The 66,334-nt window shown below is 49.0% G+C and overlaps 1 protein-coding gene across 1 annotated transcript; it reads left to right on the plus strand.

Annotated features, from left to right (window-relative positions):
- The first annotated feature begins 22,508 nt into the window (after window positions 1-22,508).
- On the plus strand, window positions 22,509-60,296 carry Ky (kyphoscoliosis peptidase). Its single transcript, XM_059267084.1, has 11 exons — window positions 22,509-22,645; window positions 25,567-25,629; window positions 29,321-29,383; window positions 38,079-38,153; window positions 40,133-40,195; window positions 42,154-42,236; window positions 43,438-43,546; window positions 44,631-44,748; window positions 54,523-54,711; window positions 55,940-56,130; window positions 58,611-60,296. The coding sequence occupies exons 1-11, from the start codon at window positions 22,510-22,512 to the stop codon at window positions 59,504-59,506; spliced, it is 1,986 nt and encodes a 661-aa protein (XP_059123067.1). The 5' UTR covers window position 22,509; the 3' UTR covers window positions 59,507-60,296.
- The last annotated feature ends 6,038 nt before the right edge of the window (window positions 60,297-66,334 follow it).

The raw sequence follows: 66,334 nt of genomic DNA on the forward strand, positions 1-66,334 counted from the left end.
GGAAAAGCTTCCTTGTGTTTCTCATCCGTTGTGTATTTGTTGTTATTTAGTGTTGGATTTTTACCTAATTTTTCTTAATATATCAAGATCATCTTGGATTTTTGTCCTTCCTAGTAGGTCTTTGTCCTATTGATACAATGTGTGACACTAGTCACTTCCCTTGTATTGAACTAACCTCACATTCCTAGACTAAACCTCACTTGGTCGTGTTTCATCCTTTCTCTCTATGGTTAGATTTGATTTGTCTGGTTTTGTTGTTATGTGTTTGCTTTAGTTTTGCTAACACAAGCTGCCTATAACAAACAAAGTTTTTCCAGTGAGAAAGAAAAAACATTTCATCCTAACATTATAGCAAAAGTCAGAACCTGACTCATACTGACCCTAAATAACTTATGTATCTCACCATAAACCAATTAATGTGGCCAATGGAATGAGGTTTGCTGATTAGTTTGGACCTGGACATAGGATCAGTCCCCATAAAAGCTTGATCAGAGTGAGAGGTGGAATACTATCCCCCAGAAAAAAAAAAATGTTAGGGCTTTTAGTTTGCCAAAATGATGACTGATAGATGTTGGATGGCAGAAAGTAATCCGTGTCTACCACAGAAGGAAACTAGCCAGTTGAAGGGATGTCTTATAGGAGAAACAAAATGCTGGGTCTGTGCAAAAGTCTATGAGTGATAGACAGAAGAAATGGGAGGTGATGTCCCCTGCTGGAGGGATAATGAGGAAAAGTTAAATGGAAAACACAGAAGGAAAGAAATATGTAGCTAGAAGGACACAGAAGGTGGAGAGGTGATCTCAAAAGGTCCTGGACTCAAACGTAGGTACTGGACCGTGCTTTGCTGTATCCCCCAGACTGGCTGCAACACTGGGTCTCCTGGGGATGGTGAAAGAGGAGTTTTAATGAATCCTGTGAGCTAGTAAAATAGCCAGTCAAATAGGCCAGGAGACATTTTGTAGCTAGCAGAAAGCAGAAGCCATACAGGGCTGATTGACAGGCAGAGGGTGGGACTTTGGGAGTAGAAGTCTTAGGAAAGTCCAGGAGCATCATATGAGGTCAGGAGACAAACATGGATGTTGAACTGTGCTGGAGACCTCAGAAGGAGGCTGTTCTAAGGAAGAGTGAATGGAAACCACTGCAACTGACAGGGGCCAAGAATAATATAGAACACAATATATTAATAACAATTGCTTAATGTTGCAGTCTTCAGGTATGGGCAAAGGCAGTGATCTTGTTCCCAAAGATCTCTTGAAAAGTTGTGGAGAAATGTGGTCAGCCTCACTGAGCGCAGCTTAATCCAAGCACTGGGACAGGGCCTGGAAGGTCATGCCAAGGATTACAGCACCATCTTAAGAGTAAAGGGAAACTATTAGGCCCATATAAGCCAGGACATGGCAGATTAGAGCGCATTGCTAAAACATGCCTTCCTCCTAGGAGAATGCATTGGGGAGGAAGCTACTACATTGTCCTGGCAATGGTCAGTTGGAGACTTGAGCCAAATAAAGTATGAAACGCAGCCACAGAGGGCTTGAACGGGTAGGGAGCCAACACAGGAAAGGATACAGCAAGAAGACTGAAAGCCAGTATGGGAGAAGGCAGGGGAAGGGTGATGTAATGGCTAGCATTGACTGTTGATATAATGAGACTTAGAATCATCCAGAAAACAAACCTCGAGGCCTGTCTATGAGGGCATTTACAGAGGGGTTGAAATGAGGAGAGATGATCTACCCTGAATATAGGCAGCACCATCTCATAAGCTGGGGTCTCTGACTGAACAAAAGGGTAAAGCAAACAGAATATCAGTACTCTCTCTCTCTCTCTCTCTCTCTCTCTCTCTCTCTCTCTCTCTCTCTCTCTCTTTCTCTCTCTCTCTCTCTCTATCCTTCTGGACTGTGGATAGAATGTAACCAGCTGCTTCATATTCCTACTGCCATGCCTCCCCACCTCGATGGGCCAAACTGCCCCTACACACAGAGCAATGGTAATGGACTACACCCCCCACCATGATGGACTACATCCCCCACCACAATGGACTGCACCCTCCACCGTGATGGACTGCACCCTCTAACCATGAGCCACAGTCAACCCTTCCTTCCTTGTGTTACTTTCATTGGGTATTTGATCACAGCCATATGGAAAACAGCTCATCCAAGAAGAAAGGAAAGTATCTTAGGCAGCTCCCAAAATAAGGATGATTCAAAGAAGAGGGGTCTGGCAGTGTGGACAGCCATATTTTACCAGATTTCTGGTGGTCTGCTTTACCATCTTCTTCAAAGGCACAATTCAAAGAGTTAGTACATATCTAACCAGGAAAAAGTTGACATAATCATAATTTGGAATTTAGCAGCCACATCCCCCTTGGCCTTAATTTCAAGTCATACCTGTCATAAGATCTGAGCAACCAAAGGTTCCCTGTCACTCAGAGGTAACAGTGTTCACAGTCACAGTCAGCCAGCCAGAGAAGGCTTGCCCCATCAGAGATGTGCTAAGCATTCCCTATGTGAAGTCTCGGGTGTCCCTCAGAAGGGGGGAAAAAAAGAAAGTCACTCTTACCATTACATGATTTTAGAGGCAGGAAGAACTCAGAGGTGACACCGTAGACAGATGGTAGCAAGTGAGTGACAGTATAGACTGAACCTGACTCTAGTACGCAACAATTTAGTCCCTTGATGATACAGTAGGCTTAGGGCCTTAAGGGAGTAGAGGAATCATTTTCAAAAAACACCTTCTCTCTTTCCAATAAACTGCAGTAAAGGCAGAGTCTTACAGCTGCACAAGGTTCTGAGAAGTGACAGTTGCATGCTCCGGAAATACTGCTGAAGTTGAGAGGTGGAGACATTGTTAGAACTGCAAGGTGGGGAGAAGGACTGCAAGATGCTTCCTTCTGCGCTGGCCACAGCCTTCGTGATGAACTCTCAACAGCTGCAGGTGCCTGCACTGGACTGCATGAGAATGGGCCATTAGCCACCAGGCTAAGATGGAGAAGAAGCGCTGAGGCCCTATCCCTTATTGCTGAATTATTTCCTAAGGCTAGAGTCACAGAGAGAGAGGGAGTCTTTGCCTTCACCTCAGTACCCACTGGTGACCCCAGCAGGCTCCAATAGATAATCCCAGTCCAACTGTTTCACAGAAGGCCTTGGTTAAACTACAAGGACTTCACAACAAAACCAAAAGTCATGAATCTGGGGAAAGACAGGAAGAGAGAAGGGAGGGTGGTAGAGGCAGAAGGGAGATGGGAGAGTGGGGAAAGAAAGTAACAAGAATGCAATGTGGGTGTGTGGGTGTGGGTGTGTGTGTGTGTGTGTGTGTGTGTGTGTGTGTGTGTGTATGTGTGTGTAATTGTCAAACAACTTACTTAATATAAAACAAAACCACTTCAGTGGTCCACCTACAATTTTACTCACTTGACAAGCTGTCTGTCCTTGGAAGTATCTAGGAACATGTCTGACCAGCCAGGTCAGTACTCACCTGAGCATGTCTGCATTCACAACAACTTTTCCCAGAGAACAACAGCCCATTCCTCAGATTGCCACAGATGTTAAATTACAGCATGGGGGAACAAGGGCCATCCATATCCACAAGAACCAAGGCAAAGGCTCTCAACTCCATTCCGGAAGCATCTGCAGGCTCACTGTACACAGGAGACCCATGCTCAGCTTCTGCCTAAACACTCCCATGGAGGCAGGAGTCTAGATTTTCTTTTTCCTTTGCACACTTACCATTTCCATTATAAAATATTTCAAACACACTGAGAAGTACACTTGATAATATCACAAATACCCATGTGCCCACTGCTGGCATTGAACAAAGGTTAACCTTTTTTTCAATATTTGCTTCAGATCGTTTTTGGAGAAAGTAAAATATTACAGATGTATCGATGATCGCTATGAATCTCTTTCCAATTCCTCCCCTCTAGCTCTCCCCAGAGAAATCACTACTTTGAAGTTGTTGCTGGAGATTTGTTTGTGTTGTTGCACCGAGACCACCAATGGAGTGGACCATAGAGTTTTCTGGAGGACTCAGAGGAAGATAGAGGGACACAGAGATAATAAGGAGGGGCTTAAGGATGCGAGGTCTTTTTTGACTGGGGAAGGTGGAAAAGAAGATCAGGTGATCATTTCTCCTTTGCTCTATGGATCAACCAGGTTTATTCCCTAATATTTGACTCCTGGTCTTTATTTATTAATAAAATAATAAAGGAAGCCACAATATGAAGTAGCATATTCCACTTATTTGTTTAAACTATTCCATAGATATAAATATCTGTAGACCACGTATAGTATTGTTTTACATATTTTGAAATGTTTTCTAAGTAATATAACACTCCAACATGCTTCTAACCCTAATTTATTCATTCAATGTTATATGTTTACAAATACAGGTTCTGTAGATCTGGTCCATCCATGGTAAGTGCTTTATAGTATTCCCATATGGAAGGACACCATGACTTACATAATCACACACTGTAATCACTGCTGTACTGTTTGGTTTTATAACAACTTGTCACAAGTAGAGTTATCTGGGAAAAGGAACCTCAATTGAGAAAATGTCTCCATCAGATTGCCTATAGGTGAGTCCAGAGGGTGTATTCTTGACTAATGATTGATGTGGGAGAGCTGAGCCAGCTGGAGGTGGTGTCACCCCTGGGCAGATGATCCCAGGGTGTATAAGAAGGCTGAGCAAACCCTGGGGAGGAAGCCAATGCGCAGCACTCCTCCATGACTTTGCTTCAGTTTCTGAATCCATGTCCCTACGTCCAGTCTTGGCCTCCTTCCATGGTGGACTGTGAAATGCAAGCCAAACAAATGCTTCCTTCCCAAGCTGGACTTGCCCAGTGCCTTATCTCAGCAAACTAAGACAGTTGTTTTCTAGTTTGTAATCTTCTCAGTTGGTACATGATCTGAGCTGGTCCTGGGGTATGACTATCTCAACTTTGTTAAAGTTTACCAAATTGCTTTCTAAACTGTTGGTGATGTTCTTGTGTTAGTTACTTTTCTCATTGCTTTGACCATATGCCTGACAAAGGCAACTTCAGGAAGGAAGGGTTCATGTTGGCCCGTGGTCTGAGAGTGTGGCCCATCACTGCCAGGGTCCAGCAGCAGGAGCAGGAGGTGACTGTTCACTTTGCATCCAGAGTCAGGAAGCAGACAGAGACTGGTGTTGGTGCTTCATCCACTTTCTCCTTTTCTATCCAGTCCAGGGCCAAAGCTATGGGCTGGGTTTAGCTGGAGTTTTCTCTAGTCCTGCTCAGACCCAAGTAAACACACAGAGACTTATACTACTTATAAACTGTATGGCCATGGTAGGCTTCTTGCTAGCTAGATCTTACATCTTAAATTAACTCATTTCTATTAATCTATAAGTTGTCACATGGCTTGTGGCTTACCGGTACTTTACATCTTACTTCTCATGGCGGCAGCTGGCAGCATCTTCTGACTCAGCCTTCCACTTCCCAGCATTCTCCTCTCTCTTTGTCCTGCCTATACTTCCTGCCTGGCTACTGGCCAATCAGCACTTTATTTATTAACCAATCAGAGCAACACATTCACAGCATAGAGATATCCACAGCAGATGGGGATAGTGCCACCTACATTCATGGGTTTTCCTCCTCCATTAAATTCTATGGAAATGCCCTCACAGACACAACCAGGTTTCCTAGGTGATTGCAAACACTGAAGTTAGCCAACACGACCATCTACTCCCATCAGTCCGATATAGGCAGTCCATTCACCGGTAACAAGCCAAAGTTTACTATCCTGTGAGCTGTGGAAACCTGCTTGTTTCCAACAGCCCCAACTCTGGTTCCAGGGCCGGGAGTGTCAGGAGCTTTCCTGCACAGGTGAACACTGCCTTGCACTCCTCACTTATCCACACTCTGCTTTCTTCACATCGGGGGCACAGAAGTGACCATCTAAGATTGGATTTGGGGAGGAGCATGTACATATTAGAAGAAAACAAACCCCGAGATTGTCAGTGCAAATAGCTCCAAGAGCCTGAAAAATCATATTTGATTAAGATTTTTATCTCAGTTTAGGCTACCATAATACATAACTGTAGACTGGGTGGTTTATAAACAACAGAGGTTTATTTCTCACAGTTCTGAAGGAAGGAAGTCCACAGTTTGACCGACGAGAAATCCAAGACCCAAACTATCTGGGCTCTGATGAGGGCTTCCTTCTAGACTGCAGGCTGCCAGCTTCTCGCTATATTTCTACACAGCAGAAGGAGGCAAGTGATCTTGGGGTTCATTTTTATAAGAGCACTAAGCTCATTGATGACAAATTACCTCCTAAAGCCCCCCATGTCTCTCACGCTTTATGACTATAACGTATGAATGTTACAGGAACGTGATCGGTCTGTCTATAGCAATCATTTTGTTGGTGATTGTTGAAAACCTTTTCTTGTGTTCAGAAATAATTCTCCAGATCCCAAATCCCACCTTTTTAACAAACACTGGTTCTATTTTTAGCGTAGAGTTTTTTTTTTTCATTCAACTCTCCAGGCAATTTAACCCCCAGAAGCCACAGAACAATGACTAAGGAGCCTTAGCCTTACTGAAATCATCAGCCTCATCAATAAGTAACACAAACCGAGTCACAGTTCACCTGGCATAGCTTTGGTGTTATGAGAAATATTTAATAGTCCACATTACACAGAAGCTGATCAATCAGAACAGCACCTGTCAACAGCCTAGGACAGCTAAACCATGGCAATCTGATGAAATGCTACCTGGCCGGAGGGCCTGCTGGTTATTGCCACACTGTCAGACATTGGGATTGTGTGACCTCAGTGTCGGGGCTGGAGCAAGTAGAATGTTCAGTTAGGATATCGCCCCAATATGGTGTTTGACCAGAGCCCCAAAAACAGACTGACGAAGAAGAGGGAAGAGGATTTCACCAAACCTGTGACCCCTGTTCCTTTGCCCACACCACTCTGCATCACTTTGTTTCCCACTGTTTTGGTATGGAGGACAAATTGTTTTGGTGGGCAGGTGGTAGGGGTGAGGTGAAGATGACAGAGATGGTACAGGTGGAGGTGATGAAGATGTTGGTGGTGACAGCAATGGAAGCAGTGGAGATGAGTGTCCTGGATAGTTTTATGTCACCTTGACACAAGCTAGAGTCATCTGGATTGCCTCCATAAGACTGGGCTGTAGGCAAGCCTGGAGGGTATTTTCTTAATTGGTTGATGGGGGAGGGCTCAGCCCATTGTGGGTGGTGCCATCCCTGGGCTGGTGGTCCTGGATTCTATAAGAAAGCAGGTTGAGCAAGCCATGGAGAGTAAGCCAGTAAGCAGCACCTCTATGTGGCGTCTGCATCAGCTCCTGCCTCCAGGTGCCTGCCCTGTGTGAGCTCCTGTCCTGACCTCCCTTGACAATGAACTGTGATTTAGAAGTATAAGCTAAATAAACCCTTTCCTCCCCAAGTGGCTTTGGTCATGGTGCTCTGTCACAGCAATAGAAACAATGCTTCATAAGTTGTTGTTGTTTTTTTTTTTCTGGAAACCATCACATGTAGAGGAAACAGCCTTCACCCTTAAAGCTGTGGTGAACTTTAGCTCAATGCTGTGTCTCCTGCCATCTACTTAGTGCCTCATATCCACTGAAAGACAGTCTGTCTGTCTGTCTGTCTGTCTGTCTGTCTCTCTCTCTCTCTCTCTCTGTCTCTCTCTCTGTGTATCTCTCTGTCTGTCTCTGTCTCTCTGTCTGTCTCTCTCTGTCTCTGTCTCTCTCTGTCTCTCTCTCTCTCTGTTCCAGAAGACAGCATCCATCCCTCCATTTCTCTCAGAAAGTTAATCATAGGAATCTGCCTCAGGCCCTAATAAGAAGGATACCTACAATGTCTAACATCCAGCAGCTTGCAGAACAACTTTAGCTGGGGATTAACAGGAAGGTGACTGCCTGGTCATGATAGCTGGGATTTGATTCCTAGCCTGGGGTGCAACAGAGCCACTTACAGAGACAGAGCAGGGGAAGGAACACAGACTTTAGGGTGAGGTGGACCTGAATGCTGCTATTCACTTTCTATGCAATCTTGGACATGTTGCTGGTGATCTCTGGACATCATTGTTTCACCTCTAAGGTTGGATCAATAAACCATCCTTGATCTGCTCAAGAGAATGAAACAAAACAACGTTCAGCAGAGCCAGCAAACATGTGCTATCACTGACCTACTCTGTTCATTGAGGCCCCTCAACTGCACATAGTACTGGACTGGATCAAGCCCTCTAAGGTGCTGCCCCATCTGCCTGTCTAAGGGCAGAGAAAGCACCCCCAACCCATTCTGGTGGTTTCAGGCTAATGGAACAAATGATATAGGAAGCTTCCCAGTGCATAGAGGAAGTGTGGCCAGAGGCCTCATTGCCCTGGCTCCAGCCTGACCCCTCACTACCCAGGGGCCTCACAGAATGGGATGAGAAGGCTAGAGGGAGGAAGAGCCACTGCTGGTGAGCCAGTGAAGTGCTTCTGTGACTGGCACTACCCCTCCTATAGAACCTGCTAGGAACATGCCAGGCATGCAGGATCCTGGCCTTGGCCTGACTAGAGAGTCGGGTTCTAGAACACAGCGTGGACACTAGGATTGTCCCACAGTGCTGCTGCTGCCCACTGACACCTGACAGCCACTGCCTGGAAGCTGGAGCCACAGGCAAAGGAGCCCATGTGACATCTTCCCTCAGGATCAGGCGGAAGGGATTAGGTTCAGGATCATCCTTTCCACCAGGGGGCATGCTGAGAGCAGGGCTTTTACCCAGCCCACCCCAGAATACAGCCCACTGTCTGGCCACCTGTCTCAGAGGATTCTTGGCCTCTCGGTCCTCACTGCCTCTGCCTCTGATTTTTAAGACTCTCTCCTAACTCCATCACTCTGTCTCCATGTCTCTCATTCTCTGATTCTCTTTCCTTACTCCTGTCTCAGGGACACTATCTCTTTTTCCTCCTCCTGTCTGTGCGCCCTCTCTCTCTGTCTCTGTCTCTCTCTCTCTCTCTCTCTCTCTCTCTCTCTCTCTCTCTCTCTCTCTCTCTCTCTCTCGTCTTCCTGACCCTATCCATGGATCTGTCTCTCTGCTCTGTGTCTGTCTCTCTCCCTGTGTCCCTGCATCTGCCTCTCTGTCCCTTTCTTGTCTCCTTCCCTGAAGGTTTCCAGGCTGGTGGCTAGGAACAGATGGCTATTAAGCTTTGGCCAGAGGCCCATGTCATCACTGAGGCTCCTCCCTCAGTGGCAGCTTGTCAGAGACCACCTGGGGAGTGCAAACTGTCCTGCCACAAACAAGTCACTGTCACCAGTGATTCAGGGCCTGGCCCTGTCTAATCTGGACCTGCCTTGGGTCACCCTGGGAGCGGCCAGCTCCCTGCCTTGCTTGCGCAATGGCTGCTTCTGGGACCAGAAGCCAGGAGTGGGCTAAAGAAGGCCAGTGGGGAGACTTGCACCCAGTAGGCCTTGCCAGGCCCAGAGGAAGCACCTGGAGGCACTGGTCATTGGTGACCCATGGTCACACTCATTGAGAGGTCCTGGGCCTGTATTCTAAGGCCACCCTCCCATATCAGAAGATAGAAGTTGAAACCAGGATGCTCAAAGTACCCTGAGCCCCTGCCTGACTTCTCCTGGACCTGCATGGTGGAGCCAGAGTGGTTTTGTTTAGGTGCCCTGAGGGCAAGCCCAAAAGAGCATTCCAGTGTTCAATGAGAAGCAGATATTTCCATACCCCATGGCCCTACTGAGCCCCACCATTCACCTTCCTTTCCTCCCTCCTTTTGAGGGTCATACCTCAGGCAGCCTGAGGGCATCTCTGCAGTGGGTGAGGAAAAGGATGAGATATCTCGGCATCCTTTATTTACTATGTGGGCCACAATCTGCATCAGGCCAGAATGAATGTATCAACTTTTCCACAAGGAAATGTGGGTCCAGAGAAGTAAAATGACTCTTCCAACATTTCAAGCACTCAAAGGACCCTGAAGTTCCGATAGCCTAACTACACCCATGTAGGTAAACACACACACACACACACACACACACACGCATGCACGCACGCACGTGTGCATGCATGCATATACATACTCCACAGATAAATGTCCATAAAGCAATACCTAATACATACCAGAAGGTTTTTCTCTAAGACATAAACAGACAGGATAACCTTCAGAAAGCTCCTTGCACAAATACCTGGCACACACTCCTGCACCCTAGCACACCTGAGATACCAATGTGAGATGCTTGTGTGTGGTCTACTTTCCTCCCTGCTCTTCCCATATGGACACAGTAGATGCTCTGAGGGTGAGATGAGCAGCTGTAGCTACATACCTGCAGCCTGCCCGAGTTCAGGGATCGTCTGATGCTGCCTGGGCCCTATGCAGTACAGAGCAGATGCTCCATGACCTCCTCTGCCGACTGTCTAGGCAGAGGGTAAGATGGGGATGCTGAGGCTGAGCCTGGAAGTGCAGGCGCTTCCATCTTGTCATTCCTGGATCATCTTTTAGGTTACAAAGCAAAAAACCCCTACCGCGAGCCCACCTAATACAGATGACAAATGGCTTAGTCACGAGAACTGGGATGACCCAGCCTCGCACGTGCGAGTTGCAGGAGGCCAAGCAGGCCAGCATGCAGGCTCCGGAGGGAAGGCTTGAGTCCCACAGCTGCCATGCACCCACACCCTACAGGCTGCCTGCTCTACAGCAACCAGAGGCAGTTGGTCCCGGGAGCTCTTCCCAAGCCCTGTCCTCCCCTGTCCCCACCCCAGCCCGCCCGCGCCCCCCCCCCCCCCCGCACCCTCTCCTGCTTGGAGGAAGGACAGGATGGCAGGATGCAGTGGGTGCAAGCCCAGCTCATGTTTCCCTCCTGTCTTCCTGGCAGGGATTACATGGTGAGCAAGGAGGACAGCTGAGCTGGCAGGTGGGTGGCCGGCCATGCTGAGGGGCAAGCTGGGGAGGAAGGGCAGGACGGCTGAGGTAACTCAGGCTTGAAGCAGCTTCTCTCCCCGTTCCCACATCTCCCCTCCTGGCTACCCAGAGGGTATGTACATCAGGGGTGAGTCCAAAGATCAAGCACCTGCTTGTCCACAGGCACCTCTCTTGCTTTACCCTGAATTCTGCTCCCTGAATGGGGAAACACAAACTACATGGGTGTTTTTTTTTTTTCAACAGACAGAAGGACTGACCTCAGAGAATTGGAGACCCATGAGTTGGAGATGGGTAATAGCAGGCCTGGAGTGGGTGAGAGGTATGAAATTCTAGAATCTCTAGTTAGCATTGACCCTCCTACCTCTCCTAGCCTCTACCATCTGTGCAGCTGTCAGAAGACATCTGTCTGTACAAATGCAGCTGTGCCGCATCCCAGCATGGCCTTCACCCTGCTGTGGTCCCAAAGCCTGGAGTTTCTCAGTCCACCTACCTGACCATTTGGAAGTACTCAGCTTTAGGACAGAGGTTGTCAACCAATGACCCTTAGATACTTCCTACAGAATGACTGGGGACAGTGTGGTGGGATCAGGCAATGGAAAATCGGTGTGGACCTAAAAAATACAGGAATGGTGTGTCAGCAGAAAACAGGGACCTGGGCTCAGGTCTGGGTGGAGCCCTGAGGGAAGGCTGAGTGGGTGGGAGGTAGGAGGTGAACCTGCCCTTCTTGTTCCCACCTCACCCACAGGAGGACATCCTAGCAAGGCTGGATATCAAAGCTATTGTGTGGATGCCCCCAGGTCTGCCCCAACGTCAGCTGGAAAATTCCAGCCAGAGAGAGTCTAGCTGATCCCTGGGGCTGATGCAACCACCAAGGGGTGCTCCAACTCTGGCCAACAGGTACAATCTGGCACCAGCCTCCAACTGCTACATGTGCTCTCTAACCTCCCTCTCACACGGTGGTGCCTGACTCTGGGGTTCCTTTCTACATCTACCTCTGGGCCGCACAGTCCAGATGTTCCTGTCAGGTAGCATTGTTCCATCTGCCCTAGATCCATTTGTTTCAAGCCCTCATTCTGGTACCCTGTATTAGCAAGCCTGTTCAACCCAGTGCTGTTCTTCATACTTGTGTGTGTGTATTCCACAGGTGGCTTCTCTGACCCCCAGTTCCATGAGTGCACTAAGGTAGCTACATGGAAAGTTTGTTGAAATGATCAACACCAATAAAAGCACCTAGCACAGGGCCCAGCATAGAGTGAGCCCTGGGACATATTTCTCATCTTCTATGTTAGTCCATTCTGGCAGCTATAATAAAATACCATTAACTGGTTAGTTTATACATTGGAAGAAAATTCTCATAGTTCTAGAAACTGAGAAGTCAAAGATCAAGACCCCAGAAGATTTAGTGTCTGGAAGGCCTACTTCTTAGTTCATAGCTAGTACTTTCTTCCTATGTCCTTACACAGTCGTCTGAGATAGTTTTATAGGGATGCTAATACCATTCATAACCTAATTACCTCCCAAAGACCCACTTCCTATTACTGTCACAATGAAGATTAGGATTTCAATATATGATTAGGGGTGGGAGGAACACAAATGACCAGGACATAACTGACACTCTTCCCAAGCCTGCCTGCTTGCCTTTCTCCCCGCATCTCAATCCTTCCAGAGAGTCCCAAGCATCCTAATTGATCTCCACTCATCTCCCTTGTTTCACTCCGTCCAGATTCTCAGTGAGCCTCTGAGGTTACCCTATACTCTGTGGCCTTCCTAAGTGGATCTGCACACGATTTTCTAGGTCAACTACAGAGAGGGACTCACTCATCTTTGTGCTCCCACAGCATCCAACACAGGCCTAGAACATGGAGTCTGATTCCAGATGGAGTAAAGGGGTTATGACTGGATGGGGATGGAGGACAGATGATTGGTGATGAATGGGTGGGTGAATGAACCGTGTTCGAGAAAACAGATAGACAAGAGGGACTGGCAGATGGGTTGAGGATCAATGTCTATGTAGAGATGCAGGGATGGGTGGATAAACAGCTAAGTGAAAGGGATAGCTGTGAATATGTGGTACTCAAGTACTGAAGAGGATGGATAGGCGGATGCACCAACAGATGGCTGCAGTCACATGCCAAGTTGGCTTGGGACCAAGGCAAGAAGGCTGCAAGGAACTCTCTTCAGTGCTTTCACCCCAATTATTGTTCACATCCTGTCTGCCATTGCTGTCAAACCACAAACACGGGTGGTGGGGACGGGTGGTCGTGAGGGTTGAACGCTGCCTCCATTGGCAGTTGCGCCCAAGCCCCAGGCTCATGCACCACCAAGCTCAGAGTGGAGGCATGGGTGGAGAGCACACTTGCCCTTCCCTGGCCACCTGCCCAGCCTCGCCCTCAGAAGTTGCCACTGAGAAGGAGAACTGACTGTACCAGCAGAGATTTTGCTGTCCTCACGCTCGACACCAAAGTCTGGATGCCAGCCAACCACTCTCCTCCCAGGGCAAGCTTGCGTTCCAGCCACATGGAGGTTCAGCTGGGCTGACACTTCTATGCGGCCCTCAGCAAATCCAGAGCTCCTTGACAGCAGGAATGGAATCATCCTCACTGCCCAGTCCAATCATACAGCCCTTGACACCGATTTGGCAGAGGAGATGTTTGTAGACTAGAGGAAAGGAACAGGCATCCTAGACACAGCTGGCTGTTGCTATGAGAAAGCAGTGGTAGGCGCCCATCCACACTGAGAAGGTGCACACTAGCTCTGCCTCTGCCCAGATGGGTGACCTTACCCAGTCCCTGGACCTCTTTGACCCCATCTCTTCATCTGTAAACTCACAGTAATGGATGATACCACTCAGCTATTGCCTGTGCTTGTTGGAATCAAGCTGGGAACTTCTGATATTGGCCCTTGGAAGGATCCTAGCCTGAACCAATGACCCCCAATAGTTCCTACCCCAGCTCTTCCCAACCAGGGCAGAGCAGGGCCTGTATGGATGGGCCTGGTCGGTTGCAGGCAGTGAGCATGCCCCGTTTCCAGGTTTCTGCAGCCAGGGCTAGCTATCCTCACCCTGACCCCAATCTTTCCATGTGAATTATGTAAAGAGAGTTCTCTAAAAAACAAGGCCTATGAAAAGTTCCAGTATTCCATTTCCACCCCTCATGTCAGCTTTCCCAACTTAATAAGGACCATGGCTTATTAGCTGTTCCCATCCAGTTCCTCCTGTCCTGCGCCTGCACACGTGAGACTAAAAATACCCAGAGCTCCTATTAGATACTCTGCCCCAGGGACAGGCCAAGCCTGAGTCTGCACGGACACCGAAAGCTGGCTCTCTCACAGCCCTGGGATCCAGGCCACTGGGCTGTTTTCTCCAGTAGCACCCTCCTGACGGGCCCCTGGGGGTCGGCAGAATTGATCCAAAGGCTGCTGTGGGGTTGTTTGTAGCTCTGTGTGGACTCTCCAAAGCCTTTTCCTCTGCCTGATTCATCCTCCTGTTAGACAACTTCACCCTGCCTAGAAAATGGTTCTTTCTCAAGGAACTGTTGTTACTCTCGGCATTCCCCCAGGCCCTACAGATGTCAGTCCAAACCTCAGCCTTCCCCTGGAAAAGACACAGGGCCCTCTTTTCACTAACAGCATGCAATAGCAAGTGTGTTTGGCTTAATGGGAAAACCAGGTTTCCCCAGAAGCCATGGAGGAGACCCAAGCTTGCCTCCCTCTCTGTCTCTGTCTCTGTCTCTGTCTCTGTGTGTGTGTGTGTGTGTGTGTGTGTGTGTGTGTGTGTGTGGTGTATGTTGTTACATGTTGGTGAATGTGTCTACATGTGCATACAGGTGCACATGCATGTTGTGTGCACATGATTTCTGGAGGTCAGGGGTCAACTCCAGTTGTCTTCCTCATGCTCGTACAGCAAAAACTTTACTGACTGAGCCATCTCCCCAGTCCCCTGAGCCAATCTCTTCATCCTTCATTTTCCTGGCAATAAAATGGACACAAATCCATCGGTCCAAGCGAGACAGACAGGATGGATCCACGGAAATAAGAGCACAAGATCTGAGCTCTAACACAGACCTGACGCTGACACAGGAACAAAGGGTGGATGAGGTCCCTTACTCGCAAGGAACATGCAAGGGACATGTCAATAACTTGGTGATGCATGCTTGGCAAGGCTGAAGAGGTAATCTCTTCTCCGGCTTTCATGTGCTACTGGATCTCTCTCTTGGCATCGACCAAGATATTTTGGAAATGGTGGTGAGAGACAAATTGATTTTCATCATCTCCATCCCCGGGAAAAGGCCAAGACTGTCACAGAACAGGACTCCAACAGTCAAAGTACTTGAAGTTTGGACCAGAGTGCTTCCCGCATTTGCCCATGAATGTGTGCAACAAGATAGGGCTTTCAAGAGCTATGGACAGAAAAATACAGAAAGCCAATTAAGGGGTCATGAAAAGTTAGGCTGACAGAAGTGGCATGCAGTCCCATTGCAGGCAGAAACCAGAAAGGGCCAGAGTGGAAACTGTAAAAAAAAAAAAAATCCTGCTTGGCTCTTGGCTGCAGCAAGGGTGGGGGTGTCTGCACAGGACTAAGCAGTTCTCTGAATGAAGCTCTCCTCAATCTGTGCTCCAGAGGTTCTGCCAGCAGCCAAGGAAGGCACCTTTAGAGTCACCCGTCCTCATTTAACCTCCCTCCCTGTGCCCTGAAGGTCTGTGAGAACGACGCGGAGCAGCAACTGCTCTGGGAGGCTCGGTGACATCTCCAAGCTGAAGGAGATGGGTCGACTTGTTGGAAGCCCTCGTTCTGTCCAATTTGACTCAAACATTTACTGAGCACCGCCTGTGTGGGGAAAACAGAAGGCTGAGGAGTGAGTGAAGCAATGACCTGGCCCTCAGAGAGTTTAAAGGGCTCAGAGGTTTGGCAAGGGCTTCACCAGAGAGTTTACTGTAAAAAAAAGAAAGAGCTTGTGTAGAAGGAAGAGTGTTCTTCCTTCCAACTAGTGTTTAAATGTCCGTGCCGTTACAGTAGAAAATAGAAAGGAAGAAGATGAGCCTTGAAGTCAAACATAAACACACACACACACACACACACACACACACACACACACACACACACACACAGTTGGGCTGGGGAGATGGCTTACTTGGGAAACCTTACAACAGAGGACTTGAGTTCAACCCTCTGATCTATGTAAAAAGGCTGAGCAAGGTGGCTCAGGTTTGTCAGCGCTGCCCTGAAGAGGCAGACATGGGTTTGCCCGCTAGCCAGCCTGCCTGCCTGCTGAGTTCCAGGCCAATGGGAGATTCTATCTCAAAAATGGAAAAGAAAAAATGGTCATCCTCTGGCCTCCACATGCATGCCCATAGGCAAGGGTGCACGCACATGTATGCACATGTACAAAGTTTGTTCCTAGAGGTAATAAAGCTTCAATTAAAATCTATAACATGCATTAGTTATCCTAATGTTAAAGGCTTATGTAATGACAGCATCCAATGCGTATGACAGGTGACAGGAGGTTGACATACACGGCTAGTGAGTTTGTAAGTAGACACAATCTCTTTGGAAAGTCATTTGACATTGTATATATCTCAAGCCTTAAAATAGTCATAACCTTTTGAGTCAGTCATCCCACTTCCTGGACTCTATTCTAAGGAAGTAGCCAGCTATGTGGCCAGAGGTGTAGGCACACAGACATTCACCATGGCATCCCTCGGGGGAGAGGCTAATGTGAAACAAACCGAACTCTTAACACTGGGCCAAGCAGAAACAGTCATAGTCACTGATTAGCCTTTTAATCGGTTTTGAGGAGGTTCATTGTGTGTACTGAGAGAGGAAAAATCAAGATACCAAACTACATGATACCAGCTTGCTGTTACTTTTAAGGGGGTTCATACTCAACTTATTTTATGTTGCCGCAATAGCAGAGGAAACACTAAATTACAAACACATAAAAGTGATCATGCCTAAATGGCAGTATTAGGTGATGTGGTCTCTCTCTTGTCTGGGCTTCTGAATTTTCCATCCATGTCATGAGTTTGGCAGAACTCATGGGCTTTCTGTTGCTGGAAGAAGGGTCGCCTTGTTCTAAGGACTTGGCCTGGTCACCTTGCCTGCACTCTCTCACTTCCTGTTGCCCTTCCCTGATATATCCATGGAGACAAGCATGCTGTACTCACAGGTTCCCTGCTAAAAGCCTACGCTGTACCGACTTGTGCCTGAGATCTCTGGGGAAGAGAAGTTTTCCTCTTGGAAACCCCGAGAGAAGTAAAGGGGTTCAAACTGGAAGGCCTAAAGAGCTCCTCTTTCTAAGGACAAACAGCAGCAGTGTGAGGCAGGACACAAGGAACCACTCGTCTCGGGCTGTGTGAGAATCTATGGCCAGGAGTAAGCCCCCCACCCCGACTCCCTGTCCAAGGCAGCAGCCCTAGCTCAGAGCCTAGAACTCAGCAGACAACTGACAAATCCACCTTCAAGCAAAGGGGTGGAGGCAGTGTGGGTGACAGCTGGCCATGCCTGTGTGCCAAACTGGGGAAATAAAGCTGACAACAAGACTACAGTCATGCATTGTTTGTCACGAGCGCCGTGGTCCGAGAAATAGATTATTAAGTGATTTCATCATTGTATGAGCATCGTGCCGCGTATTTAACAAACCTAGCTGGAAAAAGCATTATAAGGCTTCTAAACACTTCCCTCTTGTGACCCCTTTTCATCCAAAAAAAAAGTTTTATGCAATTGCAGGCATATAAGTATATAAAATAATACAAATCAAGCATTTACTGATAATAAACCATAAAGAAATTTACTTTAAAACAGTTCATTGCTATATGTATGATTTTGCCATTTGTTGAAGATGAAGGCAAATTTGCATACTAACAACATGATTGTTATTTATTTTCACATAAAAAATTAAATTGTGTCTGAGTATTTGATAGTGTAGGGCACAGGCCATCTTCAGTGTTTTTCAGAGATGACCAGTGTTTGGGTTTTATACTCATAAATGCTGAGATCACAGCTTTTTTAAACAGGAAGGACCCAAGAGCAGAAGAACATTTAGGGTTAATTCAGAAATTGCTGGAAAATTTATCCTAATCCCAAAACAAAATTCATTGAGTCATTGTTTAAATAAAATTCATGTCAGCAACCCAAGCAGCAATTTTTAGAATCAAATATTCTGACACAATGCAGTAGAAAGGTAAACTAATTTGATGCTTATATCCTGGGAGAGAATAGTAAGAAAATATTTTAAAGTTTTTATTTTCAATAAATAAACTGTTATGTTTCTATATGGGCTGAAGTTTTTGTACGTACAGTGAAATACTGCAGGTTATAAAGTACAATGTAGTTTTGGATCTGAGCCAAGGTATCTAGGACAGCACTGGTGGTGTCTCGTGGTGTGACAGCATGCACAGTGCTAAGTGTGCATGTCGTGTGTCCAGAACCAAGGCTACAGTGGAGTCCCACAATGCTTCAAGGGTGAGCACTGCCAGAAATAGCTCAGACAAATTACACATTTGATTTTGAGTTAATTTGGGGTCATTGTGCATTTAGAAACGTTTTCTTGTTGCCAAATTTTTTACAACTCACACATTTGTGGCTCACTGCCCACTTAAGAAGCTTTCGGTGTAGCCTGCTACCTATTTCAGCTAGATGATATCGATAAACAGATCTGTAAATGCAGGAGACTTAGAAAGGTAGAGATACAGGTACACATACAGAGTAGCCTGCTGCCTCTAGGGTCATGGTGAACAAATAAACACAAGGTTGAATCAAACACAGAAAGAAAAAAATGGTGCCATCAGAAAACACGGTAACGGAGCAAGAATGTTTTGCTTCTTAAAAAAGTATTTACATTAGCATATATAAGATAGCATTATGGCATTTTCAAACAAAGTCAGATTTTTTTTATGGCAAACTCTTTTATATAAATAAGAGTACAGCCTAACAAGAAAAGTATAGTGTAGGGAAGAAAGAGGTAAGTATAGTGTAAATACATGAATGAGTAAAATGGTTGCCTACTGTCATCAAGCATGTGCTTTGCATAAGTATATTGCTATGGTTACTGGCAGATAATAGGTTTGTCTACAGCAGCATCAATAGGAACACGTGTGTGCTGTGTTGTGTCACCGTTGTTATAATAGTGATCATGTCCCTAGGGCAGTAGGAGTTTTTCAGCTCCATCATAATCTCATGAAACCTCCCTCACACATGTGGTTCATCATCCTACAGAAACATTGCTTATTCAATGCGTACTGAATTCTGACTGCTCTGTGCCATTCGAATTCTGAAATTTCCAATTCACTGTAATTGAAATAATTAAGGATTTACCCAAAAAAAAAACGGAAGTAATCTCTGTCTTGCCAGACCTAAGACAAGAGCATGGATTCATTAGTTAGATTGGTATAAAAATCTCCGGAGCCCATAATTCAATATGGTATCTGGATGGATGGAATACCTTATGGAGGAAAATCTAATAGCAGAAAAGCTAGGAGTGTTTGAACCTTGTCGGCAATGGTCTGGGCTGCAGTGTAGGTGTATATGGCAAGAGGCTGGTCCAAGGTGTGAATTGCAGGCTGGCTTCTTTTGTCTCGAAGGTTCAGCTGGGGTCGGGATTGGAGCAGATGGAGTAGAACCCCTGCCTAAGTACTGTGTTGGTAGCTTCAGTCCTTCTCTTCCACTCTTCTCACCCGGTACCCCTTCCCTGATTGATACATCCCAGTGTCTCAGCCACCTCAACTTCTCTATGCGTCCTCCCTCTCTGTCCAAGAACAGGTCACCAGAAAAAGGAACACAACTGAGTCAACCCGGGCCAAGGGATGGGATTCAAGCAGAGAGAGAGAAAAGAACACTTCAGTCCTTCCTCCAAGCTCCAGGCAGGGAGCAGCTTTGCAGGCTACAGGAGCTGGGTCTTGGCACTAAGAACCATGAGGATAGGTCCAAGTGCCTGGCAGCATCGGGATCCAGAGTCAAGGTGACCCTATTTCAGGAATTCGCTCTAAAGCAAGACTCTCACTGCGGCTCTGGAAACATTTGTTGATATCTGGATACATTGTAGGCCATCAAGATTGGGGAGGAGATGCTACTGGCATCTCGTAGGATGCCTCGAAGTAGCCTACAATACATAGGATGGCTTCCTACAGCAAAAAAAAAGTATATGGCCCAAATCTCTAGTCATGCGGGTGAAAGGCAAGCCCTTGGATTTCACACACTGACAGCAGAAACACACACACACACACACACACACACACACACACACACACACACACGTGCACACATGCACTGCTTGGACCTCTGGCTGGTACACTTCAGCTAATCATTCTCCCCAGAAATGGCTCTGGAAGGAGTCATTAAGCTGTGTCCTTAAGAGTAACACTTTGCTTGACAGTAAGGATGTGGTATGAAAATGTAACCCTAAGCAAAGGGGCTTCAGCATCTCTATGTTACCCCACTAAACCCCTCTAGCAACAAGGGGAGCTGCTATGAGGGTCTGCTCTCAGACAGCACACCTGTAGTAGCTGCTCTTCTCATCTCTGGGACAAAATACCTGACAGAGGCAGTCTAGGGGAAGGACTTGTTTTTGCTCGGTTTCCTGGTGGGGAAAGCATAGCAGAGTTCCCCGTGGTAGGAGAGGCTTCCGCCCCTGGTGTTTAGAGTATGGCAGCTTGCTCACATCTCAGGGGCCAACCACGACGCAGAGAACTCAGACTGGAAGCAGAGCTGGTTCTAACCAGAGTCGTACTTCCTCCAACTAGGCCCCACCTCCTGAAGGTTCCACAACCTCCTCAAACAGCATCAACTGAGGACCAAGTCTCTCAATGAGCAGGTGGGAGAAGGGGGTGAGTGCAGATCTTCAGGTCCTCGTGTCTGCCTGAACAACTTCCAAGACCCAGACGGTTTGCATAATTCAGTCCTTCTCCAACGTTCTCTCTCTTCTCTCTCTCTCTCTCTCTCTCTCTCTCTCTCTCTCTCTCTCTCTCTCTCTCTCCCTGCTCTGTGTGTGTGTGTGTGTGTGTGTGTGTGTATGTGTGTGTGTTGACACACATATAATCAGGAACAGGACTCACTTTCGCAGAATGAAACCTGCCTTGAGCATCGTCTATCTCCCCTGTCCATCAAGAGACTCAGCTGTCTAGCACACCAGCTCAGCATTGTTGGAAGCTGATGACAGACACCCAGTTGAAGAGGGGGCAGCGGTGACCCAGTGGGGCATCAGCCTTCATACACACCAAACTGTGAGCCACAGACATTGGGGAAAGACCTTCAAATTCTGAGGGTGTGTCTGTACGCTCCCCACTGCACTCCACCTGTGTTTTTTCCCTCCCTTTAGAATGGGATAAGGATGACAGCTCTCATTTGCAGACCACTTACTGTGTGCCAGGAACCTTCCAGGAATGTCATTCTTACAGAAGCCCTGTGAGGCTTTTTATTACCCCAAAGATACCCTGGTGGCGAGAAAATGGAGGGAAATGGCTGGTCTAAGGTCACATGGCTAGCAAGAGGTGGCACTTCAGCTGGAACACGGCTTGTATGATAGTGGCCATTGCGAGGACAAGGTGAAGAGCCCTCAGGAGCCATGTACCAAGGCAGGGTTACAGAGCAAGACCTTCCTGCAGAGGTGGCATCTATCACGTGTAGAAACACAAATTAGGGAATTGTCTCCCACCTGGTTGAAGCACAGTTCCGAAGGCTCCCAGGCAGAAGCCCATGTAAACACTCCTCAGACCTCCAGCCAAACACCCTGTCGCTGTTGGCTGGGCAGGGCAGGCCTGGCTAAAAATAGAAGAGGTTCTCAGGTCCAATTCCCTAACAACCACAGGCAGCTCCCAGTTCCCTGGCCTCTTCTCTCTCTCCTCTCTCTTTCTCTCTCTCTTTCTTCCTCCTCTTCTTCTTCCTCCTCCTCCTTTCTTCCCCTCAGGCAAGAGCTAGTCTTCCTGAAGGAACTGACATTTTTAAGACCTCCATCTCAGGCAAAATACGATTGTTAGTTTGATGCCCAGCGGACATGACCCATGAAACAGCCATCAGTGGGAGATGGGGGCCTCATCATAGCACCTCAGCCTATGAAAAGAACTATCAACGTCCATAGCCCACCCAAGGGAACAAAGGGGTCAAGGCTAAAAGCGTGGCCAACATCTGCACACCCTGCGATTCAGCCTTCAGCTCCTTGTCTTCCTTTTCCAAAACTAAACCAGCTCTGATGTGAAGTTTCAGGGTTGGCCAGTGGCTTTTCTTGGATGGTGGAGATGAAGCAGCACCCAGCCCAGCTGAAGGGAGAACGTTGCTGGAGCCCAGGGCCTGCCTGCACTGCCTCTGCACGGGGAGGGAGGGTCAGAAAGCCTGCAAAGTGTGGCCTGGGTGCAGTTCAGGGCCCGGCCCGGGGATTTCCTTTCAAAGGTGACTTAGAGGCACTTCAGGAGGGTAGCGCCCTCCCGGGCGGGTCCTAATGGTAAATTTGGCAGAGTCAGCGAAACGCGGCTCCGGGCGGACCTGGCGGCGGCGGCGGGGCAGCGCCCTCTCCCGCGCCCTCGCCCTCTCCCGCGCCAGGCAGCGGCGAGCACGGGGCCATTTGCAGCGCAGGCAGCCTCGCGAGCAGCCGCGGCGCCGAGAGGGCCGGGAGGGAGGCGGCACCATGGAGCTGAAGAAGGACAGCAATGCCGTGGCCATCGACATGCTGCTCATCGTGCACTCCGAGAAGCGGCGCGCGGCCCAAGCCACGAACTTGGACTCTCAGGCGGACCCGGGCGCGCTGCTGCAAAACGGAGGAGGTAAAGCGCGCCTGGCCCAGGTCCTCGGGATCCCGGGGCACCTCAGCCACCAAGCCCCGGGGTCTGCCCGCCGGGGGGCGCCCCGAACGAGACCAGCCCAACCCTCTCCCCCCACCGCTGCTTGTGCCTGGGCGCCACAGCACCGGTGTCCCTTGGCAACGCGCAGCGCAGTACTTGTCCCAGGTTGACTCCCCATGCAGGCCTATGGGTGCTCTGTCATATCGGAAGCCCGATTCCTCCCGTTATTCCCTGAGGGATGCAAAACACGTTGGAAAACGCTCTGCAGGAAGAAGTCAGGGCTTTAGACTGATCACATGTAGCAGAGGCCTAGTTCCCACGCAGCATGCTGCACTCCATAGAGCACCAGGGACCCCCCAGGATCTTTGTATTGAGTCAGAGATAACCCAGAGCCTCAGTTTCCCTTCTTGCGCCTCTCTTCCAGCCTCCAACAAATATAAGACATGAATGGGTAAAGGGAACATGGGCTGGGGTGTGGTGGAATGGGGTTTGAAGTCTCCTGACCACACTTGAATTTAGCTTCAATTTTACTTGTTCTGCAGACTTGATGGGAAAAACGAAAACCTCCAAGTGAGTGCTTACAGGGTGATTGCGGAAGGCCGGATCCGCCCGCCTCTATTCACCATAGACACAGCTTCATTAAGAGTATAAATGGTGACAAATGGAGGTTCAGGAAATCCCTGATAAGTGTGGGGGCCTCATGGTGCTGGTCTTGGAGGAAGCCTCCGAGGCTGATTTAAGGGTCTCCGAGGCTAACCCTCCCTTAGGAGAGATGCATGATAGCAATGCAGAGAAAGATGGCCGCTGCCTCCGACTCTCCCTGCAGTCCTGGAGTTCCTTGGGACCCCTCCTGCTGCTCTGTCTTGGCTTTTCTGCCCACAAAGCCACACCACCCACTGTCCATCCACCTGCCCTCCTAGGAGAGTGGCTCTGTGGACAGCCTCGACCCACCAGCCCCACAGGCACGCTTCGGGGGAGAAGGGCTAGAGAGTTGAGAGTGTCCTTAGCAGTTGGTGTTTAGTAGACTAGACTATGGGGACAGGAGCTGTTTAGGGTAATCGAGTCTCTAGTTCTTTGTGCTGCTCCTGGGAGAAAGGGGTAAGACCCACTTAGGGTCCTTAGAGGAGAAAGAAAATGTCCTAGGCTTCTTGATGGAAATGAGATGGCTGCTGTCGCATGTAACACAATCCAGAAGACCGCTCCCCGTGTGCAGCGAGTGAGGCCCAGTTCCAAGTCAGGGTAGTCCCCACTGCCCAGTAGAGTCCCTTTGCATCATATCTGTCCTAAAGTCACCAGAGAGTATAGAGAGAAGCCCTGAAGTGTTGGGTATCAAAACTGCCCTGCAGGTACCCAAAGCCTATGAAAAACGCCCTCGACTCCAGATCAGTATACATACTTTGGCCCTGACTCGGGAGTGAAGTGCCTCTACTTGAAAGGCATTGGTATTTTTCAACAAACATTTTCCCAGTTAAGGTTTCTTGAAGATGCTGTGCAGTGGAGAGAGCCTCGTCCCCTATTCCACACCAAAGTGGGAAGGGGGGACCGTGTATAGTCTTCAAGGTCTGCGCCCATGGAAACCCTAGGCTGTACTGACCAGTGTGCATCCACACTTTGGGACACAGCCCGATGAAGAAAAGTACTAAGTCACACTACTTGTTCGGAGGCCTTGCGCAAATGTACAAGAACACAAAAGGGCCCTGGGTCAGAAGAGATGTCTTTCAGGTATCTCTTCCTATCCCCAGCAAGCTAGTTCCCCTCTGAGGAGCAGCTGAAGGAAGGCCTGAGCCCTGCATCAGAAGAGAACAAAGCTCAATTATTGTTACAAGGCAGACACGGTGGCCTTGTGGCAGAGAAGAGTCAGAGGGATACAAAGGCGAGGAGAGTCCCTGGGGATTTAGGCTGCAAGGCTGGCAGAATCTCTCTTCTTTTCTCTGGGATTCCAGAATTTTCCCACCTATTTCCTTAAAACAGTACTTCCCACGAAGCAGACTGTGGGGAGACTGTTGTGGAAAAGATCGGGGGAGCGGGGAGACTGAGGAAGACTTGGGGGCTTCTGAGTGGGTGAAAGGTTAGAGAGCCAGACTAGAGACTGAGCTTCTGGGAACCCTGCCATCAGGTGTGCCACAGAGCTTGTCTTGTAATGCCACCTCTGCAGCCACCGAGGTACATCAGACACTCTTCCCACACCAGAAATTTGTTTATATGGCAGTGGTCCCCACTGCCTGGACATACATCACTTCTGTGTCAGGAACTCGGCCTCCCAACTAGCATTTCCGGGCACTGCCAGGGAGAACGCTTCCCTTTCCTTCTGACTGAATCGTCACCAGAGCGGAGCACAGGTGCATCGGACGGGCCATGGCTAGACCACAGGTGCATCGGACGGGCCATGGCTAGACCACAGGTGCATCAGACGGGCCATGGCTAGACCATCCAGGCCCAAACTCTAGCTGCGAGGGAGGCTGGGAAAGTAGGCAGCTGTCCCTTTCCACTCCCACAGGGACAGGCAGTCTTTGTTCCATGCTCTCTCGCCGCACTTCAAGACTCCTCACATACAGAAATGGGCAGGCCAAACAGAAAACAATGCTTTCGTATTTATGTGTTGGAGATATGGGAATGGGTATTGGGCATCTGTATAGCAAAAATTCCTTCTGGAAAATCCTGATAGCCAATCCCATCATCACTAATAACTGTCATTCTAACATTTTAAAAATATTTTTAGTTTAGGAGTTGCGTCCATTTCCTCAAACGTGTCACATTCAAGGGCAGCCTATCTCAAATCCTGAGAGAACAGGTTCCCAGCAGCCTTGTTTAAGACAGATGGGTCTGTAAGTGGTACGGTGGTGCATGGCACTCGCCCTAGGGCTCCCTGCACAAAGAGCCTCACGCCAGTCCTTATCTCGCAGGATTCCAAGGTGTCAGAAACGGAATCCGGAAATGGCAAGAACTGGAAAGAAACGGCTTTCAGGGTAAATCTCTTTTCCTTTCTATTGTCTGTTCAGTCTCTACAGTTCAATTCCTTGACAAATAACTGGAAGAGTTGGGTTGTGTTCACTGGGAAATTGGCCCTAACATCTAATCAGTGAGCAAACATGGCTGCTTGTGGCTCAGCCAGGCCTTTAGGCCACTGTGAGCCTGGGAAGCGGTCCCTGGCATCAGGGATCCTGCTTTTCTGGAGGCTGAAGCTGGGGAACAAAGCGGGCTGGCTGGGCTATCGGAGAGAACTTAGCTTCGCTTGGGGTAGTGAGGGTTGTGTGTGTTCCCACCAGAGGCAGGGTTGTGTGTGTGTTCCCACCAGAGGCAGGGTTGTGTGTGTGTGTTCCCACCAGAGGCAGGGTTGTGTGTGTGTGTTCCCACCAGAGGCAGGGTTGTTCATGTCACAAAGACTACCCAGCTTTAAAATGTTTTTTGTTTGTTTGTTTTTGTTTTTTCTGAACAGACTAGGATACTGGTCTGCCTATCAAGTAATAATTTGAGGCCTGGGCAGAGCCATTCAAGGGTGCTATAGACCCCTGCCCTGGGCTCTAGAATATAATAAAAAGTTCATTTCCAAGGCCTCTTCTCTCTGGGTCCAGGCTGTGCTCTTTCCTGATGGCCCAGAACCTCTCTGGAACATGAAGGATGGGCCAAATATAGTGGGCCTTGTTTTGTGTTCCTCTGAGATTGATTTCCCCGGCTTTGAAGTCAGGGGCGAGGGGGACCATCAATGGTGATGTGCATGATGGGAACACAGAATTCTAACAGGACTCAGAGCTCCACTCCAGACAGTGGTTAGGGAGCTCCATCAGACCCCAGCCATGTGAACCATGGAATCAAATGTGTGAGCCTCTACAAATAGGGACACAAGAGTACAACTGACTAAGAGGGAATAACTCTGCTTTGCCAGGCCTCAGACAATGGCAAAAAAGAAAATCAAAAACCAAACACTCCACTCACCCATGTTTATTCCTTCAACAACTATCTCTAGCATTTACTTTGTGCCAGGCACAAGTTTAAGTGCTGGAGATTAAACAGTTAACAAGCGGGTCAAGAACCCTGTCCTTGTGGGACTGTGTTCAAATGATTGCAATTTCCCTGTGTCCCTTGCCTTGTTCATGGGAGGCAGTCATCTTCGAGATGCATACACACCCACTAAGGAACTCATCCTTCTGTGTCCTGGCTAATGGATCCATGCAAAGGTTTGCTTCCTTAACTCAAGCTGCGCTGTAGGGAAAGACTACACTTGGGGTGGTGAAGGTCGACATCCTATCTAGCAAAATTAGGCTGTGGGCCAATGAGAAGCCTAAGAATGAGACTCCAGAAGCTTTCAGCCATAGGAATGACCACTCAGAGCATGTATGTACGCATGCTAGGTCCGTGTGTGAGTACGGGAGTGAGCAGTGAGCCATCGGTGGGTGCAAAGAGTTTAAGTATCCTTGTGTGTTGCAGCTCTCTCTTTCTCTCTTGCCTGGCATGAGTCATCTGGCAACCGTTTTAGGGCCTTTCAGGAAACACTGAAGTCATTCCGCTTTGAGCATCTCACAGTCGGATGGGAGGTTAGTGACAAGATACAACAAAATAGAAAGCAATGTAGTAACTCTCAAGACAGTCACAAAAGACTCTGGTGTTCTTAGTATTAGTCCACAGAGGGTGATTTAAATAGTCTTTGCAAAAAAAAAAAACCCCTCAGGATTGAATATTTGGTATAAATACAGAGCTGCTAAGAGTGTTTATGGAAGTCCTAAATCCAGGAAACATAATGGTTTCGCCATCCCACCAATATGTGTAGTTTTAGTGGACCACTTCATCTACTTTTTAAATGGCGTGCATGCATGGGGGAAATAGACCTGCTTCTTTCCATGTTTTTGGATGCCAGGAGTCAGGACACTAGCGTCGAAACTGACCTTGCTTCATGTGTGCCTTGTTGGTACCCCAGTCACCCAGTCCTGGTAACCAACAGGCCGTCCAGCCCTGGCAGCTGGAGGAACTTCATCTCAGAAGGAAGCGGCCCAGTGGCATGTGCTGACAGAGTGTGCACAAATGTGAGCGAGCATGGTGTTGATCCAAAAGGGCCCATTTGTCCTCTTGTTGCTACTCTGCATACTCCTTGGGCTTGGGTGTTGGGGAGAGGAAGGGTGGGGACCCTGGAACACTCCAAACTTTTGGAAGCAGCAGGTGTTTGGGCTGAGCCACCCGCCTCCATAGCTTGCCCAGCAACGGGCTTCCCCTGCTGTGATTGGCTGCTCTCCTTGGTCCTGGCTGAAATCTGCCTAGCAGCACAGTGTCTGGTGCCCCACAGCAAGAGAGAAACCACTTGTGCAGCCCTGACTATAAATACCCCCCCAGGAGCTGTGCCAGCCAATCACCCTCCTTGAGGATTCCCTTCCCAGCTCCTGTTTCCTCATGGAGGTACAGCCAGCCGTGCCCACAGAAGGCAGCCTGCCTGTCCTCGCCTAAGTGGCCTGGAGCTCTAGCCCAGCAATGCCACATCACCCCATGTTGGCATACAGTGACAGTGGATCTGGCCTCAGCTAGTCAACCGTATTCCGGAAGCCTTGGGGACCCGGCTCAACCTGTTCATGGGAGAAGGCAGGAGAATGAGGGGTCTCCGAGGCAAGTCCCTACTGTGTGGATCCTAAAGCTAGCCCAGCTCAGTGCCTCACCTACCCACCTTGGCCAGCTTCTGCTAGGAACAGGCATGGGAAGCACTGAGTGGCCTAGATGACTGCCTACACTGTGGAGGACAGCAACCCCAGAGATATGCTAGTTCCCAGGCTGAGCCCCTGGTTCCCCTGAATGAGGCTCACAGTAGGCCACATGGAGATGGTGAAGGGTAAGGGGAATGACTGTGCAGGAACTTCCTTCTGCCATAATCCTGGCCCTTCCCCAGATTCTCCCTACCTCCATGAAGAGGAGGTTCAGGGGCTGCCTCAGTAAGGACGGTCCACAGCCACAGAGCAGCCATAAAGCGGAAATGAATGCATGCCTACAAGAGGCAGAAAAGACCACGGGTCCTCATGATGGCCTGTAACAAGAACTAGGCATCTCTCTCCAGCAATCTAACCCTACTGGGGCTCTAAGGACATGTAAATAACCCCAGTGGGTACGGAGAACTCACACATGTTGAGTGTCCTATAATATTGGTGAAACTAAAGCAAACTGAGTTTCCTCCCATCTTCAAGGCTAGAGACAGGCTGCTGCCTTTGCTCCTCAGAAGGAAGAAGGAAGATGAGCTAGGAGTTGGGAAACTTAGAGTCCAAGTACCACGCTGGAACCTCCCAGCCCACTCCACAGAAAGGTGCGGCGATCAGTCAGGCAGCTAGCTGTGTGTGAGAAAGTGTTTTGGAAATTGTGTCCAAAAGTCTGGCGTGGTGGTTTCATAGACCACTGGAGTGAATCCCAGCCTGGGCAGGCTTCTGCTGCAGGGGTGTGCACTTGTGGACTCCCAGGAATATGGTTGTGCTAGCTCACAGATGTGCACACCATGGTAGTATGCTCACAGATGTGCATACCATGGCAGTATGCGTGAGTGTGCACCACTGGACCGGGCCTGTAGATATGTTCAGCCCCCACCAGCATACAATTATCTCAGGTGCAACCAGCTCCCTCTGTCCCCTGACCAGGGAACATTTTACCATGGTCACGGTGGTCACTGACACCTTCTTTGTCATTCTTAAATAGGAAACTTGCCAGAGAAGCAGTGTCTTCAGCCGCCACAGGTCATCACTTCCTATGACAACCAAGGTAAGAGACGCATTGCTAACTGCCATGTCTCCTGTGGCTGTGTGCCTGGCTCTGCTGCCCCAGCCAGAGAGCACAGGGTATGGAGATCAGGCTATAGGGAGCAGCATCCTTTTATCTTCCAGCATCCCAGAGGAAGAACTGAGAAGCTGTGTGGTCCAAGTCTGCCTTTCCCCCAGTCCCCAGTCAAGAAATGAAGCCCCCGAGTCATGGAACCCCATCATTACCAATATCATTGTCACCGCTACAGCTAACACTCACTGAGTGCAAAGCATGTGCCTGGGACTCTGCCAACCCATATACACACTGAACTATCAAAGCAATCCTAACTGGGTGGTAGTCTCACTGCTTTACAGATGAGGAGAGCAAGGCTTAGGATGGTTATCCAGCAAGAGTCAAGGCCAGCTCTCTGGTACCCTACCCTCCAACCCCAGCAAGGTCTCAGCCGTTACCCTTCACACGGCTGGAAACTGATCTCCCACTGGCTCACAGTATCCAAGTCCTCCCATGTCCTGAATCACAAAGGTTCCATGACCTCTGCTGAAGCCGAGTCTACTGAAACATGCCCCTTAGTGCTGAGTCTGCTGCAGCAAGGTGAAGCACCCTGGTCCTTCCTTGAGAGTCCTCGCTTTCCCAGTACCGCTCTGGGTGCTTGGAAATGGCAGGCAAGGGCACCACTGGCCAGGCTGAGTCTGCAGTTGTCTGGATCTGAGAAGAACAGGAAATGGAAGTGAGGGTTCCAAAACTATGGCTGGAAGAGAGTCTAATTAGAGGACTCCGCCATGGCTCTTCACCAGATGCCTGGGGGGGGGGGGGGTGTCTCGGGCTCCGCCTAAAGAATTGACTGCCATTGCTGATGCCATAACATAAAAGGAAACTATGCCATGCTACCCAAGGGACGCAGACATGCCGCCTCCTGAAGCACAAGTACCAATGCAGGCCATGCTTTATCTCTGAAGCTGACTTGGCTGCACAAGGCTCATGATGGCGATACCTTGCAGAAAGATCATGAACGGGTGGCCATTCTCTCACGTGTGAAACAAAACCAAGGCTCCTGCCTGCAGAGCCGAGTCCTAGTGAGAGGGAAAGACTGAAGGAAAAATTAAAGCAGGAGGGATGGTGGGGGCAGAGCCGTAGATCAGTCTCCTGTAGCCCATTGGCTAAGAACAGCAAGAAGATTTTTGCCTTAAGCTTCTGGGAGTCCAAAGTCCGAAGTCAGCTCCCCTGGGTAAAAGGCAGGTGTCAGCAGGCTGGAGCCTTTGAAGCTCTGGGAGGGAATCCATTCCTTGGCTCCTGCTCCAACAGGCTGCCAGCATTCCTTAGCTTTATGACTGTGTCGTTCCAGTCTCTGCTTCCATTATCACATCAACTTCTCTCCTTATAAGTAGGCAGTTCTCCCTCTTATAAAGTTTTATGTGGTCACATTCAAGGCCCAACCAGAGAGCCCAGAATAATCACTCTGAGATCTATAGTCATGGCACATCTGCAAAATCTCCCTTGCAGTCAGAGCTCCTGCATAGATATCCTGAAAATGCATGATAAGAACAATTGTAAACAGAATAGATGGGGCTGGGGCGTAGCTTAGTGCTTCGACTAGCATGCATGAGGATTTTTGGTCTGATCTCCAGCATCCTCCCACCCTTGACCCCGAGAAAAGAAAAAAAAGAACAAGTGAGCCATAACTGAGACATCTCATTTAATGAGAAAAGAGGGAGTGGAGAAAATGCAAGGACATAGGGGTTGGGGGAGAGCTTTTAGCCGGGAGCCATGGCACGAAGGCACCACCAGGCTGGCATGTGTCTGGTGGGTGTGGAGAGTGAGTGGCTGTGGCCAAGGGAAAGAGGAAAACGCCATTAAGGGGAAGGCCCTGTCAGCCCCACAACAGCTTTCTTGGAAGTACAGTCACAGCATAGACCCGAGGCAGAACACGAGGTGTGTGCCCGATGTGAAGCTAGGTGCCTTTCATGGCTCCTCATTTCTTCCCCTCAGCCACAATCTGTGGAAAGTTACCATCTCTCAAAAGTGAAATCCACTTTATGGATGGAAAACTAGAGAAACTGAGGCACAGAGACATCCAAACATCTTGCCTCAAGTTATGCAACTAGATAGAACGAGTCAGACACAGGAGTTGAACATGTCTGTCTACCTCTCAAAGCCAAGAGGGCATAACTTCTGTACCACACTGCCCCCCAAAGGACAGGGACCTCTCTAGTAGGTTGAATACAACTTCCCTGTCCTACCCCAGTAAGAAATCCAAGGCTCTGGTTCAGAATAGTTCAGTTTTTCCCCTCCTCAGTAACTTGTTCAGTGGTAGATTGTATACAGTGGGTGGTACAAAGCACCTTGGAAACATGGATCTTAGTACAAAGGGGCTCTGGAAGATGGCTCACAGTGGGCATGTGAGTTGAATGACAGGAAGGAGATTGCTAGGAGACACTGTGACTTCAGGCCCTCAGGGCTGTGGCTGAGGAGTCGGTTTTGAAATCACACCCATTATGCTTGTTCCCAGCTTGTATAGCTGACCGATCACCAACTACTACATCCTGGATGCATTCAGCATGTGTCTTTTAAGATGTAGCTGTGCATGGTTCGTTTGAGAGTGCCGTTAAGATGATGAATGCTTTAACTAGGATAAAACTGTATGTCCACGCTGTAAGTGTATCAGCATGTATAAAAAGACTCTTTAAGTCAATGGTGCCGAGTGTCTAACATAAGTCCTGAGATGACTCCACACATCTGTCTACCACCGTGTGCGTGCATACTCACACCCATGCACACATGCTCGCCTGGCAGTATTTGTTAATTGATCGATGCTCCAGGCAACCACTTCCAATCAGTCAGAGTTAATGAACAACACAAAACCCACTTGCCATGCCCACATTAGGTATTCTGAGTAAATTAAGCCTTTAGACAAATACCGATTGAAACCAGGAGCCATTAGGAGAGGTGTCATGTGGGAAATGTCACCTGACTGGGTAAATGGCAAGCCCAGGACAGTACCCACATAGACTTGGTACCCTGTATGCATCTCTGCTTTTAAGAGAGAAAGGAAGGAGACTCAGCAGTGTTTAGAAAAGGACCAGCCGGGAAGCCACTTCATAGGGCTAGCAAGAAATAATCCCTAAAATGCTTTCACTAAATGACCAAGTTTGCAGTTTCAGAAGATTATTTGGATGGCAAATGAATTGCTGGGGAAGGGTGCATTGAGGGAGGCTAGCCAGGCCACCTGAAGTCCCAGGAGGGATCTTGTCAGTTGTTTGGGGTTTAAGGTCGGTTGCTTGGTGGTCAAGGTCAGTGTGACGGGCATCTGCTTGTGATTTAGCTGATTTGAATTTTACCCTAGACCATGCCTCTCTATGATGAGAGTTGAGACAGGTTAATGCTTTTTATTAAAATCTGAGTTTTATTTGATCTAAAAGTGAGGTTGGTGCACTGTCTTCCTCTCTAGTGAATGCTGTCCAACTAGACACAGGGTGAGGACCCCAGGTCATTTCTAGGGTATCCAAGGATGTCTCTCAATCTCTGGAGGAGCACATGACTCCAGAATGTGGGTGAAACTTGACTGCATTTGGAATAAAACAGCAGCACAGCCTGGGGACGGCCAGGTCCTGGGCAGGACATAGAGTGAAGATTTGCAGGGAGGAGAGAGGGGGTCGAAATGGTGACAGAAAGAGCTGCTGGGCTACAGCTCCCCCATCAATATGAGGCCACCTCCCTGTCAGCCCCAGGAAGGCCACAACAGTGGTTTCTTTCTCAGCCTCGTCATTCTTAACAAAGAAACATGGCTGAGTGGGGAGTGGCTGGATGTACCTAAATTAGGAGAAATATGAGGGATGGGGTTCATTGTTGAGCCACATGCCAGCAAGCTGTTCACCTTCACAGCTCCTTTAAGGTTACAGAGGTCATTTCAGCCCAGCAATCTCCAAACTGGGTTTGGGGGGAAAAAAACCCACACTGGTCAGAAAGACCCATTTATTGTGGGTCTGAAAGCATTTTGGGTTACAACCCACAAAAGAGCGTGTGGGGGAGCGGTTCACACTTCATCTTTCCCAAAGCATCTTGTGGCCACACATCACTTTGGAAAACACTTCAGAAAGAGTTGCAGGAGAAAATGAAGAGGCCACGTTGACCAGGCCTGCAAGGGGACTACGCTGTGGATGATAGTGGCACCAATCCTCTGATCAGAATGGACTGGTGCCCTGAATTCTGAAATACCCAGCATCTTCGTCACAAGCTCACAGGGCTGGTGTTCACTGGCAGTGAATGTGCTAGATACTACACTTGAAGATGAATGTGGGGCTAGAGATGGCTTGGAGGTTAAGAGCATTTGTTCCACAATCATGAGGGCTAGAGTTCAGATCACGGCACCCACTGTAACAAGCAGGCATCCTCTCAAATGCCTGTAACCCAGCTCCGAGACTGGCAGAGACCAGAGGCTCTCTGGGACTTGCTGCCTTCCAGCCTAGCTGAAACACAAGCCCCAGGTTCAGAGAGAGGCCCTGCCTCAAAGAAATAGGTGGAGAGAGATAAAGGACATCCGATGTCCTCTTTAGACCTTTGTACACACACACATACATGCACATACACATACACACACAGAGATACACACATTAGCTAACTGATTAGTTAATTAATAATTAAATATTTTAAGTGAATATTAAGCCTTGTTGGTCTAGGGAGAACACATTCTATTTTTTGTCTCTTTGGCATGCAAAATAGGTTTTAAGAGCACATAAGAAAATCAATATTGTTTTTCTACAAAAGAAAATAATTGCAATATATTTAACAAAGGATTAATAAAAGGAACTCTTTCTTACAAAATCATTGAGGCAAACATAGTAAATGTATATATATATGTATATATATGTATGTATGTATGTATGTATAGTCAGCACACAAAATACAAATTTACATAGCAAATAAATATAAAAAACCCTCTACACTAAAAATTAAAGAAATACATAAAACAATAAGGTACCCTTCGTTAATAAAAATTTAAAGAATTTATGAAAGCAGGTGCCAGTGAGCTTAGCAGACATGTTTGTGTTATCCACCACCACGGGGCTCAGCTGCTAGCAGCACTGGTACCTTCCAAGCCTGCAGGTCTGCCGGACGATCACTGTCCACGCCATCCCCAGCTGATCTGGGCTCTTGGCTGGGCCGGAGCATGTGCTGGCTGTCAGCTGGTGGGCTGGCTGGAGACCAGATGGTTTCAGATAGCCTCACCTGAGCAGCCCTGCTCTGCTCCCTGTGGTCTCTCACGCACAGTCTTGTGCACACGCAGCACTCTGGCAGGGATGCCAAGAGTGCAAGCAAGCATTGCAAAGCCTCTCCAGGGCTAAACTCAAACCTCGAATCGCAGCACGGCTTCTGCCACAGGCTAATTGGCCGTGCTAACTCTTGAGGTCCGCCCACATTGGGGAAAAGACAAAGTGTGAGCAATTTTGCAATCAACCACAGCGAGAATGCAGGGGTGGATAAAGCATCACCCCCCCCCCATTGGTGGAGTCATAAACCAAGGAACCATTTGTGGGAAAGTTGGCCAGTGTCAAATAAAAGCCTTACAAAATCCCCATTCTCTTCAAGTGTTGAAGAATTCACTCACAGGAACTGATTTGAAAAGTGTTAAAGATGTCTTTAACTGTTCACCACATCGTTGTTTATCATAGCAAAGCACTTGGGAAATGCAGGGTATCCACCACACACAGGGAGTCTTAGTGAATGCTCTATGAACATGTGACATGACGTGTATTCCACTACCTTCCACTACCAGAGAATGGGTGACATTCTCTACAGCACCACAAAGGCCATGCCAGCTGATGGTGCCATTTAATACTTCTCTACAGTGGCTGATTTCCATTTTATCAGTCCCTTCAGTCACTGAGAGCAGAGTGCTGAAGCCTCTGACTGTAATGTATATTTGTCCATTCTTCTTTATAATTCTGTGTGTTTTACTTCACGCACTTTAAACCTTTGTATTCAGGTGAATATGTATTTAACATCGTCACATCTTGATAAGCTAACTTTTTTTTTCACTCCTTTATAATACTTCTCTATCTCTGATGTTTTCCTGGCTCTGAGTGGGTCTCCTACTGAGCAAATAACTTGGTCTTGGATTCACTGTATCTGAAAATGTCTTTATTTCATTCTCACGTGATATTTTTATTGGATAGAGACAGTTAATTCCTTTCAGAATTTTTTAAAGATTCCATATCCTTCTGACATCGCTTCTGATGAGACACCTGTAGCGATTCGATATGTAATGTATCACTTACCCTCAGAGTTTTCAGGGAGTTTTTCTGGCAGTGATGTGATTACATCATGTCTGGACTTGGAGCTCCTTTTATTTATCATGTTTGGGACACATTAAACTTGAGTCCATATGCTGTGGGATGGTCTGTATGTCAAGTGTGTTGCTGATTGGTCAATAAATAAATCACTGATTGGCCAGTGGCTAGGCAGGAAGGATAGGCGGGACAAGGAGGAGAATAAAGCTGGAAAGTGGAAGGCTGAGTCAGAGAGACACTGCCAGCCGCTGTAAGAACAGTTAGCAAGAAGCCTGCCACAGCCATACAGTTTGTAAGCAATATAAGTCTCTGTGTTTACTTGGTCGGGTCTGAGCAGCTGTGGGACTGGCAGGTGAGAGAGATTTGTCCTGACTTTGGGCCAGGCAGGAAAACTCTAGCTATATCCATACGTGTGTCTTTTGTCAAGTTTGAGTAGTTTGTTATTTCTTCAGATACTTTTCTGTCCACGATTGAGATGCCAGTGCCATGAACAATAGACTTCTAACTATGGTCCTCTGGTCCCTCAAGTGCTCTTGGCTTTCCTGTTATTCAGAGTGGACCCTGTGTACTCTTCTCTGGGTCTCTCCTTTGTTGCAGAGAACATTGTAACTGTCTTCTATTTCAGTGTGAAAATCTTCACTTGGTTCTTTACATCTTCTGTTTCTTTGCTGAGTTTTGTGTCTTTCCATTTATTTCAGAATGTTTTACCCTTACATTTCATAGCATGGCTTTTGTGTTGTTTTAACATCTTTGAGTTAAATGTGGGTTGTCATGGGACTCACATTAGTTAGTATCTCTTCTTTCTCAAATTGAGACCTTCACAGGTGTTCTGCTGAGTAGTTTTGCGTGGTGGCTTTTGCAGGGCCTGCTGTCTGTGTGAGCCATGCAGTGGCCTTTACAGGGCCTGCTGTCTGTGTGAGCCATGCAGTGGCCTTTACAGGGCCTGCTGTCTATGTGAGCCATGCAGTGGTCTTTACAGGGCCTGCTGTCTGTGTGAGCCATGCAGTGGCCTTTACAGGGCCTGCTGTCTGTGTGAGCTATGCAGTGGTCTTTGCAGGGCCTGTCTGCCTGCCTGCGCCATACTGTGGCCAGTTCAGAGTGAGGACATTGGTCTTCCCCAGCGTTTAGTATTCAGACTATGGTATAGTGCATGGGGTGAGACCTGTGATGTACAGCTCAGAGGTGATCATGGGAGCTTATCTGTAACTTTAGGGAATTACACCCTGCAGTCTGCCTTTATCACCTACTTCCTATTCCTCTGGCCGAAAAGCTGGAGCTTTGGTCTTTTCATTCTGTCATATACTTTTTATAACTGTGTCTGGGAACATTCAGCAGGAGAGATAGAGAGGGAGGGAAGGAGGGGGGGAAGGAGGAAGGGAGGGAGGGAAAGAGAGACAGAGAGATAAAGAGATAGACACACAGAGAGAGAGACAGAGAGAGAGAGAGAGAGAGAGAGAGAGAGAGAGAGAGAGAGAGAGAGAGACTGACTATGCACGCTATGTATGCCTGGCCATTAACCTCACAGCTGCTCATTTACTTGTTTATGGGCTGAATCAGGAGAATATAGGATAAGGGAAAACACAGCACAGGATGTCCCAACTCCCTGTGACAATTAGGGGTCCCCGTTCTCCTTCTTTGAGTAGAAACTGATTTTTTTTTCTTCTCTTTTTCATCCACTGTGCACTTCTGGGTTGGGGATGCCTTTGACCAACTATAGGAGACGGCAGAGGGAGAAGGAGAAGGCTAAACTCCATACTGAGTCTCACGCCATGTCTTGGGGTTTCTATTGCTGTGAAGACACACCATGACCACAGCAAGTCTTATGAAGGAAAGCATTTAATAGGGGTGGCTGGCTTACATTTCAGGGGTTTAGTCTATTATCATCACGGCAGGAAGCATGGCAGCATGCAGCAGACATGGTGCTGAAGGAGAAGGAGCAGAGTTCTACATCTTGTAGGCAACAGGAAGTGGTCTATCTCACTGGGCATGGCTTGAGCATATGAGACCTCAAAGCCCACCTCCACACTGACACACTTCCTCCAACAAGACCACACCTACTCCAACAAAGCCACACCTCCTAGTAGTGCCACTCCCTTTGGGGGCCATTTTCTTTCAAACCACCACACACCCTGATCATTGCCTCTCCACCCCACCCCCATTCTTTTGAATCACTGACTTTCCCAGGATCTGCAGGTGTTTTTTCCTATGTATTCTATTTAAGGTGATGGCTGCATTAGAAGGAGTAGAGAGTGATTGTGTTCCTTGTTTGAGTTATTCTGAAAGTCCCGTATTATCCGCATAGTCAACAGAAAGATCTAAAATGAAGCACGTTCTGGTGTTTCAACATCTGTCATGAGTGGTGTGCCCTTCCTGGCAGCATTTGGTTAAAGATGTCACCTTCCCCTTTGCAGGTACTCAGCTGACTGTAGAAATCCACCCCCAAGATGCCATGCCCCAGCTGCTCAAGAAGTTCTCTTTGGCGAAACGTACGTATGTGTATAGGGGTGCTCAATAGAGGGCTGGCAGGGAGAGTGAGTGAGTCAGATTCCAGCCTGGATATCTTCTGAAAAAAAAAATCAAAGAAGGGCTTGAGCCTACAGCCTGGGAAAAGCATGACTGTCCTATCCATGTCCATTGCTTTGGTTCCCCTTCTTATTGCTGTGACCACCTGACAAGAATCAACTTGAGGGAAGAAGGATTGATTTGGGCTCCTCGTTTGAGAAGACACAGCCCACAGTGACAGAGAAGACTTGGCAGCAGGAAGCTCCATGATGGCGGGAGTGTGCAGCTGGACTCCTTGCCGCCGCCTCGCACGGTAGTCAAACAGGAAGCAGAAAGCAGACAGGAAGTAGAACTAGGCTAGAGAGGCTCAAGACCCGCCCACCAGTTACCCACTTCCTCCAGAGAGGCGTCACCTCCTAAAGTTTCTACATCCTTCCCAAACTGAAATCTGGGGTCCAGGTGTCCACACACGTCTATGGGAACATTTCACAGTCAACGCACAACCAAGCCCTGCTGTTCCGTGTCTCCGCCATGAGGCCCAGGCGATGTGACATGTCACCAAGGGTGCATTCCCTCACCAGACTGGTGCTACCAGTGCTTTAAGATGCCATCTCTGGACTGCCCAAATCGTGGCATGCACAGTGCTAATTACTTTCCATGCCTCGGCTTTGTGGCCTTTACATGTAGATGCTAGTATTTGCCCCATGTTTTTCAAGCCAGCCAAGTGGGGCTTGGAAAGGAGATTTGACTGTACAAGAAAGCTACCTAACCAAGAGAGAAAAACTCAGGTCCAAATCTGAAGCCAAATGTGGCAGTTGTCAGTATGTGTAGGCAGGCAGGAACAGGGTGACCCTCCATCCCTGCTCTGTCTTCACCCCGGCCTGCCTCTTGGGCTGATGGGGACCTCATGAGAAAAGGGGGGGGAGGCCTGCAAGAGCAGCCAAACTCAAGTCCCTCCCATGTCCACTCAATGAACCAAAACCTCCCTAGGCTATCCTGGCAATCCTCAGCCATCAGGGCCCCAGGAAGGCAGTCTGGCATGGCTCTGGATTCCACTGTGTGGTTTCACTTAACCTTCTTTTGGATTTTTTTTTCATATAGAAAAGGAAGATAAGAAGTAAATCTCCCTTGCAGGATTGGTCTAAGTTCCCAGTAAAGTGCTAGCTACTCTGAACCTGTCATTCCATCTGAAGATGGGGGAGGAAGGGGGGAGTCCAAGGAAAAACAAGAACCTATTTCTGGGAATGGCAAGCACCTTCTCAACTTTCAGTTCTTATATTTACAGCCTTAAGTGGCTTCTAGGGGCATAAGACACCTGCCTTGGTGAGCCCACCCCCAACCTCACATGGCTTCATTAGAGACGGCGTCTTCCTGGCCTGGCTTGGAACCAGCAGCAAAAGCTCCTTTGCTTCTTCCCCAGAGACTCTCCTGTTGGCTGCCTTAACCATTCCACCTTAACCTCCCAGAATTCACAGCATCAGGCCATTTCCTCTGAGGGATACATGACCTTCTGGGTCCTGAGGTCCATACACATTTCCTTCTGTGCCTCTATTATCATTCTTAACCCATAGTCAGTTCTTGTCTTGGGGTGATCTGGAAGGAGCTGGTTTGTACTCTAGTGTCTGCAGCTATGTCCCGAGATGGCAGAATGTGGAGGAGGGGTGGACCACTGGACCACAGCTCCATGTGGGCCTGAGGAAGGGTAGAAAGCACTGAGATCAAAGACCACTTGGTTCGCCTCAAGGACCATAGATCCCTTTCCTGTCCTTCAGTCCCTGTTTCCAGCTGCTCCTCTGCCCCAGCGGGCCTCATGGAAGATCCGGGCATGATGCAGTGGTGGGTGGGGATGGGGATGTGAGGGAAAGCGTGACGCGGTTGGGCAGCCAGGACCGCCACCTAGAGAATGGGCAGAGCTTGCTTTTCTGTTCCTTCTGAAGTATCTCTGACCTTTGGGCTATTACAGGTTTACAAGGTGACAAAAATGGAAACATGAGACCCCGGCAGCCTGGAAGGAAAGATGCCCATGGTGAGTCCCAGGCCTTCTTGGGGCCTCTGGAGAAAGCAGTGAGTTGGTCTCATGGTTCAGTCTCAAGTCAATTGGTACTGGCTGACTGGGACATCAAGTGTCTGAAACAATCTGTGAATTGGGAGAAAGAGTGTCACGATTGACTAGTAATGTCTGCCATGGACACAGGTGTAGAAGGAAAAGCTGTATTGTCAGATGTCATCCCAATGCTAAACATTAACCCCTTCTGATTACAGAACAGTCCACTACAGGGGACACTCAAATCAGAATTCAGAGGGATGAGAATTGGGAGCTGGAAATGTAGCTCAGGTGGTAGGGTGCCTACCTAGCATGCATGAAACTCGGGGTTCAGTCCTCAGAACCAGATCAACTGGGTATGCTGACATACTCCTGTAATCCTAGCACTCGGAGGTGGAGGCAGGAAGATCAGAAGTTCAAGGTCACCCTCTGCTACACAGAGAAAACAAGCCTGAACTAGAGACCCTGTCTCCAAAAGAAAAAGAAGAAAAAAAAATGTTAACCTTAGATGAAAGACTTGGAATATAGCTCAGTGGTAGAAAGCCTACCTACCATGTGCAAGGTTCTGGGTTCAATCCCCACCGTCACAAAAAAATGCAAATAATTAAATAAAATGGGTGTCAAATGTCCATAAATGGGGATCATGTGAGTAGCAGGTTAAGGCAGAGAAACACTGAATGAGGTGATAGGAGGTGATAGGCGGTCTAGCCTGGAATTCTGCTTTTTCCTCTAATTTGTTTTCTCTAGGCCTCAGTTTCCCCCTTGGTAGGCCAGATGCCATCTATGGCTCCATGCACATCTGCCTATTGTGCTTTAGAATTTGAATAAGTTAATTAACGCTACTGGTGTTTTAAATGTCTTCATACAAAATCCTATTTTCCTATTTGAATCTTACATAATCTGCTCAGAAGGTAGGTTTAATGAGGCATGAATCATCGTGGGTATTTTGAATATAAAATATCAAATATTGTAAAAATGGAACCAGGGAAGGAGGAACTAATACAATAGAATTTTTAACCCCATTTTAGAAATGCCATCCTCAACAGGAGCAAGGAAGAGCTAAACTGAGTGGGAGCCTGTGTGGCGTGAAAGTCCACTCGACACCCACTTGTCACTCTGGTGCTGCTGTCGGGCAGTGATGGGAGCCACCTGATGAGAACTCTGAAAAGCAGGGCGCTCAGCAGGAGCTGGCCAGTTATCCCCCTTCTGGTGGGGGTGGCTGCCTTTGGACCACACTACCTGGGTCCATGGTTACCTGCATTAAGATATTCCAGCTCCAACTCCATGGGTAAACATGAGCCCAGATGATGTCAGCCCCCGAGTCCCAGATCCACCTCCCAACACTGACTGAGGCTCTCCTGTGTCCAGTGGGAAAGCCTAGGTAGATGCTGGCCATAAACCAACATCAGTGTTCAGTTTTTTCTCTTCCTTTCTCCTTGTGGCCTGATTCCTACACAAGGAGCCTCCTATGGGACCCAAGTGGCCAGTTTTGCCAGGCTTTCTTATACCCAGCATGCCTTGAGGTACCTTACAGCAAGCACATGGCCATGGGAACCCTCTCTGATTGAGAATGCCAGGGTCCAGCAACACTGCTTAAATGTTTCTTACAGAAAGTATAAAAAAAAAAAAAAAACCTAAGTATCAGAGAGAAAGATTCCATCAGTAATTACCTGGTCACAACTGTGTTAGCCAAGGTCTTTAGTGCTGAATCTTCAGGGTCTTCAAAATAGTCTCAAGTGTGGATCTTCTAGATGACTGTAGGGGTCATCACAGTTCCCAAACCCCTTTGTCCAAAGGAACCCTTCTAGAAGGTACGGCTCTCAGAATGAGTGTTTCAGTGTGAGAAAGGTCAGCCACGGGTCCTCTGAGGCATCACAAGGCTTGGGCTCCCAGCCCTCCTCAGTGGGTCCCCTGCTCACCTGGTTTCCCTGTGTTTCCAGCCTACCCCTGGGACAGGTCCAGCTTGAAATCCATGCCCCTGGACCTGCGGCACTTTGAGAAACTTGATGCCTCTGCCTCACAGGTAGGAGAACTGGCCCCCTAGCTAAGGGCCCCAAGGGTGACTTAGCATTCCCTAAGTCAGGATAATCAACCTAGCTCCAGGCCCCTCTTGAACATACCTGGAGTAAACCAGATGGCTAGCCGAGGACTGTCCTTTCACAGCGTACATTTGTTCCTTTCCTGTGGCTGTGATGGAATAACTGACAAGAGGCAGGTCGATGGAGGAAGGGTTTGCTTGGGCTCATAGTTCAAGGAGTTATGGTCCATCGGGGCAGGGAGGGCACTGGCATTGCGAGCATGGGGTGGCTAGACACATTGCAACCCCAGGCAGGAAGAGAACAGACATGAAACAGAGCTGGCCATAAAACCTGCCCTCCAATGACCTACTTCCTCCAGCAAGACTCTGCCTCCTAAAAGTCCCACAACCTGGGAACCACCATCTGGGGACCAAGGGTTCAGATACCTGAGCCTAGGGAGGACATTTCATGTTTAAACCACAACAGTGTGAGTGAAGAACAGAAGGCCAAAGGGTTGTGTTTAAATGCACAGGAGGTGTCTCAGTTCCTTTTCTGTTGCTGTGATAAAACACCATGACCAAAAGCACCTTGGGGAGAAAAGGGTTTATTTCATCTTAAAACTTGTAGTCCATCATCCAGGGACAGCGGGGCAGGAACTCAAAGCCGGCAGCCGAGAAGCAGGAGCTGATGCGGAGGGCATGGAGAACACTGCTTACTGGCTTGCTCCCCATGGCTCGCTCGGCTTGCTTTCTTGTAGCAACCAGGACCACCAGCCCAGAGGTGGCACTGCCCACGGAAAGCTGGGTCCTCCCACATCAATCATCAGTTAAGAAAATGCACCCCAAGCTTGTCCATAGGCCAGTCTGGTAGGGGTATTTTCTCAGTCAAGGTTTCCTCTTCCCAAATGATTCTAGCTTGTGTCAAGTTAACATAAAACAGGCCAGCACAGATGTGTTTTAGTAAATATTAAGCATGACCACAGGCTGTTATAGCTACCCAGATGCCCACCTGGCTGGCCCCAAAAAAGCTGAGATGTCTCTAGGGCCTGAGATTCAACTGGCCAGCACATTTACCCCCAAACAGCCTCTGCCCTCCTGGGCTCTGCTCCAGCTTCCAGCCTGGGGGAAGAGTGACTGGCCATAGGGGGCAGATGTTAGACTCTCACACTCCCCAGGCCCCAATGAACTCTGCTCTTTCTGCTCACAGGTGACAGTCAAGAGTGGCCTAGATGAGCTGGTGAGTGACTTGCTCCAGGAAGCCCACAGCGATCTGGAAAGGGTCCGAGCCATCTGGATATGGATCTGCCACCACATAGGTACACCACCAGGGGGCAGCACTGAGCCCCCCCCCCAGACTCCTGTTTCTGTTGTCTGCTCAGCATGGGGAGTGAGTTAGGTCAGAGAGAAGGGTTCCCTAGGGCCTGAAGTAACCAAAGACTAACAAAGGAAGATAAATCTACCCTGCAGACCTGGGTCTTCACCCTGAAGCTGCCTTCCCTGGGTCTTGGATTCCTGGTGAGCCTGTTCTACAAAGAGAACCTGGGAAAGGCCATCTCCAGGAAAGGTGGCCTCAGGCTGGGGACAGCACAGCTGTCTGAAGAGCATTAACAACACCAGAAGGTCCTAAAACAGTGCCAGGAAGGGCAGGTGCTCACCTCCCTGCCTCCCGATGTCACACCATGTCCTCGGCCACTGGCTTCCACCTACTCCCGAGGTTTTCAGAGCCCTTGCAGGGACCTAGGCCTGAGCAGCTGGCCACAGCTCTCCATAGGACAGACTTGGGACTCTCACCAGGTCCTGACAAGCCACAGAGGGGGCTAGCAAGGGCCTGCTACCCCTTGCGGAGGCCTTCAAATGGGAGGATGGTGACCCATCAAGTAAGTGTCAAACTTAGTCCTTTGACATAAAGAACAGCCCGTGTTCCGCCCTGATTCCCTGAGGCTCTTTTGTCCTCCAGGTACAGCTTAGAAAATGTACTCACCTACCCAAGGTCTGAACCTGAGGGAGGCTGCTGCCTCCTCCTCTACACCACCATTAGCCTTTTTTATTTTTTTCAAATAAGGTCTTATTATGCAGCCCTGACTAGTCTGGAACTCTCTATGTAGACCAGGCTGGCCTTGAACTCACAGAGATCAGCCCACCTCTGCCTTCTGAGTGTTGGGATTAAAGGTGTTCACTGTGAGGGCCTGGTGGTCCTCCTTTTTGCCCCCTACACCAAAGCTGACATGTCCCCTCTCTGGCTAGGTTGGGGTTCTGTTCCCATTCACGCCACTGTTTCCTCCTGAGTGCAGCGGACGGTGGAGGCCATGCCGTGGGCTCTGTGGCTTTCCCTTCCTCTCTAAGCCGGCCTCAGCCACCTGGGAGCCCTGTGTGCCCACAGCCTCTTCCTCTGTCCCCCAGAGTACGACATGGAGGCCGCCCAGGAGAAGGACCGCCAAGCCTTCAAACCCACTGACATCCTGAGGACCCAGAAGACCAACTGTGATGGCTACGCTGGCCTCTTCGAACGGATGTGCAGGTATGAAAGGCTGCCTGTGATAGGCTGGAGTCCCGGGGCTGTCACCCGACTTCGTCCTTCTTCTTCTTCTGAAGTCCTCTGTGCCTCTGCCCCCGTGCCAGGCCTGGAGCTTGAGTTTGCAAACTCTGCTTAGGAATCCAAGTGAGTCCTGAAAAGGTCAATTTCTCCCTTTTTAACACCAGTGTAATTGACTTTGGACCATCTGCCGGGCTTCGCCATGCATTAACATAATGGCAGATGAATGCACAGAGATAATTTGGTTATAAAAGGCCCCTTTTCTGCCTTCTCCCTTCACTCTACAGCTGAAGGTTAAAAGAATGGCAGGTTTGGAAGCAAGAGGACAGTGGCTGCTGATACCGGAGGGACTGTGAAAGGCTGTCCTTTGGGGTCGGGGAGGGACCGCTACACGAGGATACCAAAAGTCTGCCTGGAGTGACCCATTGGTAGGAAAGCTTGGTGCCCAGGTGGTGGTTCTCTGTCCTTGGGCCCCCTTCTCAGAGCTATGGGCTGGGCATATGGCACAGCCGCAGGCCTAAGAGAGAAAATGGACCACGCTACTTTCCAGTATCTTCTAGACAGTCTCAAGGCTGGAGGGGCCATACTGATCCCTACATCGCCCTCTGCTCCCTTTTCTGAAGTCTCCTGTGTTCCTCTAGGGAACAAGCAGGAAGTCCTGGGGGTCACCAGCAAGTCCCCTCCCCAGAAAGCGAGTGAATGGCCGTGTCTCCTAACTTGTGTGTGTTATATATATCAGGCTTTCGTTTCATAGCTTTTTATTTTGGGTGATGCTGAGGAATCGAATCCAGGGCTTTTCCCAGGGAAAGCAAATAATCTACCACTAACCTCTTATGGTGTCTGAAACAGAGTCTAGCAGTGTAGCTCAGGCTGGCTTTGAACTTGCTGTGTGGCCCAGGCTGGCCTAAGTGCTGGGATTATATGAATACCTCAACTGTTCTGATAATAACTTAAAAAAAAAAAAAACACTACTATATTTATTTACACTCTATCTCGAGGTGGGGGGGCACATATACATGCCATAGCATTTATGTGAAGATCAGAGGTCAACTTTCAGGAGTCAGTTCTCTCCTTGTAACACAGGGTATTGAACTCAGGTCATCGGGCTTGGTAGCAAGCACTTTTTTTTACCCACTGAGCCCTCTTGCCAGCCCACTAGTAACTTTTTTTGAATTTTAAAAAAAAAAATTGCTCACTGTACAATAATCTGCAAAACTGTACAAAACAAAGAAAACTAAGTGGCCCTGAATCCTCCACCTGGTGGTCGCAATAGCGACATCCTTGTCCCTTCCCAGGCTTGTTCTCAGCATAGTTGTTCTCTGGGCCCCCTTCTGCCTGTGTCTTTCTCCCTCCCTTTCTGCCTCTCCGTGAACACCCGGCTCTGAATTGCCCACACAGTAGGCCCTCAATAGGCATTTACAGAGTGACGAGGAGAGGCGGGATGCGCCTGGCAGACGTGTGTGTTTTCTTCTAAATAACAGAACCCCACCAGGATGCTTTCAGCGCCCGCCTGGCATGTTTCAGAATGTGGTTGTTTTCATAGGAATTTGTAGATTTGAAAACAGTTGGGGTTTTGTTTTTAATTTATTCATCCTTTCACAATTTCATACATACAGGATGTACTTTGATTGGATCTCCCCATGGTCCTCTCCTATCCTCCTCCCCCTCCCTCAAACTGAACCCCTTCTTCCCTACAGGCCCCCCTCCTACTTTCCCATCTTTAGGGGCCACTGTATCTAATTAGGGTTGTCTGCGTGAGTGGGAGTTACCTAGTTAAACAAGGGCAATTGACCACTGAAAAACAGAACTCTCCCTCCCCCAGCAACCATTAACCATTAACCATTACCTATAGCTTCTCAGAGAGGGGTGGGGCCTCATGAGCTCCTCCCCCAGCCTTGATGGACATGGCAGGGGCCGTTCCAGCAGAGGAATGGGCCCTACTCCTGCAGGTAGCCGAGCTGCTGAGCGTCCTGACAAGCACCTCTGTGTTTCACCAAAGCCTCGGGGCTCACTGTAGAAGTGCTTCTTGTACAGTCAGAAAGACCTGGTTTCCCATCCCTGACTGACCACTCACGGGTTTTCCGGGCCTCGGTTTCCTCATCTGTGTGGCAACAGTAGGACAGTTGGGAAGAGGGAACGTGGCATTTGGAGGTGTCGCTCAGCTGACTTTGGAATTGCTGTGTTTTGTTTTGTTTTTTTTTAAACTTGCCCTGTCTTTCCTAAGCACAGGAGCATTTTTGCGGAACTTTCCTGCAGACTCTGCCAGCCCACCCACATAGATTCAGAAAACTGACGCTTGTCTTGATTGAAACTGTCAGCTCTCAGACCTGGTCCAGATGCTTAACGATGGCCACATCCTGCCCTGCAGCTGATCATTAAAATACACCCCAACATTTTACATCAGTTAAAGACTCAACTGAGCAGTGACCATGCACAAAACCCCTTGCACTGGGGGGATGCTTAACAATAGCTCCCAGTTCTGTGAATCCCTTAACTGTTACTTTAAAGACCACTAACCCACCCATGTACGGCTTCCCTAAACCCCTTCGTCCCTGAAATGACTGCCAAACGTTTGGCAAATTCATTAGCTGATTCCTTAATAACTGCAGACGTGCAGTCCACACTTGCTGATTTAGTCTGCTGGGCTGTCAGGGTGGCCTCTTAGAGAGGCCTGTACTCAGAGACCAGCGCTGCTTCCTGCCCAGTCTTCGGCCTCCTTGCAAGGCCTCATTAAAGACAGATTTAATAAAGTGATTTGGTAAGGACTTGGATATTTTCAGGCATTTTTCGTTTCCCCCTTTTCTTTCCTGAGTTTCCAATGTGACGTGTTTTGTGAGTCCTGTCCCTCACCTGTGTAACTGCTGGTCCAGTTTCTTTCTGACTTTCTATCATTGAGCATTAAGTCTCTCTTTAGCCTCCATTGCCCACAGCCTTAATTGATTCTGCCTAATCTCCTTGCAGGGGCCAAGGTTAATTCCCCAGTCTCCTGCCACAGAGGCAGCCTGCAGTAAATTCTCTCCCCCTGTAATCACAGCCCTAGCACCACGAGCTAGCAGATTTTCCAGAGATGTGAGATAACCAGGAGTTTATTACCAGTCTGAGGCTTTGACACGGAGCAGGCTGATTGTCACCAATCATATGTCAACAGCATTTCCGCCCATCCATCTTCTAGTGTCTCAGAAAGCAAGGACAGAGGCATGCCTGCTTAGATGGCTGCTGCTGGTCAATATGGCCACAGTGGTCGTCCCAGCCTCTTGGGAAATGTGGATTCTCCGGGAGCTGAGTAGTCTTTTTCTTCTTTTTCATCAGTGTCAGAGACTGAACCCAGAGTCTTGTGCATGTGAACCGGCTGAGAACTCTATCACTGAGCTGCATCTCCAATCCTCCATTAAGTTTTTATTTTAAGACAGCATCTCTGTGAGTTACCCAGGCCGACCTTCAACTCACTCTGTAACTCAGGCAGCTTTTCTGCCTCAGTCTCCTGAGTAGCTAGGACTGAAGGCCTGCACCCCCAGGCCTGGCTTGAACAATTCAGTTATTGCCAGCTCCGACTTTGTCACATAACACCTCTGGAGGGGACGTCTAAAACTCCCCTTCCCTGTAGACACACTGATGGAGGATGAGAACTTGAATTCTATTCCGGTAGCAAACCGTCTTTTAATTTTGCTGTGGACCACTGAAAGCCTTACAAATTAAAGCAGAATCTTGGTCTACAAAAGTTCTGGTGTAATTCAAAAGCTCTCAGACTGTGCCTCAGGATTGCTACACCCCAGTTTCACGTTAGCCATTAGCTGGCTGTGTGTCCCCAAGTCAGGGAGCCTCTTTCTCTGAACCACCATTAGACGAGGATCCTCTGAGATCACAGCTCATGATGCCAGAGGTGGACAGATGTGTAGCAAGGATAGAGAGAAATGTCAGTTTATAAGAAATCAAGAACATACATTGTGAGAGAGGCCATTGCTTATGCCCATCTGCAGCATAGAAACCACACTTTTTCAACAGTGAAAAAAGACAGTGAAAGAAAAGCAAGGTCAGTCACCATGCTCAGGAGCTGCTATGTGCAGAGTGTCCCTGCCTGCCAAGCCCTTCATCCACACTACCAGTAGGGCTGGCCACTCACAGGCTATAGCTGTATCACACAGTTCCTGTGGCAGGGCCTGGACCATGTCTGTATCAAAGGACTATCATGGTCTTGACCCACCACCTCTTCAGTCAGTAGCATGGGGACACACCCCAGCAAGCTGGTATGCTCACAACTTTAGTAAGTGACAAGAATGCATTCATGGGAGCTACATGGCAGTTACAGAAGCCAGCCAGGGTCACCAAGTAACGTTACTTTGCATTTCCCTGCTTAGTGCATGTTTATCAGGTCCCAGTGGATGGCCAAGTGTGCTTCTGAAACCTCACAGCATTGGTTGGGTCCCTGAGCCCTGGCCCTGGCTGGAGATGGGCTACAGATTTCTGTCCCCGCCTGGAGAACCAGCCTCCCAGACATCCCAGGGCTTGAAAGGAATCCATGGCATTGGTGTATACTAAGACTTTTCCATCTGAGGGGGTTAAGGAAAAAGACCTCACACACTCTCATGATGGTTTCCTTCTTTATTCTCCTCTGTTCTGTATTCTTTCTGTGTTCTCTCTACTGTATACTTTTTTTTCTACAGCTATATACCCCAACAAAGTTTTTCAGGCAATATAGGAATCACAGTGTGGCTACATTCTGTTTTTCAAGTGAATGATTACAATGAATACAAACCAAATAGTAAAAAACAGCATGTTTTCCATATCCCTTACATGATTAAACATTTCACATATTACAGGTGAAAAACAAATTATCCCAAGAACCCACATACATTCATACCCAAGCAACTTGTTATAGATTAACTGCATGGGCAAGCAAGGTGTTCTTCTCAGTCGGGTCTTTTCCTGGCAGGCTGCATTTTGCAGTTACAAAGAAAGGGCCAATTACTTTATTACTCATCTTGAAAGGGAATCTTATAGGGAATCTTAAAGGAATCACAAACCTAAACTTTTACATGTGAAAAAGAATCAGCTCTACTTTAAATCTTTAGGGTGCATACCCTCTCGTCAATAGCTTTTTATATCAGGAAATTGAGGGAGGAAATGGGTACAAGGAATTAATCATCACCTTTGGTCATCAACCAGTTCAGCAGGAAAAGTGTGTCAGCTAGTAAGAATTGGGCTCCTTTGTTCTTGTTCTTTGACCTTAGAGTCCCTCACTCAGCTATGTGACTTTCTAAAACTTTAGATTATCTTCTTGGGCTTTTCATCTCAAAGCTTTTTGACAAAAACATCTTAGTCTAACTTAGCTATTTTCAAAAGTTTGTTTCAGGTGTGATGCAATCCAAAACCTGTGAATACATCTTCCAACATTAAGGTTAAAAGAATTTAAGCTAGCTGGGCTACTGGGACTCAGTTGTCTTTCTTAATCATTAACTTGAGCCATGAACTAATGGAGCTCCTTAGGGGGAACTCATAGGCCCTAACTGTGTAACATTTCCTTGTATTTACTTTTATTTATCAAAATTCTGTATAAACTATCATTATTATTATCAATTAGACAGTACAATTTAAGGAAGAATCATCTTCATGACAATCCACAGATAAAATTGCCCCATAGAGCAGGATGATTCCATGAGATAAACACACTACATTACAGGCAGTGGGGATCTCCCCACACCCATTCATGCCATGCCAGACACCAGAGAAAGATGGCAGCAGCAAGCATGTAAAGGCACAACAGAAGCCAAAGACATTCTGGGGTCTGGGCTCTTGGAGCCTTGCCTAACCAAGGTTGACCCATCAGACAGTTTCCTCCTGGTGAGCTGACACCTTGAACTTCAATTGCCACCTGCTGCTCCTCTGACATGGCCACCGGCAGCTTTCTCCTGGTATTCTGGGTGTCTCAGGAGACTTGCTCATGAGTCCTGCATGCAAGTTGGCTTTCCAAATTCAGATGCACATCCCCCCTGTGCTGATGATGCACTGACACTGGTACTGTCAGGACTGTCAAAAGGGAAAAGTTCTACAGCCTGAGGTTGTTAGATAGATGGCCTTGGGCCACATTTGGTGCTGGCAAATCAAGCTATTCTGCAGGTGGGAAAATTTCTCAGCCTCAATACCTTCTTCAACAGTTCTCCCAGCTCCTATCCCAGAGTTCCCAGTGCTTTGCTTTCAGTCTGGTGTCTCAGTGACAGTTCACAGAGCCTCCTGCTTTACAAACATGAGCATTTCCAGGGCAGCCACAGAGCCTCATCTTGGAACAGTCTTTTATTGGGTTTGTTGTGTGTCTTGTGCTGTGCCCCAGTACCCACTCTTGAGCTTGGTACACCATTTATATAGTCAGTGGTCTTTCATTAACCTGAAAGGGTCACGGATCATGATCTGACCAGCAACCAGAGAGGCTGGATGCAAAACTACTAGTTCTACAATCCTTGTTTTATACATATGCGTTCTCTTACTTCATATAAAAGCTATGGATTATTGACAACACTTTACATTGTGACTTCTGTCCAATTCATCTTGCACATGGATGCCAGATAATAAAATATCCCCATGCCATACTCCAGCAATGCATAAACTTACAGCTGAGTTCATTTTTCATCTTGGTGCTGCCACTGGCATTCCCCACAGCCCTTCCTCCTTCTCCTCAGCCTGTCAGAGGAGAATCGCCCCCTGGAGATCACTTAATGCCAACCATTCTTTTTGCCCATAATGAGCCTAGCAAGGTCACTGCAGGTGACTGTAGAGGTAGGAATAGAGTCCTGATTTCCTGGCTGTACCCTGTAGCCACCCACGCCAGCTTGGAGCAATACAGGTACATGCCACTGTGGTCCTTTCTCCCTCCTGGGCTGGCCTTTCCTGCTGTTCCTCACTTGCTTCTTCAGGTCTTCTCTCCCCTTCTTCTCCTGGTGGAAGAATATCCCCCAGCACACTGTTTAAAACAGGCTTCTCCCAGGAAGAGGTCCAGACTGCCTACGTGGGTTCCCAGTTTACTCCAGCACCCAGAGATGGTGTGGATGCTAAACGCTGCCTTCCTTCCTTCCTTCCTTCCTTCTTTCCTTCCTTCCTTCCTTCCTTCCTTCCTTCCTTGATCCCTACACTCTGAGCAGAAAGAGCAAGCACCATCAAACAGTCCAGAGCCCAGCTGTTCCACTCACCACTTGCCCCTACAGTGAAATGAACCATTTCACACACGATGGTTCTCGGGACTTCCCTTTGCCTCCACAGCAGACTAAAATTTATATGCACAACATTCTGAGCAACAGTGAGAAATTATCCACTGAAGGATATAACTTAAGTTGTGTGTATAGATTTTCCCACTTCTAAAGGTAACATATACTCATTGTTTTAAAAGGGTGTTGTGCCCCCCCCATTTTTGGTACGGTACTGGAGATTAAATCTTGGGCTTCATACATGCAAGGCAAGGACTCTGCCTCTGAGCTACAGCACACCCCCCTCCCAAAAAAACAACAACTAAGATGCAGAGGAATTTAAAAAAATAAAACCAGCCATAATCCTATTGCCAAGAAATCAAGAATCTCTCCCACCCTCTGCCCTCATTCTCCACACATACACACATTTCACTCAGAGAGACTGTCTGCAGTGGCTTCCTGCCCCAGGAACCTTCTGCTCTGGGATTCATTTTGGACCATCACCAGCAGAAAATCCTGCCATCAGGGTCTAGCTACTCTTGGTGTCTGTCAACAGGCTGTCCCCAAGTACTCCTGAAGTATTTTTTACAAGGCCCAGCTGCTATCATCTCATGAGACTGCCTGGGAATCCCTGGGGGCCCAAACCTCCTTTGACACTGTGGGCAGAAGGACAGGAACCACCGAATGTCATCTCTGCAAGGAGTCTCAGTGTGGGTGGTCTCAGCATGGTTCTGCAGGTAGAGGGAGGCTAAAGCGGACACGGTAACACATCATCTTCATCTGCATGTGAGGCAATGTGAGAAAGGAGAAGCTCTTCAGTTTCATGATACCACATCTGCCCCATAACTCAACAACGATGTGTTAAGTGTAGATCAATATTCAATGCGGCATTCTCCTAAATACTAGCTAAATATTCATCTTCACAGGAAACCTCTCCCTATCCTCACAGGAAATGCATGATCATCTTACCCCATTACTCTAAGACCTCTTTCTGTACAGTGATCATGGGGGATTCAGACAGGATGCAGGCAGAGGGTGCCCCACTGAACCGGCCCTGCTCCCTGAAGCAGGCATCAGAGAGATGTTCAGGGTCAGCACCGGCTGGGGGGGGGGGGGCAGTTGTTGGTGCAAAGGGGTTCCATGAAGAGTCACTTTGGATATCCAGGACTCCATAGGCCTGTGTATTTATTATACTGGTTTTGGGGGGAATGCAAGAAAAGTGTTGGGGCAGTACAACTTTTCCTAATTCACAGAGGCAGCACCAGGGTACTGGCAGCACCAGGGCCAGCAGCTTCCAGTGGGTCAGGCTGGCACTGTCCATTCTTCCATAGCCATGGTGGGGGAGGAGCTGTGGAAGAGGAGGGCCAGTGGGTGTTGGGGCCTTGCTGATTCAGCCTTCAGGAGCCTTGCTGATTCAGGCTGGGAGTGCTGGCCACAGCCCAGGCCTGGTTTTATGTCTCCAAAAGTGACTGGCACCCATCTCCCTCAGTCCAAGTTCCCCAAAAGTGGTGCCTGCTTTGCTCTTAGCAAAAGGGATACGCTGTCAGAAAGACCCCAAAGCCAGGGCTAGCCAGTCAAGGTTTCCACTCATCACAGAACAGATAGAGACTTCAAAACGGTGACTTAGTTAGGGTTTCTATGGCTGTGAAGAAACACCATGACCAAAGCAACTCGGGGAGGAAAGGGCTTATTTGGTTTGCACTTCCACATCACAGTTTATCACCAAAGTAAGTCAGGACAGGAACTCACACAGGGCAGGAACCTGGAGGCAGGAGCTAATGCAGAGGTCATGGAGGGGTGCTGCTTACTGGTTTGCTTTCCAAGGCTTACTCAGGCCACTTTCAGATAGAACCCAAGACCACCAGACCAGGGGTGTTTCCACCCACAATGGCCTGGGCCCTCCCCCTATCAATCACTAATTAAGAATGCCCTACAGACTTGCCTGCAGCCCAGTCTTGTGGAGACATTTTCTCACCTGAGGCTCCCGCCTCTGATGACTCCAGTTTGTGTCAAGCTGACATAAAACTAGCCAGCACAGTGGCCCAGGCGGTCAGGCAGTGAAAGACATTAACGCAGCATGGTGCTTTCTGTTCCCTATTCGAGAAAGCCAGAACTGATGGTCAGGCATCCTGGCAGCCACTCCACTCTCCCTAGGTCTGGATGCACCAGCGTGCCTGCCCTTCCCCTCCCCATGCAGAATCTGCATGGGAGAGCAGAGGCAGGAGTCGGGTCTCAGCTCCCCCCTGCCCCCGCCACCTGCACCCTCCCGAGGTGTCCTGGCTTTCCCAGCCTCTGTGCACAGCTCTTTCGTGTCGATTTTCTTCCAAGAGCATCTTGGTTTGCCTGCTCCCTGTGTTCTGGAGGCCACCCTCACGCTTGTCCTCATTTTTCCTCCTGAGGAGCGGTGTAGCGGATCATGTCAAGCAGGCCCTGGGGAGACACTTCAGAAGTGAGTTGAAGCGTCTCAGGGGAGTAGCAAACAGCGGGGCTGCAGCCGGTCTGCACAGGCAGGGCCTGCCAGCACCATGGCTTCCTGTCCCCACCCCCAGCACTCCAGCCCCGTCTCAGACCCGTGTCCCACCCCCAGGATCGCTGGTGTACAGTGTGTCACCGTGCCTGGCTACTCCAAGGGCTTTGGCTACCAGACTGGACAAAGCTTCTCTGGAGAGTTCGACCACGCCTGGAATGCTGTGTACCTTGAGGGCCATTGGCACCTGCTGGACAGCACCTGGGGCAGTGGCCTGGTGGACACTACCACCTCCAAATTTACCTTTCTGTAAGTACGAGGCTCCCCTTTGCCAAGTGTCTGGTCTGTGTGTAGGGTGGGGGGCACAGGTTGAAGGAGGGAGGCATGGGGGGGGCCAAGTGGGAGAGGAAGGCTGGACAGCCTTGCCTAGGTACAGTTACCTTCCCCAAAGCTGGTTCTGGATCACTTGTGAGGAGCTGGAGCTTCTCACCGTTCCACGACTAGATCTCTCCTCGGACTCCCCGTGGCACCCCTTCCAGCTAAACCCAGAAGCCCCTCAGGTTTACCCAGGCCATATGTGGGAAGGGGCAGGCCTAAGGAGCCTCACTGCCAGCTGCTATAGGCTCAGATTCTCCCTCTTCTCCTCCCACTTCCTGTTCTCTGAAGAGGAAGGAGGAAGAAGAATGAGGCTGGCGGAGAGGAGAGCTCTAGGTGGGCTGAGTCACCCTGGGCCCCCATGGTACAGGCTGGACGATGGTCATCCTTCAAGGCTCGGCCAACCCTGGACTTGACCTACAGCCAAGCATGGCATTCTCATGGGTTGTGTTGTCCCTAGGCAGCCTTGATTACCCTTATTTGGGAAACTGACTCTTCTCTCGGATGTGTGCAGTGAAACCTTGGCACTCCCACGCTTACCCTACATACATCTGTTACCCTCAACAGTGCCTCCTGAGGCAGAGCAAAGCCTCCCCAAGCCCAGGCTGAGTCTCTCTTTGCTTCTCTTTGTTTCCACCTCTGACCAATCCCACAGGGCCATGGAAGTTCCCCCGCTGCACACACACACACCCCAGCACAGGGAAAAGAAGGGTCCAGTGGAACTAGAGCACTGGCCCCTTGCCTCTCCACCTCTCCATGCCCTCACTGCCCACACCTGCTCTAAGGGTCATGCTTTTGCTCCATTCAAATTCCTTTTGGGCATTAAACACAGAGGGGGCCATCCTTTCTGCCCCACCCTACCCCTAACATCCTAAGGCTCTGAGAGTAGGTCACAAGTTCATGCTGTGGCCTTGTCTCAGAAGGAGCCTCAGATCCTCTGTGGCCCCAGGGTCTGGACACAGCCACTGAAAAGAGTCTCCAGTGCCCACCTTAGGACCGCAGATGGTACCACTTCCACTCAGTTGCCAGCAATACCCCTCCAGTGATTGGGTCACCTGAATAAAGGTGTCCCAAAGCTCCCCGGTGAGATGCCCAGACGTGGGTGAAGGTGGTCAGGCCTGCTCCTACACAGGGCTCCTAACCACGCCTTCTTCCACTCCAGCTACAACGAGTTCTACTTCCTCACACACCCCGCCCTGTTCATTGAGGACCACTTCCCAGACAACAAAAACTGGCAACTGCTGAAGCCACCTCAGTCTCTGAGGCAGTTCGAGAACAACATGTACCACAAGAGTGAATTCTACAACAAGGGCATGCTGAGTGCCCACCCAGAGACGTCCATGATCCGAACAGGTAAGGAGAGGCAGGTGCACAGGTCAGGTACCAGTAGCGACCAGACCCCCTCCCACTAGAGTGAACCAAGGAAAGCAGACCACCAGACTTAGCTCTCTCCCATGGCTGGCCTGAACTGACCCTTGTCATCCCCTGACACACCATGGGGACCATGGCAGGGGGGTGTTTGCACACTCTGAAATGCAAGACCTGATCCCAGAATCGCAGTCATGGGTCTCAAAGGGCTCTCCCTAAAGGACTGTTTCCCATGACTCTCTGAGAATCCAGAGCCTGGTCCGGCTCTTGGCACACAGTGGGATTCAGGAAGGCTGGTCAGCCCACTTCACCCTTCTCATCAGAGCCATACCCTACCCATCAGCACCAGCTCTGCCCCCAGGGGGCCTCCATGCATCCCAGACAGAGGCCTGAGCTCCCAGAGGCAACCAGCTAGGGTGGCCTGAGGAATGATGGCATTGACGCCACCCTACACTGCAGGGTGATGGAGTAAGGGGATAGGGCAAAGGGTGAAGCCAGGCGCCAGCCAGAGGGCAGGTACCTCTTGCCCCTCGCACTTCCCTGTGGATTTCTTGACCTGGATACGGAGCTCCCGTGGCCTCTGGCAAGTAACAGACATGTGGCAGCTCCTGTTGCTGAAGCCACAGCCACGGCTGCTCAGGCTGCTCACTTTGAATCTCATTTCCTGCACCTGGGGCTGCTAGAGGTCTGTGGTCTCTATTGTGAGACATTAAACCGCAAGAAAGACTCCAGCAGACCACAACAATGTCGTAGTCATGTCGCTGAGTTGAGTTTGCCTTTTTGGGAGACATAAAAATGTAAACACCAGATTTCTTAATTTATACTAATCTAAAACTCAATTCCATATGCATGCTACAGATTGGAGGAATATTTCTTGGTGGTTGTGAGTTGCCTTAAGAATAGGGATGGGAGAGAAGCAAGAGAGGGAGGCTGAGGCGGGGAGCAAAAGGGAAGAGAGCCTGGAGATGAGGGCATGGTCAGTGGGTGCAGGAGGGAAGGAAGAAGCAGGAAGGATGGAGGGGTACCCGGGATGCCTCCTCCAGAAGGCCTTTGGGGTCCCCAGTACTTCACCTCCTCTGAGATGCTTAGCACACTTCTGCCAAGGGTTCTCTAAGACAGGCACCGAGCTCTTCCCACGGAGCCCGCAGCCCAGGCAGAGGCAGAGTATAGAAAAGTGCCCCCATGAGTCATTCTGAAAATGGTGGGTTCTCTGAAAGAGTCCTCCAGTATCCCTCCAGCATGTCCAGCTCACCTGAGGGATGGGGCAGGCTCTCTGAAGCCAAGTCTTTAGGGTGAGTCCTTGCCAAGTATGGAGGATTAATAGTGACCATCAACCAGACAGCCTTCTCTTTTGCCAGCCTCCATCCATGAACAGGGCTGGAGAAGTTGCCGGGGCAAGGGGTGGGGTGGCCAGCTTCTAACAGAAGGCCGAGCTCTGAGAGCGGGCACTGTCCTGGGGAGCCAGGGAAGCCCAGATAGAAAAAGCCCTCATGAGCTGCAGAAGCCAGGTGGAAAACAATGACCTCGATAAGGATACACAAAAGTGCAGGTCAAGGTGGGGCAGGAGTGAGAGGGGATGGATGCACTAACTTGCCAAGCCCGTTCCAGAAACACAGCTATGGCACTCCTATGTGAGAAGCAAGTATGGGGAGAGGAAAACAGGAACATACCCTATTAACACTCCTGGGCACTGATCCCTGGAGTGAAGGCCTTCCCACTGGTTAAGGTAATGTGTTCGTATGACAGCTGGTGACACCATGAAGAATCACCACTGTGGAGGCATGTGAAAGGAATACTTAAGAGTTGTAGGGGCTGGAGAGATATCACTGTGTTTAAGAGAGCTTGGTGCTCGTCCAGAGGACCTGAGTTCTGTTCCCAGCACCCACATCCTTTAGTCAGCTCACAATCACTTGTAACTCCAGCTCCAGAGGATTCAGCGCCCTCTTCTGGCCTCCACAGGCTCCCACACACATACGACATTCACACAAAGACATACAAACATGCACATAAAAATAGATCTTTAAAGAGAGAGAGAGAGAGAGAGAGAGAGAGAGAGAGAGAGAGAGAGAGAGAGAGAGAGAGAGAGAGAGAGTGTTGAGGGACATGGTACTCTTTCTGCCCTTTGAGCCCACTCCTTGCCTGCTCTGGAGTCAGGTAAAACATCCAGACAGGCTTCACCTGATGTAAACCAAATGGGAAAGGAAAGGAACACATATGGCCAGGGCAGGGTTTTTCTTTGGCCCCTTCCCCCAGTTATCAGCTCTTTCAAAAATATTCACCTAAATGAAGCAGAAGAAAACCATATTCAGTGACATCACATTGGTAAAATCAAACTGGCTAGGAACATTTATACCATAGACATGGACACACCCTGTAAGTCACATCTTCCCCCTGAGATCTAGTTGTTAAGCATTCACCAGCACATACTGGACCCATCTCACCTGACCCGGACTTCCTCTCCACAGTGAATGGGAAAGCCACGGTCACCATTGAGAGCTGTGCCCCAACACTGTTCATGTTCATGCTCAATGGCAAACAGGAGCATGGGTTACTGAGCCTCAGGAAGAATGGGATGAAGTTGGAGGTGTACCCTCCAACCATGGGCACCCACAAGCTGCAGATCTTCGCCAAAGGCAACTCTGAAATCTACAGCTCAGTGCTAGAGTACACACTCAAGTGCAACTACGTAGACCTCTCTGTCCGGCTGCCCGCTGAGCTTCACCAACCCGTGGGCCCCAGCTGGTTCTCAGAGCAGATGGGCATCACGAAGCCCTCCCACCCTGACCCCATCATCCACACCAGTGATGGTCGCTGTTCCATCAGCTTTGGCGTGGAGGAGGGCATCAGTGTCCTGGCATCCCTCCATGGAGATGACGGCCCCATCACCGAGGAGACGCAACGGCGATACATCTTCCAGTTGAACCGGGAGAAGAGGACAGAGCTGAAAGTCCAGCTGCCCCACGCTGGCAAGTTTGCCCTTAAAATCTTTGTGAAGAAGAGGCAAGAACAAGGCAATTTCGTCTTTGTCTTCAACTACCTCCTGTGCTGCGCCAACACCAAGGTGAACTGGCCAATGTTCCCCGAGAGCTTCGGCAACTGGGGGCAGGACAATGAGCTGCTGGAGCCTCTTGTGGGTGTACTTCCGGCCAACCGCAACATACCCTTCAAACTGAAGCTGCACGGCATTGCCAAAGCCCTGGTGAAAGGGCAGGACACGTGGCCCCTGACCCTGAACCCCGAGGGATACTGGGAGGGCAGCTGCAACACCGCTGGCTGCCAAGAAGTCTACGTCATGGTGCTAGAGAATGCGAACCACAACTTCTACTCCTACATCCTGAAATACAAAGTGAACGACCAGTGAAGGGCTCCATACCCACAGCCTCCCGGGGCTGAGGCCAGCCCTGCCCAGGGAGGGCCCAAGTGAAGTGCAGAGAGCCTGGGACACCACTGATCTGCATGAAATGACTTCTAGGCTTCTGCCTCCGTCTCCCTGCTCTGTCCCAGGCATTGAGGAATTTGTGCTGCTGAGGGCTTCCTCCACTCAGTGTGATTGTGGATGGAGGGACAGAGGCAAAGGCCCTTTAGAAGAAAAAGGTGCTATGTAAATCCAAGGTATTGTGAAGTGTACGCCCGTGCCTAAGCCTGCTCATCATGTGTTAGTGCTGTGTTGTAGAGCTGGGTGCGAAAGCAGAGATGTTGCCCATGTTGAAAGATCTCCGTACCATGCCTAGAGAATGGTGTCTGAGGCTGAATCTATTGGAGAGGTCAGCCACCCACGTCATACAGTGTTCCTCCACTGCTTCTGGCCCCCAGGGGATGCTGGGCCTGCCCATCTTCTGTTTTCCTAGAGCCTCTTCATTAGCCCCTTCATGCTCTTCAAGAGCTTGCAGAAAGGGAGGTGTGGAAAAGAAGCTAGCTGACCGTCAGCCAACTAGAGGCTGTTGTCTCCCAACCCCTGTGAGTCTCTGGGATGGGACAAGGGCAGAAGACAGCCGTGTGCACACAGGGGTGTCCTGGGTGGGGAGCAGGGCTGGAGTGGTGTCTTTGGAAGTCCAGCAACACACACTTAAGATCCTTAGTCCATGTGCCTACCAGAGTTCAGCTCAAGGCCTAGGGCTGGCCTCCCAGCCTGAGCCCAGGCCCATCATCAGTTTTTCGCAGGAACCTCAAATGCCCACACGACCAGTCAGGAGCCTGGCTGATGACCTGCGGCTTCCAGGGTCCCTTACAAGCAAAACCTGTAAGGAACCACCACACGCCCCTGGAGAGAATGTTTGTCCCTGTCTCTGAGAAAAGCCCTACCATAGCCATTTTTCCCTCCTGTCTTGCTCTGAAATGACAACTCCTGCCCTGAGTTCAACCTTCTGTTGGGAACAGCTGAGGGCCTCTTACTTGCTCAGGCCTGTCCTAAAAGACCTCAGCTGCCTAGCTGGCCCTCGGCAGCACCTGAGGCTGGTGTTTCCATGGCAACGGCTGAGGGACCGGCAGTCTGTAGCAGGCAGCAGGCAGGGAAGGCCTGAGAAAGGCCCCAAGAGGCCACTACACTACAGTCCCAGTGCACAGATGCACTGCAGCCCGGTCCCCACCGAACTTCTGGGTTCTAGGAGTCTGCCCGCTCTGCCTATCTCAGGACCCCCATCCTTCACTTCTGACAGCCACCCCACCTGTCCTCAGGCCACGTGGATGCAGCCAGGGCCAGCCTAGGATCCTCATAGCCTCCTTCTCTTCATGGCCCCGTGTTGGTTTCTGGGACTGTAGAGGTTAACAGGAAGGACTCATCCGTAGCCATCCAGACCTCTGGGTGGGTGGTCTGCCGGGTGGGACCTATCTGAAGATCCAGAATCCCAGAACCTCAGTCCTTCACCCCCTTCAGCTCCTTTCCCACAGGTCCCCCACTGCCACTCACCTGGTACCAGATACCCACCCTCCACCAAGCTGGGCAGCCTCACTAGTTATTAGCACGGCCACTGGGGGTTGAGCTGCCTTGGCTTGTGTCCTGGGTCCTCTGGCAGTCTTCAGCTGTCCACCTCCTGTCATTCACTCCCGGAAAATGCACAAAAGTCACGGAAGCATCACCTACGAGGTGGAGTGGAAACGGTGGAGTTTGCCCAGCCTGGGAACAGCCTTTCCTCACCCCTTTTATTTTACGAGCAGAAAGAAGTGTGCTATGTGTTAACAAAATAATAAGTGCTTTTGCGATTCCTGCCACACACACACACTAGACACAGTCCTGACGGCCACTGCTAGCCCTGCAGAAGATGATACCCATGTTTTTCAAAACCGCATAATGAGTCCACCCGGGAACTGGTAGAGCTCGCTACCCCCCACAAAACAGGAGCTGTCCTCAGCACCAGAGACCCAGGCCGGCCTCTCCCTGCGCGTGGTGGGTCATCCGCGCACGCCCCTGACTCCTAATTTAACCAGGCAGCCAGCCCCTTTGTCAAGGCAGCTGTAGGAGCACTCAGAAAAACGCCTGCGTTTCTTTCCACGGAAGTAAAGATACATGAAACTAAATCCAATCTTCATGAATTTTTACACGCATGCTGCTCAGGCTGGAAATTTGGAGGTTGCGTTTTGAAGGCTTTTTATTCAAATCCCCCTCTTTGTCTCCCGGTCCACGAGTCCCAGTGGCCGATCGAATGGCACGAGCGCCCCCTGGTGGTCACTGTGCGAAGTTACCACCGCTGCAAACACCCGACTGGATCTATGATTGTTAAAAATCACTAGGTGCTTTCTTGTCCCCCGTGGATACGCCGAGGTCAGCGTTGCTATGCAGACTGTGAGAAGAGCCTGGGGAGACTTCCTGGCTGGCATGTGAGAAAACACAGAATGTGATAAGAATTAAGAGTGTTTTGCCCAGAAATTTTTTCCTGAGACAGAAACCCTGGACACAAGCCTGCCTGGCCGAGGTCGCTTTGATCACACTCATTGCTATGCCAATGACAGGCTGAAACTGATCAAACTCAGCATTTTGCCAGGCAAGCCCCAGGATGGGTGCCAGGATGCAGAAGGATGGGGCGTGGTGGGCCAAAAGGGAGCAATTAACCTCTTTTCCGTTCGCTTCAGAAGTGCCACCGTCTCAGCTGGACTGCCCTCTGTCTGATTGTGAGTATTTTGAGTTCTCCATATGTTTCATTGTCCCACCAGGATGGACTTCTCAAGGCCCGCTGAGATTAAAGAGACGTAAATAGATTAACTGAAGCATGAAGGATTTGAGCTAGATATAAAGAGCCATTTCCTGTCGTGAAGCAGGAGGGACACGTTGCCAATAAAGTGAAATTCTCAAAGGACTTGAAAAGGAGAAAAGTCTCCCCAGTGTTCTGGAGTTTTCTTTGCCATGCTTGCTGAAGCGGTTGGGTTCTCTCTCCACTAGTTCTTGGACGACACTGGTTGACCCGCAGTAAACATGGGGTTAACGGTGTGGCCACATGGCTCACGACTGACAGATTTCTAAGGTACTTCATCTGAAGTCTGTCATTTCTTTTCATTTGGAGTACGTAGCCGAAGCTGCAGAGGTGACTGTTTCTTCTAAGGTGTGGGCTGAATTGTGTGAGTCGCTGGCTGTTGAAGATGCTCTCTCCTCACTCTGTTGCTGGGGTTGTTTTTCAATAAAATTTATATTCATTTTTATCCAACAATGTAATTATCGATCCATCCTTATCGCTGCTTTCACAAGGAGGAAAGGAAAAAAAAAAACACTTTCATGTTCAAAGGATGCTTTTTAAAAAGAAATCAATGTCCCCGCCATTTGAATGTGATGGCGAGATGCAAATGGGGTGTTGGGCAAATAGCTCTTCCACATTAAAGAAAACATAATTAGGTCAGCCCCAGCCCTCTGTGGCTCACGTGCCTTTGAAGAATCAGAAGGCCGTGTTTCTTTCATTGAATCTTGTTTAAGTTGAACATTTTAAAGTCAGTCCAAATTTCTTTTTATAGTGGGAGAAGAAAAATGTGCCAAAAATTTGCCTGTCAACCTACTTTTGGGGCTTTGAATATATAATATGTTTCTTGATATTCATATACATACAAGAAACTTTCCAGGTTGCCTAAACTGATTACTCATAAATTAGACATTTAGGGGACTAAAGGGAAAAAAACGAAAATCCAGACACCTCTGAGAAACTGCTGTAACCATGGAAACCATTCTCATAGCTGTAGTGTGAAGGGCAAAAAGATTTGTGTTCCCAAATCTGGGCTTATCATGTCCCTCATTGCTAGACACAAAAACGAGATGTGTTGCGCTTCATCCTTGGGGTGGGGGGGTCCACGGGTGAACCAACTCTTTAATGACAAGCCAGGAAGAAGTCAGAACAAAGAGTCTTCAGGTCTTCCAATCGGTAGGACTAACCATTGAATTATTGGAACATGCTGGAAGTTCCCACCCAGGGGCTGGAAGAGATTGACCTCCAATGTTCCTTCCAGTCCAGAGACTTTTTGAAGCTGTGTCTCTATGAACGGATGATGGCAGGCACCAGCCTGGGTCCTGCTGTGTTAAGAGCCTGCCCCCTAAGCCCTTGGCACACTGCACCGCAGGCCTTTCTCTTTCCTGAGGGCAAGGGGATGCACCGAGCCCAGCAGATGGGCCACAGGGAAACAGCAGCCCCTGACAGATGTCGGTTCTCTATGATTTGCAAACAAAACTGAAGAAAACTAAGGCCCCCCCCTGGAAAGTCCTCCCTTGGACATGTCCCTAGGTGTCCCCATGGAGGCTCTTTTCTTCCACCTTGTTCTCAGACCTCAGTTCAGAAAAAAAACTATTCCTAAACCACCTGAATTCCCAAGTAAGATGCACGAGGATGTACCGTGACCCCGCATCCTCCAGGATGAGATCAGGTCCATCTGGAGGCTCCTCGGGTCTTATCTCATCTGCCTTTGCATCCACTGTGAGTGTCCAGGCCCCCACACTCCCTCAGCACCACTGTTTGATCCTCTGTGTGCCAAGATGAGCCCTGCCTGTGCCATGATTGTCCACACTGGCCTGGAATCTGAACACTGACCCCACTGAGTGGTGTTAAGACAAATTGGTTTTCATGAGAACCTTCCCAAGGAAGCTCACTGTCCCTGGAGAAGGCACTGGTGGGCAAGGGGAGTTTTCCAACAAAAAAAAATGGTTTTAAGTCTGCTCTCCTACTGCCTTGAACACGCTTGATCCCACATGATCTCAGAAGCTAGGCTGGGCCAGACCTGGATGGGAAACAAAGGCTGATTTTAATAGAGAATCAAGAGAGTGCCCCGTCACCCTGTTCCCCTCTAGAGACAGCGTGGCGAGTGCTTCACTCCCGGGACAGAGTAAAGATAGATCTTCTCACCACAGTCAAAGAGAGAGGCTGATGAGGGCCCGTAGAGACACCCTCCCCACAGCTGAATAAGCAGTGAGCAGCACCTGTAGATCAGGCCACATAGCAGTGGCTCACAGGCTGCCTCCCTGGACCAGAAACAATACTGATCACATCTTTAGGAGCACCAGTTAGAGCCAGCACTGAGCATTAAGAATGCAGTGTTCTGGAGGCGATGCCCGTACAACACAAAAGGCCAGCAATCCGGACCAGGTAGACAGCACTTCAGCCTGAGGTGGGATGCAGCAGGAAGCTCCAGAGTACAGGTCTCCCAGAGAGTGTGCAGATGCCGGGGACCGCGGCAATAGTCCTTAGGATAATCAACAGGAGACATCACGATCCACGGGCCCTCTGGCCACCCTGCTTTTGTACATGCTGTTCCCTGTTGTGCTAACACTCCCCCTCCCTCTCTCCTGGAAAAGCCTTGTCTGGTCCTCAGCCATCCTCTGTGTTCACATCACATTTGTGACTCAGAACTCTGCGTGACTCAGTGATGAGAGAGTATCGGAGGTTCCAGTGGGCTGCAAATTCATTTTTCTCATACATTTTTATTGAAAAACTATTTTTCATACAATATATTCTGGTTACAGTTTCCCCTCCTCCCAGATCTTTCCAACCTCCCCATCCACCCACTTCCACACCCCCCTTTTTTTTTCTTACTTTTTAGAAAGCAAAATGGCAAAAAAAAAAAAAATTAAAAAAGAAACACACACAAACAATAAAAATACAAAACTGGAAACCATGATATACAAGCAGACCAGTAAGACAAAAAAGAAAGAAAGAAAGGAGAGAGAGAGAGAGAGAGAGAGAGAGAGAGAGAGAGAGAGAGAGAGAGAGAGAGAAATATCCAAAGCAAGATGGGATAAAATGTCTACAAAAATACCATTGAGTTTGCTTTGTGTTGGCCATCTATTGTTGGGCATAGGGCCTACTCTTAAGTGTGGTTAATGCACCCAGTAGGGCTCCATTGGAGACCATGAACTTTTCTTTTGCAAGAGGGTATCAATTGCAGATGGCTTCTTGGTTGGGTGCAGGAGCCCTCATCCATTTCCCCTCCTCAGTACTGTGGATTCTTAGAACACACACTTTGCTTCTGGTTTTTGGCACCGATTAGGTGTTTGATAAATGCTCAGTAAGTGTTTCCTTGGGAAAACCGAGAGGGCATGTGAAAGCAGGTGGACAGCCACAAAGCTGCCAGCAGCCATTCCCACAGCATTTGTAGGAGAGTGTTTTCACTTTCCCGGGACTGACCCTCGTGGCTTTACTCAACTCTGCCTGTCACAGCCTGGATAGTGAGAAAGAGAACCCAAGATTCTCAGGAAAGGATCCCAACCCAGGGAAGGGGAACAGCTGACTTGGGGACCACTGAGGGGTGATGACCTTCACAGACATGAGTGACCCTTTTACCAACATCAGCCTCAGTTTATCCTTGTGGCTCTTTAGAGGCATACACCGAGCCTGATCTACAGAGCAACCACCAAGGCTACACAAAGAAACCCTGTCTCAGGAAAAAAAAAAAAAAAAAGAAAAAAGAAAAAAGAGGGCGTATGCTACATCTGTAGAATGTCGCTTGAATGCAAAATTTCTATGTGACAAGAGAAAGGTGATCACCATCCTGGTGACAGTAGGCTCAGGGACTCCTCAGCTGTGAATGAAGTTGATGTTCCCAGATCTAACTGTGGCTCTGGTCTGTTTAAAGGAGATCTGTAACATGAGCTTAATGCTCCTGTTTGACCCAAAGTAACACAAACACACTAAGGCTCCCCCGTTAATTGCACCCTCACCCACTCAAACAGAGCTCAACCCACAAACCTAACTTCAGGAGCATCTCTCAGGCCCCAGGAGAACCTATT

This window comes from Peromyscus eremicus, chromosome 7, assembly GCF_949786415.1.
Source record: "Peromyscus eremicus chromosome 7, PerEre_H2_v1, whole genome shotgun sequence".
Lineage (NCBI taxonomy): Eukaryota > Metazoa > Chordata > Mammalia > Rodentia > Cricetidae > Peromyscus > Peromyscus eremicus.

What these genes read in the sequence shown, in the direction of transcription:
- Ky (XM_059267084.1), top strand. Translation starts at nt 22,510, where the DNA reads ATGGAGCTGAAGAAGGACAGCAATGCCGTGGCCATCGACATGCTGCTC. An exon ending in ATGGATCTGCCACCACATAG is followed by an intron (nt 43,547 to 44,630) that starts GTACACCACCAG and finishes TCTGTCCCCCAG; the next exon opens with AGTACGACATGGAGGCCGCC. An exon ending in CTCTTCGAACGGATGTGCAG is followed by an intron (nt 44,749 to 54,522) that starts GTATGAAAGGCT and finishes TCCCACCCCCAG; the next exon opens with GATCGCTGGTGTACAGTGTG.